The sequence below is a fragment of the Neofelis nebulosa genome, chromosome 3 (genome assembly GCF_028018385.1).
Source record: "Neofelis nebulosa isolate mNeoNeb1 chromosome 3, mNeoNeb1.pri, whole genome shotgun sequence".
NCBI lineage: Eukaryota > Metazoa > Chordata > Mammalia > Carnivora > Felidae > Neofelis > Neofelis nebulosa.
In genome coordinates, this window is record NC_080784.1 from 23,332,459 (window position 1) to 23,404,547 (window position 72,089).

Sequence of the window (72,089 nt, forward strand, 5' to 3'; positions counted from 1 at the left end):
ACAGATTAAATGGGCTTTCTGAGCCCAAGGCCAGATTGATGAGAAAAGACCTGATGCTAAAGACATCCTGTAAAATTTCTGAACTCTCAGGGAGAAAGAAGAGAAAGGCAAAAAATGTTATAAGATTCTGGGTAAAAAAAAAAAAAAAAAGAAAGAAAAATAGGGAAAAAGTCAGAATCCTCATCTACAACCCTAGAAGCCAGAAGATTCTAAAAGAGCAGCTACCAACCACTGTGAGGAAAATGGTATACTTCAAGAATCCTGGACCCGGCTAAGATTTTATTTCATTTCAGGGTTAAAGAAAAAAAAAAATTTGAGAAACTACAAGAGAAACTCTCATGCAAGTAATCCCTCTAAAAGAAAAAAACAGTAACGTGTCTTAAGTAAAGGAATCAGAATAGAAACCTAAAGGTAGCAGAATAGAACAGGAGTGTGTGTATGAGTATGTACGATACAAGGTCAAGTGAATAATAAAATTTTTTTCTTCTTCTTTTTGATGCTTTCCTGATCTAGTTTTGAGGCCCTGGCTACAAGCCAATTAGTTCCCCTTCTTGAGAGTCTGATGGATTCCACACCCCAACTGCTTCCCTTATCTGGCCCAAATACACTTACCCTAATTTCTCCAGGCCCAGATACCAGACAACTAGACAATCCCTCTGCCCCAAAGCCCAGAGAAATTGTTCAAATTAGCCATTCTCCTGGAATACAGCCAAATCTAGGTAAACCCCTACCCCACTTGCCATAGGAAAGCTGCTTCCCCCAGCTTCAGTCTGTTGTTATCCTGTCCCTGTTTTACAACCCCGGAGCGGCCCTGCCTGGTAGCTTTCTTCCATCTTGAGACATAAATAACAAAGATTTCTGCCTTTCTTCTATCAGAGTATTATTGTATTGTGTCTCACTGCCGAAAGAATCTTTAAATCTTATAGAACAAGGCGTGAAAGTACAGTATATTTCTGATTATGAAATCATTAAGGAAAAATTGTTTGCCCTATAGAAAATTCTAATAACCTAGGGGCAAAAATACAGAACTACCTAGAACCTTAGAGTGAAGCGTAGTGGAAAGGGCTGGAGACTTGGTAAAATGAGAGTTACAGTAAGGAGAAATCTTGAGTTGTATTTTATGTATCCCACATTTAAGCTATGTACTGGACATCCTACTAGAGATGTCAAATAAGCAGTTGGATTTTTAAATTTGGCACTCAAACCTATAAATTTGGGAGTCATCAGTGAATAACTGAATGTTAAGGAGCTGAGATTACTTAAAGGTACCATGTGGAAAAATGAATGGTGGACATTGGGAATGCCAACATTGAAAAGTAGAGGAGGAAGATCTAAGGAGAGAGACTCATAGGAAGAGCCCAGGGATGTCAGGGACAGCTGGAGCCAGGTGAAGAATGCATTTAAAGAATGAGAGAGAGGGGTGCCTGCGTGGCTCAGTCAGTTAAACATCCTCCTTTGGCTCAGGTCATGATCTCAGTTTGTGAGTTCGAGACCCAGGTCAGGCTCTGTGCTGACAGCTTGGAACCCGGAGCCTGCTTTGGATTCTTTGTCTCCCTCTCTCTTTTCCTCCCCTGCTCGTATTCTCTGTCTCTCTCTGTCTCTAAAATAAATAAAGATTTTAAAAAATTAAAAAAAAAAAAGAATGAGAGAGATTAATTCAATCCAGTGCTACAGAGAGTTGAGTATGGTGACTAGCAAGAATTAGGCCTTGCATTTGGAAATCTAGAGATCTTTAGTGACTTTGGCAGTAGTTTTGTAGTTTCAGTATGGTGTGAACAAAATCCAATTAGAAGAATTTCTAGAGAGAATGGAAAGTGAAAGACAGTAAACATAATGCATTCAAAGGGAGAACAGTGAAATCAGGCAGCAGCTGGTTGGAGCTGTAGGATCTAGACAGATGTTTTGTTTAAAGATGAGACATAGTCCCTCTTATTCTGATTTAAATTATCCTAGGTGAGGGAAAACGTTGGGTCAGTGGGGAGGAGGAAAGAGGGGAAGGAGAGAAAGAGGATTTTTTAAGTAAAAACGCATTTGAAGAGGAAACAAAGAATGTTGTTGTACACAGATATGTACTATCCTGTGAATGGTGCATAAATGGAGAGATTAATTAGAAGCAGAAACCGTTAATTCTTGGGAAGTCTGGGTGGCTCAGCTGACTGAGTGTCCGATCCTTGATTTCAGTTCAAGTCATGATCCCAGGTTATGATATCGAGCCACTCATCGGGCTCCCCACTGAGGGTGAAACCTGCTTAAGATTCTCTCTCTCTCTCTCTCTCTCTCTCTCTCTCTCTCTCTCACTCACTCTGCCCCCTCCCCTGTTCATAGGTGTACTCTCTCTCTCTGTCTGAAATGAAATGAAATGAAATAGGAAAGGAAAGGAAAGACAAAGACAAAGATGCAGTTCATTCTCAAAACCTGCGAAAAGATTATCTGGGTCTGGGTGCAAACAAGTAGGTTTGGTAGAAGAAGGTTAAGAACATTTTTTTCTGATTGTTTCATTTTCTTAAATAAAATAAGCATTTCCATTTGCTGAGAGAGAGGCTATGAAGAGGATATTGATGGTTTGAACAGGAGGAGAAGGTCTGAGGGTGGAAAAGTTTACTGACCAGAGAAATAATGCCTGAAGGGCACTGTTGAGGACCAATGGGAGGTCTGATAAACACTAAGGATGAGATAGGTAAATAGAACTGCATTTTTCCCTCAGCCACAGGCACCTGTTGGTGGTTCTGCACAGGCTGGATGCGTCAGAGTTGGGTTTGGCCAGGTCAGCACAGTAGTGATTCTGGAAGAGGAGCAGTGAGAGCATTCCTCCATATCCTGTTCTCAGGAACTTTGATCCTTGTATTGATCCTCCCTTCCCTGACTTCTACAAACTCTACCTTATCTGAGTTAGAAAAACTACCAAAATTGTCCATGAAAGGTAGGGAGTACTAGCAAACTCTGACAGGCAAAGCCAGAACCCTTTAAAGCAGGCAGAGTGAGGAGAAAAGTCTTCTGTGATCTATATACCTTAGTCATTGCCCTGGTTTCTTCTTCATGTTTAAGCTCTGTGATTTCTAGTACACTTTACCAGTGTAGAGATGCCATTAAAATGCTACAGTAGAGGCATGTAAGTTAGGTGTTACTGGTAAATATAACTAATCGCCAAGTAGAAGACCACTGTTTCCTAACTTATGGTTTGACACTGTACAGAGTACCTGCCCACTCCATGGTTTCAGAACCCAGAAAGATAGAATGAAATCAGCTCTATTAATCAAGCAGAAGGAGTTGAATGTAAACCATAGATTTGACCATAAAGATGCATATTCATAGGCAAAAAAGTGTTCTGTTGTTGGTGGTGAGTTAGGGTTCACTGTAAAATATGAGCTAGAGGGCCTGTGTACAGACACTCAATGTGCTCAATGTTAACTTTCTAAAATATACATTTACCTCCTATTTGCTGTAAAGTTCAATTTACCATTAGGAGCCTACTGGATAGTCTTAATTATTACTTTCTCAACCTCTAAAACTGGGAAGGATTTTAATAATTACTACTACAGGGCGCTTAGGGAGGTTTTAATAACTGAAAAGATGATTTTATGAACATAATTTTGCAATGTACTTTATTAGTTTTTTTTCTTTTTTGAAATTTTGCAGCACAAGTTACCAAGAAGAAGTAACAGATTGTATTTAGGTACAAGAAAAGTGAGGAGTGAGGAACCAAAAAACTAGTCAGAACCATTTGTAATAATCAAGCCAGGAATTTAAGAAACCTGGCTCTATATTCAAATAACTAGATCACCTCTTTTATGTGAATTAGCCTATCTTCTCTATGATAGAAAATCTCCTCTGAAAATCTTTATTAATATAGAAAAGTGGACTATTTGGCTATGTCGTGTTTCTATCCATAGATTAACTTGGAGTAATTTGGCCAACCTCATGGCCTGGCAAGGAAGTTTGCACCCTTTTCCATCTCCTGCCAGCATTGTCTAAGAAAACTGAGCTTCCCAGAGAAAGGAGGACAGCTTTTCCTCAACAAGTAGCATAGTAATGTTTTCTTCATTCATAATCTTCCAACACCCCAAAGTAACCAACAAACACAAACGGTGCATCACAGCGCGATGAGATTTAAACGTTGAAAGACTAGTTGCCAGAAAATGCAAGTCAAAATTAAATAATATCAAAATAGAATACTTTTGTAGCAAGAGGGAAAGATGTGTTGAGATATTCTGATTTAGGTTAATTTAAATTGTTCTTGAGAGGAGAAAGGAAAATAAGAACTGTCCAAATCCATTTTTGTGGTTATAAACACAGTATGACAAATGTTCTACCTTCAAGAAAACATCTTGTGCTGAACATTCCACAGAAATAGAAATGAGCCTGTGTGTCTGTGTTTGCACTGAGCTACTGCATTGTGTATCCACAGACAGTATCATACTGGGTTTTGATTGATGCTTCCATTAAAATGGCTTGTGCTATCATTTTGTGTTCCCATTCTTACCTAGATAAACAATTGATTTCTTTTAATGTAGAAAAGCAGAGGGAATGTAGTACATAAATGATATAATCTTTTTTAAACTAAAATATGTATTTTATAGATGTGCTGATACTATTGTAAAGATCTCCCTAATTTACTAGGCATGGGGAAGGAGAGAAGGAAACAAAGCCTAATAGCGATTGAGCCCTATATAGTAGTCACTGTGTTTTACAAACACATTAAGCAATCTCTTTATTCAGAGCCTTTCCCTGCCTGTGCTTTCTGTTTGGAAACCTCTTTCCCTAGGATTATGCATGGTTCTGTCTTTCCCTTCCCCCCAAGCCTTCCTTAAAACCTCATCCCTTCACACAGGCTGGATCTGATCATCCTGTCGAACATAGATGCCACTTCAGTGGTTCTCCATTCCTTGTACTATTCGTCATAGCCGATCATCATTTTGCATATAGCATATTTATTTGCTTCTTTTATTGTCTGTTCCTTTCTGGCTCCCCCTACCCCATTATACTACAAATCCCAGAGGAGTGGGGATCTTGTCGATGTTATTGCCTGCTATTTCTCCAGTGCCTAGAACAGAGCCTGACCCATATTTATTGAATGCATGAATAAATTCTTCATTCTCTTCTATGTCTCAGTAAGTCAAAGATCCTTGCTTGGAGGTTTTCGTAAGCCTTCTGATTAGTCGATTAAATGCTTTGTTGGACTGTGACTTGGGAATGTCTCTCTTATAAAGATGTTCATTCATTCCTTCTTTAATCAATCCATACTTATTTGTGATGCCTATTGGGCATTCAAGCCGAGATATTGACAAGGCAGTAGAATTAAAGGCTGAAGTTCTGGAGAGAGGTCCAGACTGAAGGTAAATATCTGGAAGTCATCCACATTTCAGTGGTATTTAAAATCAAGATCCTGCATGAGATAGTGCAATTGCAGATAGAAAAAAGGGGCCTGAAACTGAGGCCTGAACATTCCAACAGTTAGAGGCTAGGAGGTGAGAAAGAACCAGCAGAAACTGAGCAGCGGTTTCAGAGAGATGAGAGAAAAACCAGGTGAGGATAGTGTATCACGTGTGTGTGTTGGGAGAGTGGGGGCGTATCTGAATTCAATGCGGATGGTTCAAGGAACATAGGAACAGGAAATTACCCATTGACTTCTCAATGGAGGACACTTTTGACTCTCATAGGAGCAGTTTGGATGCAGCCATGTGGGCATGTGCAAGAGAGTTGGAAGAGACAAAGATTAAAAATGAATCTTTTGAGTACTTTTTTGTACAAAAGGAAGAAGAGAGCAAAAGCTGGAGGGAGAAGAGAAGGTTTTGGCATTGTTTTAAAGACAAGAGAAATAAGTCTCCTTCCCACAGCCAACGGCAGAAAAGATTTGCCTACTTTGGTTTTATACAATTATGGTACCTGTATAAGTGAAGCATTAATCTATGTACTTTAAATGCCAGAATTCACGTGGTAAGTATTGCTTAACAGGAAGCACACTAACACCTCATGAGGCAGTGCATTGTCTTCTACAAGGCAGTACTGGTTTTCCAACATAGAGAAAGGAGCTTAATAACATTGATGAGAAAGCAATTTATTTGACCTGCTTTATTTTATTGAAATAGAATGAAAATAAGTATATTGAGCCAGATACCTCTTGAGCACTAAGACCTCTCTGTTTTTGTTATAGCTTTTAACTTTGTAACTGTTGTATAACAGAAGTGGATTGCTCCCTGGCACTTGGAATACAGATAATGTCGCTTTGTAAAATATTGGCTGAAGTCTCCAAACACCAAGGTTGGTGGAATTTTTAATGCTAGCCAGTTTTCAAGACTCCCTCCTTACTTCTTTTATTACATAAAAAAACAAACAAACAAACAAAAAAAAAACCCTGGGACCTATATTGCCTTTTTAATATATCCTAAGAAATAGGTCAGGCCCCACTTGCCCGTGTTGGCATCTGTGTTTGTTGCATTTGGCCAACCAATGCCAGCAGCAAAACTGGAATTTTTGTTCCCCCTGGGCCAAGTGTGAATACAAGAGGCTCCTGGCCAAGGCTGCAGAGTACTGAGCTCGTCGTTCAGTACTCACTGGCCACCAAACACATCTCCTTCCAGAATTCACGCTCCTTTAAGCGAACTATGTTTGGGTAGGTACAACTGTCTGTGACACTTGGAAAAACCGTATCCTCTTTCCCAGTTATGAAGGCTCCAATGCCACCCTCTCTGAGTCCTCCCTGCCTTCCCCTCACCCCATCACCAAACTTCCTCTGCCTTTGGCAAGTCCAACTTCATCCCTGAAATCTAAGTTCTTCATATACAAAAACCTGTTCAGAGGTTTTCTTTAGGGCAAACCGTGTACCTTGAAATTTCTCTTTTCTACCAACAAATGCGTTAAAAGACTTATCTGTGCCCCTGGAATGTACAGACTTTCAGGATGAAGTGTCCTGGGAAAGGGCAATGCAGTGGAGGTAGGGCTTCCTCAAATGAATCACCCTGCTGCACTAGCATTGTTAAATGTACCTGTAGGATAAAGATGAGGCAGAAAGTGAAAAACTATTGTACCCTTTCCACTTAATTTCCCTTTTTTAAAGCTCTGAACTCTGGGAGGTTGTTCTTCTAACCCACTGCTAGCTGGATGCGACTTGCACTGTGTAGAGTCATACTCATGGACCAGCGGGTAGTTATGCTCTCGGAAGCCATGAAGTGGCAGGATGTTAAGGTGATCTGGTGTTACGCGTGGTGCAGCGGAATACATCTTCCACTTCAACTCAATCCCACACCTATTCGAAGACCAACTTTGTTCTACGCGACATGAAAGATAACCATTATTTGTTCCATTATTTGAACTTGTCAGTGAGTCACATGGATAAGAAAAGTAAATGAGGTATCATTAAGAAAAGGCTGAGTATGGTAAATACCCTAAGAGAGGCAGAATGTGCTTCTGCACAGGAAGGCAATAAAAGCAGCCTTAGGAGAAGGAGTAAAGGCAGTATTTGACATCAGTCTTGAAAAAGAGAATTTCAAACTCTGGGCCTTGACTCTGGTGGTAGAAAAATAAATTTATGGAATACATGCAGCATTTTAAAGAATCAAATCAAGTTGAAGACAGAATGTCAGAGAGTACCATTAGTAAGAAGGTTAAATATTCTTCCTCAAATTCTCATTTCAAAGTACATGTAAATAATGTGCCTCAACAATGATGTAAAAATATATTCCTTGGACTTGGTCTTGGCTAAAAAAAGTGTAAGAAATGTTTATTAATGTTGCATGGAATATAATCAGGTAAAAACAAGAGAGTCTGTTTCAAACAGGGGCACTGTCATAACCTAACCATAGATAGAAAAAAGCTGTAGGCCCTGCTGTAGAGGTGATGAGCTGTCTCATCTATTACAATCATTGAGTAACAAAGACTCGTGAGAGATAATAATAATAATGGAGGTGACTTAAGAAAATAAAAGTAAGTGTTTTCTCCCTATCTCAAATCTTTTTGTCCCGTGGTCTCACAGTCTTTAATAGTTGGTACCTCCCACTCCATTGCTTCAAGCCCCAAAAAACTAGAAACCATCTTTGGGCTGTCGCTTTCATTCCTCCCCATGCAAATCCATCAAGTGCTGTTTGCCACCTTCAAAAATATCTGAAAACTATCCACCTGTCCTCATTGCTGCTACCACTGGGGTCCAAGCTGCCATTATCTTTTGCCATGACTATGTCGATGGTGTCCTAGTTGGCATCTCTCTCCTCACTTTTGTGTCTTCACCTCTGCCCTCAACTTACTCTTCATCCAGAAAGATCTTTCTAAAGCTCTGCTGACCAATATGGTAGCAAATGGCTACAGGCACTGATTTAAATTTAAATGAATTAAAATTAAACAGAATTTAAAGTCACATAACTTAGTCTCACTGGCCACATTTCAGGTGCTCAATAGCTACGTATTTCATCTGATATGGCAACTCTACTGGGCAATGCAGAGAACATTCCCATCCCTCCAGGCAGTGTTATTGGATAGTGCTGTTCCAAAGCATGAGCCAGGTCATGCCATCGCCCTGCTCAAAAATTCCAGTGATCTCTCATTACAGCTAGAGTAAAATCCCAAATTCAGACCATAGACTGCCAGTCCTACACCATATCATTCTTGTGTATCTCACTAAATTAACCATGTATCGTTCTCATTCCTCAGTGGCTCGCTTCCTTTCTCTTGCTTGTTCAAATCAAGGCCTCAACTGAGGCCTTTGCATTTGTTGTTTTCTTTGACTAAAATATTCTCTCTCTACTGCCCTTCCTTCCCACAGCTGGTCTATTTAAATCTCTTAAGTATAACTTCAGGTTCCCTCCTCAGAGAGGACTGTCCTAGTTATTTTATGTAGCATCAGCTTGTTTATACCATTCATCATAGTTACCGTAATTGGATTTATGTAACTTATTAGTATGTTTATTGACCATAGTGTTTACCCATCGTCTTTCTTCCCCCTCTGGAAGACAAACCTGTTTCCTGCCTTGCTCACTACAGTATCTCAAATACCTAGTACATTCTCAAAAAATATTTGATGAATGAATGAACCCCACAAAAAGAGTTAAACCTATAGAAATGGTGGGGAAAGAGTCTTAAAAGCAAAATAGACAATAGCCGATGTAGAGATGTTGAATATTTATAGGAAGTGGCATAATCAGATGCTTTTGGAAGACTACTCTTCTAGCTCTTCATGTTCAGTTCGGAAAGTTGAAATAGAGAAAGACTTAAAATTGTACTGCATTAGGGAAAGCTGGGGAAAGAGTACATGGGACTCTATCCCGTTTTGCAACTTCCCATGAGTCTATAACCACTTCAAAAATAAAAAGCTAAAAAGAAATTGTAGCATTTCTCAGTTGATGCAATAATGACCGAAATTACAAAAATAACGCATTGGAGTTTTAGTTGGAAAAATAATTAAGGGAAAAAAGTGTCTAATATGACTCAATTTAGTATGTTTTGCTTTATACATTTGCATTAATGTGAGCTTTCTGTTTACAGACTTCATTAGTATGCTCAAGTTGAATGCTTTGAATTTCAGTACCCAACAATCCACAGAAACATACACTAGGCCATTCTATGACTTAATCAGGAGAGTCTCCTATAGATAGGAGTTATAGTGGATGGCTTGGTGCCCATGTCACACTCTCTGTGCCCACCTCAAATTCCACCCACAGTTGTCACTATGCACTGATAGCATTTGACCTCAAGAGGGCTGTGTGCCTTTCCACCCTCTCTGAAGCTGCAGGGAAATTGCAAGAGATTCATGTGCCCAGGAGAAGTTGTCAAAGAATATGAGACAAGTACAAAGTCAATTAATGTCCCAGCCTTCTGTCCTTCAGAAGGATAATTCTGGGAGGTTAGCTCTATATTTCTCAGGAGTTCTCCATGGAATCAGCAACCCCTTCCCCACCCACAGAAGCAACCCACATAATTCCTTGTTTTACTCTTCCTTTTCCCTCCGTTCTACTTCCTTGGATTCCCTAACTCCTAAATAAATTACCCTTACCCATATCCTGGCCTCTGTTTAGGAGGAACTCACACAAGGTCGGGGTCTGAAGTGACCCTAGAAAGTAGAACGTCAGGATGGGATACTGGAAATGGAGCATTCCTCTAGTCAGATGGCAGCAACGAAGGCAGCGCTGGTGAACTGTGAAGTGACATTGGCCTTTGGCATGCTGAGAGCCATGATTCTTTCACCTCACATGGATCTGGATGAAGTACAAGTGGAAGGGACAGCATTGGATTATTCAGTAGCTGTAGCACAAGAACAAGATAGGAGCAATTGAAATGATAAGGACTGTGTATTATTGGCAAGTTTTTCTTATTTGTCTTGGAATCAGTCATTAAGGAAAACAAGAAAAGATAGGCTCAGATGAGTAAACTATCATGTCAGGGCTTTCTGTTGTTGCTACAACTGTTGTATGGCAGCATTTAAAGAAACTCTCACTTTCACAGCGGTAGATTGTGCCATGTTAGATATCCAGCCCAGGTTTTAATTAAAAGATTAGCAGGAACACAAAGAACACTGAATGTGCAGCTTGACAGACCTCCTCTACTAAACTCAGTGCTTTGCCAGAGAAGAGGTAAGATCCTGAGGCCTGGTATAAGTTTATTTGTGTGGCTGTGCCAGAATACCATGAAGCCTTGTATTCTCTACCCCCACTGGGCTAGCAGAAGCAATCTGCTTTCCCCTACAATTGAGAAGACCAGCCTCCCTGTGTCTGGACACCTTGCAAGAATCTTACCTATAGCATGTGCCTTACAAAACAGTGCATGTCCCTTTCCAGATCTGTTCCACCTTCTCTCATTATAAGCAGGCCAATAGCTGGAGTCATGTCTCATTGTAGGCTAAAAGGGGGAACACTGTTCCTAATCTGGGACTATTTCACCAAAAGAGCTGGGGCCTGGCCAATATGTACCAGTGGGAAACAGGGGAACAGTGTAGGAAGTGGATCTAAGGGTTGTTAGACTGGAAAGGAGGTGGAGTATCAGGTTAGAAGAGAATTTGTTGATGTGGAAGACTTTGAACATCTTGGTAACTCAAGATTTTGCCTCCCAGATTGACTGTACCCATTAAGAAAAATCTTTGAGGTTTCTTAGTTTGGACTCTCTCACCCTCTTGCCTGGCTAGGGATTCATATCCCCAAATATCCCATAACTTCTTTCTCTTTCCAGTTGTGTTTGTGTTTAAAACATATTTCTGGAATGCCTAGAAAAAAATCTGACCACTTCAAGAAATGCCTCATCAAGAATCTATGGCATCACCAATCACCTGCATTTCCTTATGGTAACTTTGCTAATAGTTTTTTGCCATGGAAAAAGAAAGTGATCATTTTTACTTTAGTATTTTATTTTACTTCCATTAAATTTTAAGATCTGTCTTAACCGTAAAATTCAATAAGGTAAGTATAAGATGATAAATTGTATTTACATATATCAGCAATGATGCCTTTGGCCCTCTCAAATGGGCCCTGAAAATAAGGAAATGTACTGCCTCCAGAACAAAAGGTCTAGAACTGGGGTGACTCCAGGTGAGTTATAATCATTAAGGATGATGTCACCATTACCAGAGAGGTTATTTCCCCTCTCTGCTTTACTATCTTTGGTGTTTGGCCTTTGCTCTCCGGTTGGCTCCTTTCCCTTTGTAAGAGGCCTGCAGGAGTTCTAGATGTTAGATCTAGATCAGTAACTACAACACCACGAAACACATGTCCCTAATGCCTCTTTAAGAGCTAGAAAACAGATCTTAGAATCCCCTCCAGATGGCTCATCAGCCTCATCTGGGTCACTTGCCCAAACCTGAATGATCAAAGTCATGAACATAACACCACCATGATTACTTAGTCTAATTGAGATTCACCCAAGCCGTGGATGAGGTCATTTCCTTGATCATGTGGTAAATGAGCAAAGTCAAGGTTTTATTAGCAAGGGAGATAAGGGAAGTGAAAGTAGGCCATATAATCCGTTCTATCTGTCCTACACAATTTTCAGTGAGGATCCTGAGGGCAAGGCCATGAATGCATTATCCAAGCAGCCTACAGCACAGTCTGCTAGGCCTGAGTGAGGTGCCCTTAGCAATGTGATCTAGTGATTGTTGTCCATTGTTCTGACTGGGCCACAGAAACAGAGTGAATTGGCACTTTATGTCTGCTGATAAAGTGTCACAGAATGACCAGAGCTTACGTAACTTAAACTCAATGTTAATATCTAAACTCACAGTCTTTGAAGGCAACCAAGAACACTACCCAAAGCAGACAATAAATAACATCGGAACAAGCAGCCTCATTTTGTGCTGTTGGCCATAGCAAATGCATTTGATATATGACTTGCACTTGCAACCTTCACCATCAGTCCCACATGATCTAAAAGAATGAGAGATAGAGGCGCCTGGGCGACTCAGTCAGTTAAGCGTCTGACTTCAGCTCACGTCATGATCTCGTGGTCGGGTATGTGAGTTCCAGGCCCCCTTAGGCTCTGTGCTGACAGTTCAGAGCCTGGAGCCTGCTTCATATTCTGTGTCTCCCTCTCTCTCTGCCCCTCCCCAACTAGCGTTCTGTCTCTGTCTCTCAAAAATAAAATAAAAACATTAAAAATGAATGAATGAATGAATGAATGAATGAATTAGAGAGAGGTTCTGCATAGCTGGTTTTCCATAGGCTTGCATCCAAGCCAAATACCTAATACAAACTGAAGCCTTGTAGAGGTGACTACACATGTGTGGGTTTTGGTGTATCTTTCTTTATGCTTGCAAAAGAGATCTGTGAAACTATGTTTTATCCGTCCAAATATGTTCTCAGTGAATTGTTGGTTTAACTGTCTATGGCAAAACTATGAGGAAAAGTAGTGAATTAAGAAAAGCCAAGTTAAAGTAAATAATCCCTTCTTAATTCCTCTGGTGTGCAAATTTAGATTCATGTCCTTTGAAGTTTTTGTTTTGTTTTGTTTTGTATTCAGCTATACTGAATTTATCCTGGACAGCTTCAAGTGTCTATCTCCATGACTGCTCTAAAATTTTTAACAATGTTAGGATAATTTCACATGTTAAAACACCTATTATCAGAAATAGTACTCAAAGTTAAATTCTATAAAACAAAAACATACAAAAACATTCCAAAATTCAATTTAAAAATTTGAAATAAAAAAGTGGTCAAGCCATTTTGGTGAGTTTGCATTTGTTGCTTTGCAACAAAGCATATTCTTGTGAAAAATTAGTACACTTTTCGTCACTTTTCCTACTCATAAAGCAAAACTATCAAATTGCGTACGTAAGGAGGTTAGCCAAAAGTGAAAACGCATTTACATACTCTTCCTTCTCAATTTATTTGAGTCACTGAGTTCAGCCAGTTGGGAAGACATTTCTGTTTAGTATAAAGAATCATATTCCCACAGATTATACCAACCCTAAACCGGCCTTTGATATAAGAATTAGTTTGCAGTTAGTTGCTTTTGTCAACAGTTTCAAGCCAGAATTAAAGAACCGTAAATTAGTTAAGAGCTATCAATGACCTCCAGAGCTCCATCTGAATAGTGGACCCCACTCCATCCTGCAATTACCTCATGAAGGTAACCATCAGCCCATGCAACCATGACAGAAAAAAATGTGGTAACTGTAAAGGAAGTCAGGAAACAACGTTGTGAGAAAATTACCATGTTTAATTCTTGGTTACATTTCTTTGACGCTGGGGAAGAATTTAAAATATGAGACTTTATATTCTACTTTTTTTTTTTAAATTTTTTTTTTCAACGTTTTTTATTTATTTTTGGGACAGAGAGAGACAGAGCATGAACGGGGGAGGGGCAGAGAGAGAGGGAGACACAGAATCGGAAACAGGCTCCAGGCTCCGAGCCATCAGCCCAGAGCCTGACGCGGGGCTCGAACTCACGGACCGCGAGATCGTGACCTGGCTGAAGTCGGACGCTTAACCGACTGCGCCACCCAGGCGCCCCTTTATATTCTGCTTTTAAAAAAATATATAAATATATATATATATAGGTTATTCGCATATGCTTGCATCTAAGAACACCCAAAAGATAACTGTTTGTCAGACCTAATCTGACCTCATGGAAGTGTAGGGCTGAAAGCTAATTGGCAATCTGATTCAAAGTCCTTTATTTTACAGAAGATGGACTCACTAGGCGGTTAGGAACAGAGCCGGAGGCACTTCTCGTTTTTCTCAGTCAGTCCAAGACTTCATTAAGCCCAGTATTCTGGGCAGTCCCGAAAGTGATGTTTCCTAAAACTAAACCGAAGTACAGCTTCCTAAACTATATTCTATAAGGTATAGTTAACCTGCAAATAAGAGCTTCAAAGAGAAGTAAATGGGCATTAATTTTGGTATCCTAGAACTCCGGTTCAGGGAACACAGATTGAGGTAGAAACCCAAAGAGTGTCCCACTTGTAGGGTGAAAGCATAAGAGGAAAAGTAAAGGGGCAATTCCATGAGTTGAAGAAAAGAAAAAGTTTTCTATGGTGTTAACAAGCTATGCTATTCTGGGTTTTGCATTGATTGATTACTGATTGTGACTGCACAAAGTCCACAACTGTTCTTATGATCAGGGTGTCCCTTCTCCTTCTGACTTCTCCAGCAATTGTTTAAAACCGTTGCTGTTTTTCCAGGTCCAAAGGCTCTGGCCAGGTTCAGACAAAGGCGAGTAAGGCAGTTTGTCTGCAGTGGTTGCTGAGGCTCTATTTTAAAATGGCTCCTGTGGTGTTACTTATCCACAATATTAACAAGTGTTTCACAAGAAGGGGATCATAGACAAATAATTATCTCTGGGAGGGGCTAGGTCAAAGTTAACCCACTTTCCTGTCTCTGGTAATTTACAGAGCCTTTAATGTGCCCCTGTAGACTCCTATAGTCTCTTATATGGAGACCTGTAGGCATTAGATTGACGTTGACATAGAGGCATTACATGTAGGCTTTAGGCTGAAATGTGTTACGAACTTAATTGACCTCCTTGGTTCTTGTTTTATCTTGTTATTGTTTATGGTTGTTTAGTGTTTTGGGGGATTGTTTGTTTATTTACTTTTTGATCAAAACACCTAGAAGAAAAATAGTATTCCATGGAACCGAAAATGTTACTTCTATCACTTAGAACTTGATGTGCTCTACATTACAGAAAAAAACACAAAATATAAAAGGCTTAAACAAAATAAAATTTTACTTTTCTCTCAGGCAAAGGGAATCTGGAGTATTTAGGCAAAATTTTGCAGGTTCCAGAATCCTCAGGGCTCATGTTCCTTCCATCTTTCTGTTCTACCTCCTAGTTTGTGGCTTCTATCCCCAAGGTCATCTCATAGTCCAAGTCGACTTCCCAAATTTCTGCCACTTTGTTCACAGTCCAGGAAGCAGCTGAGTCAGCTTCTTTTTGGCAGAGAGCGCCCACACAATACTTTTGTCGACAATTGACCAAGAGTACTAGAAAATGAAATACTTTAGGTGACTTCATTACCTCCTCCAATAAAATCTGGATTCTTCACCTAAGGGAGAATAAAAATGTATAGTCATTTAGCAAGAAGTCTTTTCCACACACTTCTAGGGCACAGAAGAGGAAGGAAGAGGAAGAAGAGGAAGGAGTGGAGATGAGGCAGGGGAGGAGGTGGAGAGGGAGGAAAAAGAAGGGGCAGAGGGAGGAGGAAAGGAAGAAGTTGTTTTTGAATGCATTTTTTAAATGTTTATTTTGTTCTTAGAGAGGGAGCAGAGGAGGGACAGAGAGGTGACAGGGATGGGGAAGGGGCACAGAGGATCTGAAGTAGGCTCTGTGCTGACAACAGACAGCCTGATGCAGGGCTCGAACTCACGAACTGTGAGATCATGACCTGAGCTGAAATCAGACGATTAACCGATTAACCGACTGAGCCACTCAGGCGTCCCTGAATGCATTTTAAGGTACATTTTATTACACAACAGGTATCTGGAGGTAAGGAAGCAATTTATTGACTGTAGAGACGGTAAATGTGTTATCATTCCTGTCAAGATGCCTGCTTAAACAGATCTCAGATTTTGACTGATGTCTTCCAAATGTTCAAATGCATGGCCTATCAAACTGTCTTCCTAACAAGCCCTAACCTGACTTTCTATACTTTGCATACGTTTACCGACTGCATCCATTATCATAATGAATAAAACAAGTAGGTGACAGTTCAATCATGAGATGTAATAGGGCCAAAGAGAGGTAATCACCTTGGTAAGTTTGGTTTTTGACAGTTTATAACATCTTGAACCGAAGTGCTTACTGATTGCCAACTACTTTTCTAACTTAAGCCAGATTTCTCTCAGTAAATAGTAGAGAAAATGAAAATATCAAGAAAGAATTACACTTGGTTATTGCAAAGGTTTTCTGTCAGTTCTTATAGGCATCTAAACAGTGAAGCAAAACTTCACCAATCTCTAGTTTTCTTGAAGATAACACACACGCTGTTCAGAAGTGCTTTAAGTGGACCTCTTTGGAGTAAGTGTTCATATATACATTTTTTTAATATTAGTATATTTCTTCTTTGAAAAAATCAGAGAAATTGAATGTCACGAAAATAACAGGTACACCAAAGGGAATATAGTCAGTGACACTATAATAGTATGTGGTGACAGATGGTAGCTACAGTTGTGATGAGCATAGCATAATGTATAGACTTGTCCAACCACTATGTTGTACATCTGAAACTAATGTGACATTGTGTGTCACCTATGTTTCAATCAAAAAAAGCAAGAAAGAAAGAAAGAAAGAAAGAAAGAAAGAAAGAAAGAAAGAAAGAAAGAAAGAGAAAAAAGAAAGAAAGAGAGCCACAGAAAGAGGAAGGAAGGAAGGGAGGGAGGGAGGAAAAGATCAGAGCAGTTGATTTAACTGGAGACAGAAATCACAGCAATTTTCACCAGAGTATATTTGGAAGAAGGTGATTAATGTCAATACAAGTATGGTTCCATAGTTTATAATAAGATACAGGGACTTCCCTCTGTCAGTTATGTTAAAGTGTACCTGTACATTTTCTATTTTGAGCTCAACTTAAGTGGTCTGAGTGAGGTAAGGAAGAGGAACAAGAAAATAAGGGACAAGAAAGTATCATGCATATTTCTATGGGTCAGGCACCATACTGAATGTCTCAGGTATATTTTCATACTTATCTGCCACGGTTAATTTATGAGCATGTTTATTAGTCCCATTTTAGAGATGAGAAAAATGTGGACAGAATACAATTTTTTTTAAGAGGCTTAATCAAGAAAAGTAGACTGTGCTGTCCAAGTCAGCCTGGTTCTCAAGATATTTCCTTCTTGCTCTATCATACCTGGCATATTTTCTTAGGTGGTTAGTTCCCCAAGAGTTAAGCATTTATTTATTTCAAGCAAAAGCTCTTAAAAACAAGGTAGAGACTGCAGGAAGAAAGAGGAAATGCATACCTAAGCAAGGTTTTAGGAACCAAATTTACTTCCTTCTGGAAAGTGAACCGAAAAACCCAGAAGTTGGTAACTTTGAAATTAGTCTGATGAAGACTGACTCCATTGCAGCTCCTGGGCAGGACTATCTGGATTCCAGGGGCTTCCTGGAGAATATTTTTAAAAGAAGATTTCTTTATCCTGAGGAATAAATGAGTAGCGGACTGGAGCAGAACCAGAAAGAACTCTTGGTAGATACGCTGTTGGGGTGGTGATGGTGATATAGGGACTTCAGGAATTTGGACAGTGACAGAAAGCTGAAAGCATACTTGTAGTAACATAAACACCAAAAAGACCTGAGTCCTGTGGGCAAAAGCAGTGAGGAAGAATTTTGTCACAGAGTGAACTTACCAGGAAGCCATTGTGAATGAGGCACAAGCGTGGAGCATAGCTTTTCTGGGCAGCACTGAAGCTGTTGTTCTCTTGACTAAATATATATACTTTAGAAGTAGTCTGAGCACTCTGAATATTTATGAGCCTGGAGATATGTGGAATCTGGAAAAAAAAAAAAAAAAAAAAAGCAGTTGGTGAATCACTCCAGGAATCTCCTCACCTAGTTAAAGTATTTAGATAGGTTTTGATTCTAGCAAATTTAAAGGGGGCCAAACAGGAAACACTCCATCACTGATGAATAGAAATACACACTTCCCCTGCCCCAACACACACTCTACTCTCTTTCTTCCATCTAAAAGGATTTCCCTTTCTATCTTTCATTTTTCTGTGGAAAAAGAAGAATGAATGAATTGAACCAACCTCTGTTGAAAAAAAGCATTGCTCATCTCCATTTTGTCTTTGCTGTCTAACTGGGCTACTTATGAGGAGGTAGAAATACAAAGACTATGGGCCCAAAATGGTCAGGTCACTTTCTTTAGAATGTACTGCCTATCGTTAATGACTTTTTAATTCTAATACTTTAAGACGCCACTGTATTACTGAATGTGCTAACTTGGTTATTTTGATATTTCCTTACCCAAGCAAGTAGAAACAATCCCATTCCTCAGTATAGCTTTGAAGATTTCACATATTTCCCCTGTCCATCCAGTTTTCATTTGTGACAGGAAACTCACAAAGAAATAACTGAAATTTTTATGGAAATACTTACGGGTAATTGTTTCTAGGACTCTGTATAGTCAAATTGTTTTTTAGGCTACAATGAAAGATTAGGGCAGCAACACTGCTTTCTGCACTCGGCACACAATTTCATGTAAGTGAATAACTCCGAACAAAAGGAAGCAGAGAAGAATAAAATCAAAAGCCACATTTACTGCGTGCCTTTTTCTCCCGTTATATTCAACCCAGAAAACACTGTGTGAGTTAGTATAACGCATAATGTAGCCAAGAACTACTGAATGTTACCGTTGAATGTGTTTAATCCATAGAATAAATACTTCATTTGCAGAGTAAGGAAACTGAATTTGATGTTTAAGCAGTTTCTTCAAGACACAATAATTACCTTTATTGTCAGCAGGAAGAAAATTTACTCCCCCAAAATCAAAAAGTCTCAAATGCGATCTGAGAAAACAAATGACATCGCCATACCTCACAATGTCACCAGCTCCCTCTTGGCTCACCCTCTCAGCAATTCTTTGGTCATCACTCCTTGCAGACTGAAGGATGCCAAGCAAAAGGGAACACAAATTCCGTTTCCATTTCCTTGTAATAATGGAAAGTTGGATGTCTGGTTTGAAAGATACAAATCTTACCAGTGGCTCCATCTAGATTTTGAACTTCATGAATGACTAGGGAGCACTACACATTTCCATCATTCCAATGAGCTTTCTTTAAAGTGTTACAGAGGAAGTGGGCATATGGCTCATTTACTGCACAAATACTGACATTGAACCACAAAGAAGTCCTGGGAAACCACTCAAAGCCTGGTTCACACACCAGGCTTTGGTCCTAAGGCTAAAGTCTGTGGGTTAAGAAAAGGAATTTGCTAAGCATCTACTAGTTTGTCCCTTCTTTTTTTTTTTTAAATTTTTTTTTCAACGTTTTTTATTTATTTTTGGGACAGAGAGAGACAGAGCATGAACGGGGGAGGGGCAGAGAGAGAGGGAGACACAGAATCAGAAACAGGCTCCAGGCTCCGAGCCATCAGCCCAGAGCCTGACGCGGGGCTCGAACTCACAGACCGCGAGATCGTGACCTGGCTGAAGTCGGACGCTTAACCGACTGCGCCACCCAGGCGCCCCTAGTTTGTCCCTTCTTGCAGCCCTTAGCTCCAGACCCCATTCTTGGAAGTTTAGATTAACTGAGGACATTGGAAAAGGCATTACAGAAGGGAAATCAGCATTTGCAGATAAATTCAGGTATGTTTGGGAAATGGTGGGTATTTCAGTTCGGCTACTGTATGGCATTTATAGGCAGGAATGCTAGACAATGAAGCTAGAGATGCACGTAAGATGTTTGTAAGACCTCAACAGCCATTCCATACACCACAGTGACTGGTCAGTGGGGACAAAGTCGTGATCTTTCCCCAACTGGCCCCATGTTGTATCCTCCCCCGTGTTTATTTCATTTCGCTTATTCAATACAGTCAAGTTCAGAGTGGATGAGCAGAGATGCACAGTACCTTTGGAGATAAGTATCTTCCTCCTTACAGTGCTAAGGGCATGAGCAAAAGCAGAAGAATTCACGGAAGCTATCTGTGCTATGAATCATTATTTATAAGCAGAACAAATTTAACTGTGGTACCATAAACAGAGTCCAACAGATGAAGGTAAGAGTTTAACTCTTACCTGGATCTTTTACTTCCATTTAGTATGTAGAAACCCACAAAGGAAACCCACTCCCAACCAACTATAAAAGAGAACCATATAAAATACAAATCATAAGTTTCTATGAGCCCATCAGGGAGATGAGGTCACAAGGAAACTCAGAACCTGAATTGCAAGGAGAGATAAGCCTTTTTAAGCATATGAACTGTATCATCTGTGGTAGATCCTGAGGAAAAGAACTAACCATCATATTCGTGACGAAGGAGAATCAACGAGATTTTAACAGATCATTAAAGTATAAGCGTATACTAGGATCCCAGTCTAGAATAGCTGGAGGCCCCAGACATAAGGGAAGTTCATGCTAATCCCTGACAACCACCAATTTGTTCTCTGTTTCTGTGAGTTTGTTTCTTCTAGATTCTACATATATGTGAGATCATATAGTATTTGTCTTTCTCCGTCTACTTATTTCATTTAGCAAAATGCCCCCAAGTTTCATCCATGTTGTCACAAATGGCAGGATTTTTTATGGCTGAGTAATAGTTCATGCTCTCTCTCTATACCACATTTTCATTATCCATTCATCTGTCCGTGGACACAGGTTGTTTCCATGTCTTGGCCATTGTAAACAATACTGCAGTGAACACAGGGGTGTGGTTATCTTTTCAAGATAGTAATTGAATTTCCTTCAGATACGTACTCAAAAGTCCAATGGATGGATCATATGGTAGTTCTACTTTTAACTTTTTGAGGAGCCTCCATACTGTTTTCCACAGTGGCTACACCAATTTACATTCCTACCAACAGTGCACCAGGGTTCCTTTTTCTCCACAATCTTCCCCACACATGTTATCTCTTATCTTCTTGATGACAGCCATTCTAACAGTTGTGAGGTGACACCTTGTTATGGTTTCAATGCACATTTTCTTGATGATTAATGACATTTGCACCTTTTCACAGACTTGTTGGAGATTGGAATACCTTCTTTGGCAAAATGTGTATTCGGGTTCTTTGACCATTTTTAATTGGATTATTATGAGTTTTTCTGTTTTATTTTGTTTTGCTTTTGAGTTGTATGGGTTCCTTATACATTTTAGATATTAACCCTTTTTAAAAAAATTTTTTTAACGTTTATTTATTTTTGAGACAGAGAGAGACAGAGCATGAACGGGGGAGGGGCAGAGAGAGAGGGAGACACAGAATCGGAGCAGGCTCCACGCTCTGAGCCATCAGCCCAGAGCCCGACGCGGGGCTTGAACTCACAGACCTCGAGAACGTGACCTGAGCTGAAGTCGGACGCTTAACCAGCTGAGCCACCCAGGCACCCCATTTTTTTTTAAACTTTTTTTAACGTTTATTTATTTTTGAGACAGAGAGAGACAGAGCATGAACAGGGGAGGGGCAGAGAGAGAGTAGATATTAACCCTTTATTAGATATATGGTTTGCAAATATTTTCTCTGACTCTGTAGGTTGCCTTTTCATTTTGCTATTTTTCCTTCTGTGCAGAAACTTTTTAGTTTGGCAAAGTCCCATTTGTTTACTTTTACTTTTGTTGGTTATGTTTTAGGTACCATATCCATGAAATCATTGCCAAAATCAATGTCAAGGAGCCTTTTCCCTATATTTTCCTCTAGTGGTGTTTTGGTTTCATGTCATACATTTAAGTCTTTAATTCATTTCTAGTTAATTCTTATAAGTGGTTTAAGATAGTGGCCCACTTTCATTCTTTTGCATGTCAATATCCAGTTTCCCAGCATCATCTATATTGAAAACACTATCTTTTCCCTTTGAATATTCTTAGTTCCCTTCTCAAATACTAGTTGACCATATATGCAAGGGCTTATTTCTGGGCTTTTGATTCTGTTCCATTTGTGTGCGTGTGTATGTGTGTGTGTGTGTGTGTGTGTGTGTGTGTGTGTGTGTGTATTTATGCCAGTATCATGCTGTTTTCATTACTATAGTTTCGTAATATAGTTTGAAATCAAGAAGTGTGATGTGTCCACTTTGTTCTTTTTTTTCCTTGGGGTTGTTTTGATTCTTAGAGATCTTTTGTGGTTCCATACAATTTTTAGAATTATTTTTTTCTACTTTGGTAAAAAATGCCCTTGGAATCTTGATAGGGATTGCATTGAATCTATATATAGTTTTGGGTAGTATGAACATTTTAATAATATTAATTCTAATCTATGAACACAGGATATCTTTCCATTTATTTGTGTCTTTTATATTACTTTTATATTACTTGTATAAAAGTCTTATAATTTTCAATGCATAGATCTTTCACCTGCATGGTTAAATTTATTCATAAGTATTTTATTGTTTTTGATGCTTTTATAAATGGTATTATTTTCTTTCTTTCTTGGATCATGTGTTTTAGTGTAAAGAAATGAAACTGGTTTTTGTATATTGACATTGTATCCTGCAACCTTATTTCTTTCTTCTTGCCTGATTGCCCTGGTTAAGACTTTGAGGACTATGTTGAAAAGCAGCTGACAGTGGATACCCTTGTCTTGTCCTTGATATTAGAGGAAAAACTCTCAACCTTTCACTGTTAAGTATGACATTAGCTTTGGGCTTGTCATATGTGGCCTTTATCACGTTGAGACGTGTTCCTTCTATACCCAACCTCTAGAGAGTTTTTATCAAAAATGGGATGTTGAATTTTGTGCAAAGCTTTTTCTGCAGCTATTGAGATGATTCTATGATTTTTACTTTTCATTCTATTAATGTGCTGTATCACATTTACTGCCTTGGGTCTGTCACCATAAAACTTTTTAAAATAAATAAAGTCGTCGGAAGATGGTGGCATACAAGGACGCTGGGCTCACCTCGTCCCGCTGGTCACTTAGATTCCACCCATATCTGCCTAACCCAGAAAACTTCCAGAAGACTAGCAGAACAGGACTCTCCAGAGCCAACCATAGACAAGAGGCCAACGGAAGAGGGTAGGAAGGGCAGAGAGGCGGTGCATGCTACACGGACTGGAGGGAGGGAGCTGGAGCTGTGGAAGGGCAGACCGCCTGGCAAGGCAGAGCCTCTGAGTCTGGCTTGCAAATGCGGAGGGACTGGACTCCGCGAGTTCCGTCAGCCAGCAGGACTTAACATCAAGAATGTTATAAGTCAACAGCTCCACTCGGAGAGCAGGAAGGTGAGAGGTCACCAGGAGGGAGAGGTGTTGAACCCTGGAAGACAGAGCTCAGCTCAGTGGGGAACAAAGGCACTGGCCAGCGCCATCTCCCTCTCCCATCCCCCAGCCGAAATCCCAAAGGGAACCAGTTCCAGTGGCCGACCTTGCTTGCACCGCGCAAACGCCCAACGCTGCGCTTCTGTGGATCCATCCCTCCGATGGGTCTGCCTCCCTCCTGGTGCTGCAGGGCCCCTCCTACAGGGGACAACCTATGGCAAAGTGAGCTAAGCCTGCCCCTCCCGCCCCCTGTGCACCTTGCAGATCCCCCCGGCTGATGCGCCAGATCCCATCAAAGCAGCACCACAAGCCTGGCAGTGTGCAAGTAGCCCAGACAAGGGGCACACCACTCCACAGTGAGTTCTGCCCCTGGGAGAGGGGAAGATAAGGTACACACCAGTCTGACTGTGGCCCCAGCGGTGGGCTGGGGACAGACATCGTGTCTGATTGCGGCCCTGCCCACCAACACAAGTTACTCCAGACAGCACAGGGGAAGGGCCCTGCAGTTCTGCGCCACCCAGGGACTATCCAAAATGATGAAATGGAAGAATTCTCCTCCAAAGAAACTCCAGGAAGTAGCGACAGCTAACGAATTGATCAAAAATGATTTAAGCAATATAACAGAGCAAGAATTTAGAATAATAGTCATAAAATTAATCGCTGGACTTGAAAAAAGCATAGAGGACAGCAGAAAATCTATTGCTACAGAGACCAAGGGACTAAAAAATAGTCATGAGGAGCTAAAAAATGCTATAAATGAGGTGAAAATAAAATGGAGGCAACCACAGCTCAGATTGAAGAGGCAGAGGAGAGAATAGGTGAATTAGAAGATAAAATTATGGAAAAAGAGGAAGCTGAGAAAAAGAGAGATTAAAAAATCCAGGAGTATGAGGGGAGAATTAGAGAACTAAGTGATGCAATCAAACAGAATAATATCCGTATCATAGGAATTCCAGAAGAGGAAGAGAGAGAGAAAGGGGCTGAAGGTGTACTTGAACAAATCATGGCTGAGAACTTCCCTCATCTGGGGAAGGAAACAGGCATTGAAATCCAAGAGGCACAGAGAACTCCCTTCAGATGTAATTGAATCGATCTTCTGCACGACATACCATAGTGAAACTGGCAAAATACAAGGATAAAGAGAAAATTCTGAAAGCATCTAGGGATAAACACACCCTAACATATAAAGGGAGACCCATAAGACTAGTGACGGATCTATCTACTGAAACTTGGCAGGCCAGAAAGGAATGGCAGGAAATCTTCAATGGGATGAATAGAAAAAAATATGCAACCGAGAATCCTTTATCCAATAAGTCTGTCATTCAGAATAGAAGGGGAGATAAAGGTCTTCCCAAACAAACAAAAACTGAAGGAATTCATCACCACTAAACCAGCCGTACAAGAGATCCTAAGGGGGATTCTGTGAGTGAAATGTTGCAAGGACCACAAAATACCAGAGACATCACTCCAAGCCTGAAACCTACAGACATCACAATGACTCTAAACCCATATCTTTCAATAATAACACTGAATATAAATGGACTAAATGCCCCAACCAAAAGACATAGGTATCAGAATGAATAAAAAACAACCCATCTATCTTCTGTCTACAAGAGACTCATTTTAGACCTGAGGACACCTTCAGATTGAAAGTGAGGGGATGGAGAACTATCTTTCATGCTACTGAGAGTCAAAAGAGAGCTGGAGTAATGATACTTATATCAGACAAACTAGACTTTACATTAAAGGCTATAACAAGAGATGAAGAAGGGAATTATATAATAATTACAGGATCTATCCATCAGGAATAGCTGACAATTAAAAATGTCTATGCGACAAATATGGGAGCCCTCAAATATATAAAACAATCACAAACATAAGCAACCTTATTGATAAGAATGTGGTAATCACAGGAGACTTTAATACTCCCCTTATAGCAATGGATAGACCATCTAGACACAGGATCAATAAAGAAACAAGGGCCCTGAATGATACATTGGATCAAATGGACTTGACAGATATATTTAGAACTCCGCATCCCAAAGCAACAGAATATACATTCTTCTCGAGTGCACATGGAACATTCTCCAAGATAGATCACATACTGGGTTGCAAAACAGCCCTTCATAAGTATAAAAGAATTGAAATCATACCATGCATACTTTCAGACCACAATGCTATGAGGCTTGAAATCAACCACAGGAAAAAGTCTGGAAAACCTCCAAAAGCATGCAGGTTAAAGAACACCCTACTAAAGAATGAATGGGTCAACCAGGCAATTAAAGAAGAAATTAAAAAATACATGGAAGCAAATGAAAATTAAAATCCAACAATCCAAACGCTTTGGGAAGGCAGTCCTGAGAGGAAACTACATTGCAATCCAGGCCTATCTCAAGAAACAAGAAAAATCCCAAATACAAAATCTAACAGTACACCTAAAGGAACTAGAAGCAGAACAGCAAAGACACCCCAAACCCAGCAGAAGAAGGGAAATAATAAAGGTCAGAGCATAAATAAACAATACAGAATCTAAAAAAACTGTAGAGCACATCAGTGAAACCAAGAGCTGGTTTTCTGAAAAAGAAAAAAAAAATTGATAAACCTCTAGCCAGTCTTCTCAAAAAGAAAAGGGAGATGACCCAAATAGATAAAATCATGAATGAAAATGGAATTATTACAACCAGTCCCTCAGAAATACAAGCAATTATCAGGGAATACTATGAAAAATTATATGCCAACAAACTGGACAACCTGGTAGAAATGGACAAATTCCTAAGCACCCACACACTTCCAAAACTCAGGAGGAAATATAAAGCTTGAACAGACCCATAACCAGTGAAGAAATTGAATCAGTCATCAAAAATCTCCCTACAAATAAGAGTCCAGGACCAGATGGCTTCCCAGGGGAGTTCTACCAGATGTTTAAAGCAGAGATAATACCTATCTTTCTCAAGTGGTTCCAAAAAATAGAAAGGGAAGGAAAACTTCCAGACTCATTCTATGAAGCCAGCATCACTTTGATTCCTAAACCAGACAGACACCCAGCAAAACAAGAGAGCTACAGGCCAATATCCCTGATGAATATGGATGCAAAAATTCTCAATAAGATACTAGCAAATCGAATTCAACAGCATATAAAAAGAATTATTCACCATGATCAAGTGGGATTCATTCCTGGGCTGCAGGGCTGGTTCAACATTCACAAATCAATCAGTGTGATACATCACATTAATAAAAGAAAAGATAAGAACCATATGATCCTGTCAATCGATGCAGGAAAAGCATTTGACAAAATTCAGCATCCTTTCTTAATAAAAACCCTCAAGAAAGTCGGGATAGAAGGAACATACTTAAACATGATAAAAGCCATTTATGAAAAGCCCACAGCTAACATCATCCTCAATGGGGAAAAACTGAGAGCTTTCCCCCTGAGATCAGGGACATGACAGGGATGTCCACTCTCACCACTGTTGTTTAACATAGTGTTGGAAGTGCTAGCATCAGCAATCAGACAACGAAAGGAAATCAAAGGCATCAAAATTGGCAAAGATGAAGTCAAGCTTTCACTTTTTGCAGATGTCATGGTATTATACATGGAACACCCAATAGACTCTACCAAAAGTCTGCTAGAACTGATACATGAATTCAGCAAAGTCGCAGGATACAAAATCAATGTACAGAAATCAGTTGCATTCTTATACACTAATAAGGAAGCAACAGAAAGACAAATAAAGAAACTGATCCCATTCACAATTGCACCAAGAAGCATAAAATACCTAGGAATAAATCTAACCAAAGATGTAAAAGATCTGTATACTGAAAACTATAGAAAGCTTATGAAGGAAATTGAAGAAGATATAAAGAAATGGAAAAACATTCCATGCTCATGGATTGGAAGAATAAATATTGTTAAAATCTTAATACTACCCAAAGCAATCTACACATTTAATGAAATCCCAAAATGCACCAGCATTCATCTCAAAGCTAGAACAAGCAATCCTAAAATTCGTATGGAACCATGAAAGACCCCAAATAGCCTAAGTAATTTTGAAGAAGACCAAAGCGGGAGGCATCACAATCCCAGACTTTAGCCTCTACTACAAAGCTGTAATCATCAAGGCTGCATAGTATTGGCACAAAAACAGACACATAGACCAATGGAATAGAGTAGAAACCCCAGGATTAGACCCACAAATGTATGGCCGAGTAATCTTTGACAAAGCAGGAAAGAATATCCAATGGAAAAAGACAGTTTCTTTAACAAATGGTGCTGGAGAACTGGACAGCAACATGCAGAAGGTTGAAACTAGACCACTTTAGGCCACTTTCTTACACCATTCACAAAAATAAACTCAAAATGGATAAAGGACCTGAATGTGAGACAGGAAACCATCAAAACCGTAGAGGAGAAAGCAGGAAAAAACCTCTGTGACCTCAGCCGCAGCAATTTCTTACTTGACACATCTCCAAAGGCAAGGGAATTAAAAGCAAAAATGAACTCTTGGGACCTCATGAAGATAAAAAGCTTCTGCACTGCAAAGGAAACAATCAACAAAACTAAAAGGCCATGGGAAAAACTAACGGAATGGGAAAAGATATTTGCAAATGACATACTGCTCAAAGGGCTAGTATCCAAAATCTATAAAGAGCTCACCAAACTCCACACCCGGAAAACAAATAATCCAGTGAAGAAATGGGCAGAAAACATGAATAGACATCCAGATGGCCAACAGGTACATGACAAGATGCTCAACGTCACTCCTCATCAGGGAAATACAAATCAAAACCATACTCAGATACCACCTCATGCCAGTCAGAGTGGCTAAAATGAACAAATCAGGAGACTATAGATGCTGTTGAGGATGTGGAGAAATGGGAATCCTCTTGCACTGTTGGTGGGAATGCAAACTGGTGCAGCCACTCTGGAAAACAGTGTGGAGGTTCCTCAAAAATTTAAAAATAGACCTACCCTATGACCCAGCAATAGCACTGCTAGGAATTTACCCAACGGATACAGGAGTGCTGATGCATAGGGGCACTTGTACCCCAATGTTTATAGCAGCACTTTCAACAATAGCCAAATTATGTAAAGAGTCTAAATGTCCATCAACTGATAAATGGATAAAGAAATTGTGGTTTATATACACAATGGAGTACTACGTGGCAATGGGAAAGAATGAAATATGGCCCTTTGTAGCAACGTGGATGGAACTGGAGAGTGTGATGCTAAGTGAAATAAGCCATACAGAGAAAGACAGATACCAAATGTTTTCACTCTTATGTGGATCCTGAGAAACTTAACAGAAGACCATGGGGGAGGGGAAGGGGGGGAGAAAGGTTAGAGAGGGAGGGAGCCAAAACATACAAGACTCTTAAAAACTGAGAACAAACTGAGGGTTGATGGGGGGTGGGAGGGAGGAGAGGGTGGGTGATGGGTATTGAAGAGGGCACCTGTTGGGATAAGCACTGGGTGTTGTATGGAAACCGATTTGACAATTAATTTCATATTAAAATAAGTAAATAAATAAAATAGAATTCTGATTTAGATGAATCACAAAAAATAAAAACAAATAAAATAAATAAATTAAATTAAAACTTTTTTTTAAAGAACACTTAAATTGATGCAGAGGTAGACTGCACTTCCAGTATAAACTACAACCATATTTTAGACTAACATAAGACAAAATTGTTCTAAAGTTATTCGGAGGAATACATATGTGAGAATACCCATGCCATTTGTGGAATGGTACAACCAGATTTCAACACATTTTGTAAAGAAAGAATTAAAGACTGGGACACTGGTGTGAGAATGAAGAGTTCCTGTAAACAAAACAGGAAGTTTAGGGATATATTTTATTCCATAAAATATTGTCCATAAAATATTGTAGGTTAACATGAAAGTGACATTTCAAAGACGTTCAGAAGATAAATTATTCAACAAATGCTGTTGAGGTATTTGTTTCTTGGGGGGAAGAAAAGACTATGACCCTATGTGAATTCACAATGTAAAATACAGATAAATTAGATTTAATTCCTATAAAATGAAACCATAACTGAAATATAAGAAAATAAACACCCGATTTCAAGTTGCAGTATATTTGCATGATAAATGTCTAATATTAGAAATATGTTAATTAAAAATATAAATAATAGATGGGGCGCCTGGGTGGCTTGGTCGGTTAAGCATCCGACTTCAGCTCAGGTCAGATCTCACGGTCCGTGAGTTCGAGCCCGCGTCGGGCTCTGTGCTGACAGCTCAGAGCCTGGAGCCTGTTTCAGATTCTGTGTCTCCCTCTCTCTCTGCCCCTCCCCTGTTCATGCTCTGTCTCTCTCTGTCTCAAAAATAAATAAACGTTAAAAAATTAAAAAAAAAAAAAATATATATATATATAAATAATAGAAAAAATAAGAATAAAGCGACTATCTCAACGTGGAAAAGTTAACTATAACTTGTCTTATTTAGATAAAACAAGAAGAAAAAAAAGCAAAAAGGCAATAAACAAGATATTAAGATAATCAAATTTATTAACATATTCACATTTATTAGATATCAAAATAAAATCAAACTACACCAATAAACCAGAAGTTTCCTATTATCAACATAACGTTTTCAAATTATGAACACTCCACTTGTCGAACAAGTGATAGAAAGTACCCTCCTGTATTTTAATGAAAAGGGTATAAATTGGTTCTGCCTTTCAAGAAAGAAAATTAGGAGAATATATCAAAAGAAGTAATGTTCACACCTCTTGACCTTGTAATTCTATGTCTATGGATTTATTCCAATGAAATACAGTCAGAGATGTTTACCATGCTTTACATATGATGGCATTTATCATATCAGTGTCATTTATAACTAATAAGAAAACAACTGAGTATTAAAGGATTAAATTAATACTAGTATAGTGGCATGGACTATAGCTTTATAGCAATTAAAGTCTTGCTTTTAGAGAATAATTAATGACTCAGGGGATGTTTATGGTATTGACTCCTTTAATAATATACACACACAAGGAAAATGTATTAAAATAACCATGATTATTTTTAAGTAGAGAGTTGGAGTTTTTAAATACCTTTTTTTGTGGATTTTTGCATATATTTTAACTTTTTGAGTAATTGTCTATATGTAACTCTCCAATTCTACTCCACCCCTTCTAACTTAAATGTACTCCATTTAGGCTTTTGTTCAAATGAAACTCTGTGAAATGGCTTTTGAGAAGTCCAACAATGATGCCTGATTTGCTAAATCTAATGGCCCATTGGTTCAGTTTTTACCTTACCTTGAACATTATAACGTTCGACCCCATTGATCACACCCTCTTCCTTCATAGACTTTCTTCACTTGGCTTGCAGCCACCATCCCCGCTTAGTTTCCTTCCAAACTCTCTCTCCCCAGCCTTTTTGCTGATCGCTCCTTGGCTCCCTGGGGATCCCACAGCTCAGTTGATCTTTTCCTAGTTCATTCATGCTAACACTTGGCGAACTTAGGTTGTCTTACAACTTTAAATACCATCTTCAAGCCCACAGCACCCAAATGTATACCTCCAGCCTGGATGTCTGTCCTACACGTCACAATCAGATATCCAGCTGTTAAAATCCACACCACTTTAATATCACATAGGAGACGTCTCTTCACCTACAACCTCAAGGAATAGATCCAGCTGACTCTATCCTAACATATATGGAAAATCCAACTCTTTCTCACCTAGTCTACAGCCTACCACCATTTTTTTCCCTGAATAACTGTAATAGCCCACTCACTGGTGTCCCTGACTCTTCCACTGCTCAAGAATCTTCTGTCAACACAGCCACCAGAGTGATCCTTGAAAACGTGAGGTGAATCATCTTACGCTTGTGACCTACAAAAGCCTATCCGTTTCATTAAGTGAAAGAAATGACCTCACAGTGCCATACAAGTCCCTGTATGATCGTTCCTCACCCTCCCGCTCGACCTCTCTCTGAGCTCATCTCGTTCCTTTCACTTACTCCGCTCCATTGTACACTGACCTCTTGCTGTTCGTCAGATACGTGAGGCATGCTCCTACCTCAGGACCTTTGTACTTGCCTAGCATACTCTTCTCCAGAAAACTTATAGTTAACTCTCCCTCTTTTATTAAGGTTTTATTCAAACTTTATCTTCTCAAATGGCTTACCTCAAAAACTCAACTTAAAAGCAGAACCTAAGGAGCAGGGGGTGGGGGAGGGGCAAAATGGGTGAAGGCGACTGGGAGATACAGGCTTCAGGTTACAGAATGAGTAAGTCATAGGGACAAAAGGTAGAGCGTAAAGAATATAATCAATGGAATTATAATAGCATTGTATGGTGAGAGACGGTGAGCAGAGTGTAACGTATGAGGTTGTAGAAACACCATGCTACACCTCTGAAATGCATGTAACATGTGTCAACTCTACTTCAATTTTTAAAAACATAAAATAAAAAAATAAAGGAAAACAAAATAAAAACAGAAACTGGCTCCCAACTCTAATTTCCTAATCCTTTATAATCTGTGCTACTTTTTCCCACAACTGGGGTAAACATTACCATGCTTAGATCCAGGCAAGAGAGGCCCCTGACCTAGGCTCCACATGTTGAAGATAGCACCCTGGCCCTTCTCCAGCTGAGCCTTCTTCATGGAGTGAGGGAGCCAGTCCACGGGCGCAAGGGGCACACGCACATGGAAGCAAAGGCCCTCCTTTCCTGGACCCTGATCTAAACAACAAGCATTCAAAACTGCCTTACCAAGCATCCTGTGAGAGCCTCTTCCCTGTGCATGTGCCCTCAGGATATCCCAAGACACTCATATGTGCGGTTGGGTCACAAGTGGCCCAGGAGAAGCTGCTGAGGGAGAGACTTGAATAGAGTCTGGAAAATGTAGGCCAGAGTGTTATGTGGGTGTGCACAAAGCTCTTTCCGTGTGAGCTGAAACAGGGCTGGGCAGCAAAGGGGGCTGAGCCAGGAACCAGCTCTCCATTTGCCTCCACTATCTCGACTTGAAACTCTGAAATGACTGAGAATCATAAATTGACTTTTGGAAAATAGATACGTTGTACAGCAGGTCTGCGATCCATTCATTCCCTTTACAAAGTTGTGGCCACAAAATTCTTGGTGGAAAAAAAAATGTAAAAAAAAAAAAGGAGGTTTGTTGATTCCACAACTCACGACTGTGACTGGCTTTCATTTAGAGCTTTCTTTTTCCTTCCTGCCAAACTGAGAGCAGGAATCAAATATATACAGACCTGGTTTTGTCATATATGGCTCATGAGAATATAAAACCTTTCTAGAAGATAATTTGTCAATATGTATCAAAAGTGAAAATGAGTATTTTTTTTTATCCTGAAACACCACATCTAGAAATGTACATTTAGTGTAAGTAGACCCCAATGGATCATTCATGTTTGGGTAATATTAAATATTACATTATTTAGTTTTTGATCTACATAGAGGAGTCCCTTTTCTGTTCCCTTATGGGAAAGCAAGTTCACCGTTTTCCAATTATGACTCAGAAACATAGTGTGCTATTTTCCTGGACCATGCAGATTTCCACTGGCTACAAGCCCTGATATTACTTTAAAGGAATTTCACTATAGCTAGGAATTTAGGCATAGGTTTCACTGCTAAAGTTTGCCCAAAGTGAGAATATTCTCTCTTGGAAAAAGAAGCTAAGTTCTAGTCCTGGCCATGGCTATATGACTCTGCACAAGTCACCTTAAAATTCAGAACTTTTAAGGCCTTCATCTGTCTGAGGGATTAGACTAAATATTCTTGAGGGTTTCTTCTGACTGTAGTTTTTATGAATTTGTTCCACATTACAGGCTATAGCTGAGCACTCCAGAAAGGGGTAAGACATAATGGGTTTTTTTTGTTTTTGTTTTTGTTTTTGTTTTTGTTTTTTTTTAGTAACTGGAAGTTTATACCTCTTAATTCCCTTCCCTTATTTCATCCCCACCTACCTCCCCTCTGACAACCACCAGTTTGTTTTCTGTATTTAAGAGTTTGGGTTTTTTGTGTGTTTTTCTGGACCATGTTTGTATTCTTGAGAGTCTGACCAAGAAAGTCCAGTTGACAAGAGACATGCTCAGTGATGATCAGAGCAGGGTAGAAAGTATTAACAGTACCTACAAGCCTGAGGCGTTTGACATTCCACTTGACTAAGAAAGGAATTGGTTGCACCTTTAGGATGATTCTAACTGCAGGAGAGGGTGGTCTATAATTCTGGTAGAGGAAAGAGTTTGGCCTTTGAGAAAAGAAGACTATCAGCGTGGGATTCATCCGTTATTATGCTCGTTCTCTTAATCATCATTTGGCTCTGCTTTCAAAATACCTCCCAAATGTGTCCACTCATCTTTGCATGCCTTGCGAATCCCCTATTCTAAGCCACCATCATCTCTCAGGGAGACTTCCAGAAAGGTCTCCTCACTGTCCCTCTACCCAATTGTTGCCCAGCTCTGTTATTTACCACACAGAAAACAGAAAAAATTTCTTGCAATCAGATTATAGAACTCTAAAATGGCTTTCTTACCACTCTAAGAATAAAACTCAAACCCTATTAGTGGTGTATAAATTCCAACATGGAGGTCCAGCCCAACTTTCTAAATGTATCTCTTTTCCCTGCAATCTACACACTAGTGTATCCCAGCAGTGACCCAGACTGAATTTTTTTGTGTTCTTCCAACGAACCCAGCTATTTCTTACACTGGGTCCTCTACACTTGGTTTTCCCTCTGTCTGGAACTTTTTTCCACCCCATCGTCTTGTATCAGTTTGATGAAAAGCCATTTTCTCACTTTAGTCTCAGAAGTCAGTGGAAATTTCTTGGCTCTGACCACCTCCACCCTTTCATTTTGCCCCAAGCAGAGAGATATACATATATAATTATAAATATATATTTATACATTATAAAAATATGAATATAATACATAAATATGTAATAACTAATATATAAATATATACTTGTATGTTATATAAAATGTATATCTATTTTTTCCATTCTGTTTTTAACTATTTCAATTTATGAATTAACTTTTTTTTAATTCACTGATGTCATCAAAATCTCAGCCATTAAGTCTTGAGTTCCTTGTCTCCCTTACCTAGAATGATTGCCTACTACCACCAGCATTTTCTAACACATGATTCTGCTCTCTTCATAGCATTTAAGGATTCAGAAATCCATAAAAATGCTCTCAAGTCAAAAAATAAATCTCCACCATTTATATTCCAGCAATTATTACCAAAGCACAACTAAAAATGAAGTGATTTGATAGTTAAACATTTAAATGCTATTTAGAAAAAAAGGGGAAAGGTGGAAAAAATAGTCTTGCGTGACAAGTTTCCAACAAGGACTTTTGTAAGGAAAGAATACTCTTTGTTTAGGTAGCTTTATTCTTTAGATATTTCCACTGTAACAGTAAATTTTACAGAGTAATTTAATAAAGTGCCTCAATTTAAATAGCTGTTTTCTTTTCCCTTGAAGACATTCCTCTTTTGTGATTAGTGCTTGAAGAACAGTAAAACAATTTCTGCACTAATCTAGGAACCAGCAACCAAGAAAGCATGATGCAAATTTTTAAATTAGTCTAAAGTTCAATCCTCTCAGGAACTTTTAGGAAATCAACAGGAGATTCTTATAAAACAAAATCAAGAAAATCTCATAAAGTGTTGTTTTTAAAGATCTATTAATACACTGTGGTGTTAGTTCAACTTTACAACACAGCATATCATATCATTGGATGCAGGGGAACAGTTTCACAGAGCCATGAAATAAAATATTACTGAGTCTTTATTACATGATTATTAGCTCATTAAAGCCACCAATGTCTTATTCTTAAGTAACCGACATGATTCTGTTACTGTTCGGAAATAAAATGATGTGTAGCTTCCCAATGGCTATAATAAAGTCACAAAAGTAACAATGCTAAGTGACATTGGTGTGAACAGTAAGGGACATTCTTGTTTGCAGAAGTAATAACGCTTGTATCTGAAGTCATGACTTACGCAACCTGGCATGCATTCTTTGCCCACGGAGTTTTTTCTGAACTTGCTTGAGTACAGGGCTACAGTAAAGAAAAGGCAAATTGAGTATACGTTTTCATTGTCTGTGGATAAATGGACACGTTGGATAACTGACCATTTTAGACTTTCTTCTTCTCCTGCCCCTCCTTTTTCCTCTTTAATGGAATATATTTAATGTTCATGAAAGCTCATGGACTGACAGCTCTGGAGATGTATTGGTCCTCATGAATCCACAGGTACTGATCGGTAATTGGCAATATGTACTTTACCCCGGAGAGGGGTTCAGTACCTGTGCTCGATGAGCTGTGGGTTTGCCAATGAAGTTATTGACGAGGATGGCAATTCGTGTCAGGCACAGAGAGGTCAATACAACAAAATCTGAGAAAAATAACTGACTTTCTGTCGAATGCACATAAATAAAACATCAGGGATATAAATCAAAGTGGAGGATCAAAAGGGAGATAATTCTGTTGTTCAGGTCATACTGTAACAGGGGACACTATGTGTCACATTGTCTTTTTGATCTTTAGCATCCGTTTTTGTATTGGTTGGTAGAGAAAAAAGTTCAGGAAAAAATAAAACAATACATATTTTATTATTCTGATTAAATCAGAAGTTACCTTTTGCATATCCTTTTTCCGGGTTCCTAACTACCACTGGAGTATCTTTTTTAGAGACTCAAAATATTACAAAGAAGAATAAGAGACACCAAGCAATCAGAACCCACAGGCACTATAATCAAACTGAAAAGATGCAAACTGTAAAAAACCAATATGATATTCTACAAAGTCTTCACATCAGTCTATGCTTTTTTTTCTGTAGGCTCACATTTCACTGATTCATTTTTGTGAACTCTTCTACTTTTGCAAATGTCAAGTTATTAGACTTCGTGAGACCAGTTGTGGAAAGTTAGGAAACTGTTGTCAGTGTAGTGTATTGAAAACAGCACCTACTGAAATCAGTAAGACATGAGTTTGCTAGGACAAATCTACTCATCCTAAATAAATGAATTTGGGCAATGTATATCACCTCCATGAGCATCCCTCTTCCTAGACATAAAATTTTAAAAATATAGAGTTATTTAAAAATAAGACAGTGGCTGTAAAATCATAGTCATCAAGAGTGATATATAAATGTTAAAAATATGTGCACTCTAGTCAAAGCCTTCTGTAGATAGCATATACTAATACTAATGAATTAAATATTTGTATCTAATCAAATAGTGATTTTCTTTTTTTTTTTAATTTTTTTTTTTAACGTTTATTTATTTTTGAGACAGAGAGAGACAGAGCATGAACGGGGGAGGGGCAGAGAGAGAGGGAGACACAGAATCGGAAGCAGGCTCCAGGCTCTGAGCCATCAGCCCAGAGCCCGACGCGGGGCTCGAACTCACGGACCGCGAGATCATGACCTGAGCTGAAGTCGGACGCTTAACCGACTGAGCCACCCAGGCGCCCCTCAAATAGTGATTTTCAATTTGACAACATCAAAACAAGGAGAAGAGGAGTAGTAAGACTTGATAAAGAAAAATTACAGTGCAGTTCAGTTCTTCAAAAACACGATCTTTCACCCTTATTCCAAAGACCTGTAATCATTATGACATCTTGGTGAATTTTCTTTAGGAAATTTTGAGTTATCACCAGAAAATGTACGACATTAGTGAGCTAACTATAAGAGAGTCAATGATAGATATATATCAAATTTAAAAGTGTTCTTTTCAGCAGCTTCAGCTTTACTCTCAGGATCCATTTAATGAAATGATAAATAATCCCTCACTAGATTCACCTCCAAACTTGTGCAAAGCCTTTAACTTTGCCCAGAGGACCAACTCTCTTCTCTCCCACTTGATCTTGTTGAATGGTATTGCTGCAGTCAAGGTATGAGCTCATGGTGATTAGCAGAAATGGCTCATTGGCTCAGATGATGACACATGGGTGGCATAGGAATAGTGCTATAGAAACACTCTTGAGAAATGCTACAGTGGTGAAAGTTTTATTACATAGGATTTGTACTGGGGCTGTATATCTAATAGTAGTATTTAATTTTTATGTTTATACTGGAATTTCAGAAATTAAATGAAATTGAATGATAGAAGAGAGAAGTCCTTTGTGATGACTCTAAAATACTGGTAGGAAACCTGAGTTCCGATGCTCCATCATGTTATCCTAGCTAGTTATGCCCACTTCATAACATTGTACCCTCATTATACTGAAATTAACTACCCTCCCTTTCAGCTCTTTGGGCAACATTGAAAGCAATTTGGTAGGCTGATCCTGAGCCTTAAAAATATTCATGATCATTGACACATTATTATACTTCTGAACACCTATACAATGGAAATAATCTAAAATACAGAAAGAAAGAATCTAGATGCCAAAATATTCCACAGACATTTATATTTCTAAAAATGTTGGAAACAACATATGTGGCCACTAGAAGGTAAACAGTAATATAAAATCAGTTTTATTCTTAATATGGGGAATTATACAGCTAATGTTTATAAAATTATCTAGCCAAGTGTGTGCTAGTATTGCAATATTAAGTGAAAAAGTCACAATAAAAATTTTTATATGCACCATGATGTGAAAAACATTCTGAGACAAAAGGTTGAAAGAAATAGAACAACATATTAATGTTGATTTCTTGTATAAAGAGAATTTTTTTTCCACTTCTTCTTTTAACTCTAATGTACTTATTACTATGTATATATTCCCTTCCTAATCAAAAAACAACTTATAAAAGATTAATATGGGCATCATTTAGCTTTAGAAGCATTGGCAGTTTAGGGAAATTTCTCCAACGTACAGTCGTTTAAAGATTAGATCTCAGAGGAAATTGAACCTCCTAAATAATAATGAAGGTAGAGTCTTAGTAAAAAAATGTATTTGATTCATTACTGAGTTATTCCTCTGGTATACTGGTAGATCTGATAATAAGACTCTGAAAGTCTTTGAAACTTCTCTATCCAAAGCATCTTTTTGCTTCCTAAATCAACCTGAAATTTGGAGAAAAACATGTTGGTGATTTTTTAAAATGTACCAGTCTCTGGACCACCTTGAGAATGCTGGCTATGGGTATCTGACATTCCAATAATATATCACTGTGATGTGACATCCAGGGAAGACATCCTGATGAGAAATCACTTGCAAGACATTGAGTACCTCCTCTGATAATATGCTGCTTGAATATATCCTTGATAGAACTGATAGATAGAGGAGGAATATTCTAAAAGAGCCTCCAAGAATCTCATGACAAAAAAAAAAAAAAAGTACATGGTTTAATTTTCAATTCTAGATTATCTCAACAGGGAGAAACATTGGTATGAATGTGTGTACAGCATATAGGGGAGAACGATAATACAGACATACCTTATTTGAACGTGTTTCACTTTATTGTGCTTCACAGATACTGTTTTTTTGTTTGTTTTTTTGTTTTTTGTGTGTTTTGTGTGTGTGTGTGTTTTTTTGTTTGTTTTTTTTTTTTTACAAATTGAAGGTTTGTGGCAACATGGCTTCAAGCAAGTCTCTGGGTACCATTTGCCACCGACGTTTGCCCATTTTGGGTCTCTCTGTCACATTTTGGTAATTCTCACAGTATTTCAAGGTTTTTCATTATTATCACTATATTTGTTATGGCGATCTGCCGTTGGTGGTTGTGTCTCCCTGAAAGCTCAGATGATGGTTAGGATTTTTTAGCAGTAACAGATTTCTTAATTAAGGTATGTACATTTTTTTTTTCTGTTGCACACTTAAGAAACCACAGGATAGCATCAACATAAATTGTAGATGCACTGGGGAACGCAGAAATATGGGTGACTCACTTTATTGCGATATTGGCTTTATCACCGTGATTTGGAACCAAATCCATAGTACCTCCGAGGTATGCTTGTATAAAGAAAGTCTACCCGTGGAAGCTGCTTGGAAAGGAAACTTAGGTATGGCTATCAACCTGAGTAGAAAGTATCCCAAATAGGGGAGAAACAATTATGAATACAAAGGATTTCCATTGTATTGTTACCTAGCTCATTTCACTCTGAATACATCCTTTTGACAGAAAGTTGATCCTTAAATAAAGGCAATGGGTTTTGCATGTTGATTTATACCATCTCTCACGCAGGACAGTAAAGATACCTTTAGTGTTTGAGAAATAAGATTTTCTTCTAAGTAGGTAAAATGTGGGGAAAATAGCTTCCAAAGTTGACATGGGTAATATTTATAAGACCATATGTCATAAGTGAGGAAACAACTTGCTACAGAAATTATGTTTAGAAAGAGCAAACAAATGAGTGTCGTTTTTAATGAGACCTGAATCATATATATGTACACATATATAAAATAGACATATGTGTATAAAATATATATATATAAATATATACATATACATACAAGTTATATATATTATATATATATTTTTTTTCTTTCCCCAAAATTCAGGTCACAAGAAGTGACAAGTTAGCACAATTCAAGAATTTATGTGACCGTTCATAGTTCCATTAATGGCTACACATCCACAAGAACACACTGAGAGGGAGCCAAGGTCTTTTCCTTTTCTAGAGAGAAGTGGGAAAGAAAGTCAATCATTGCCAAGATTCTTGCTCTGACTTTTGTCTCTGTTTCTCTCTGCCTGATGGTTTCTTTCTCTCTTACTGCAGACTGGCTTCCTCACATAGTGGGCACTTGGGCTCCTATCATCTCCAAGCCTCCTTTCCAAAGGTTCCACCACCAGGCTACCTCTCCTCTCTTAGTTCTAATATTCAAATTCACAGGAAGGAGTCTAACTGGCCCAAATCTTGTCAGATATTCCTGTGTAGATTCCTCCTCTATGGCATTTGGGCAAATTGTGAGCTCTGAAATATTTGTCAGTAGAACCATATTAAGTCTTGAAAACGCCAAAGGAAATAATAGCAAATGCTACTACTGTTGAAACTTCCTGCCCATCCCATTCAAGAATTATGATTTTTACAAGGTTGTGTATACTTCGTAATAGCCTCTTCACCTCTGACACCTAGACCACAAAAGTAAGTAACTGCCCAAGTAGAGTGTGAATCTCTCTAAAAATTCCCTTGTATTCCTGTTGAATATTTTATAAATAAGCTTTTCATTTTGACATTATTATAGATTCATAAGCATCTGTAAGAAATAATTGGGAAAGATCACATGTACTCTTTATTCAGTTACCCCCTGCAAAATCTTTTAACAGTGCAGTACAGTATCAGAACCAGGATACCTGCCATTGACACGGTCAAGAAACAGAACAGGTGTGTCACCTCAGACACCCTACATGCTGCCCTTTCGGAGCCACATCCTCCCTCCGACACACCTTGGCAATTACTGACCTGTTCATCATTTCTGTATCCTTGTCATTTCAATAACGTTACATAAGTGAAATCATACACTGTGTAACTTTGGGGATTGGCTTTTTTCACTCACCACAATTTTCTTGAGATTCATCCAAGTGGTTACATATATCAATAGTTTTCTCCTTTTTACTGTTGAGTAGTGTTCCATGGTAAGTAAGGATGCGCCACAGATTCTTTAACAATTTATGCAGGGAAGGACCCATTGGCTTGTTTCCAGACTGTGTGTATTGCAAATAAAGCTGCTATGAACCATTTGTATAGAGGATTTTATGGGAACACAAGTTTTCTCTGGCATAAATGCCCAAGTGTGCAAAAGTAGGATTTATATCATACCTGCCTATTTACTTTCTATAAGAAACTGCGGAGCTACTTTCCAAAGTGGCTGTAGCATTTTGTATTCTCACCAACGATGGATGTGATCCAGTTTTTCTGCATCTCTAGCAGCATTTGGAGTTATCATCATTATTTTTTAAATTATAGTCATTATGATAGGTAGTCAGAAATAATGAGAAGTAATTCATTGTCTTTGCAGTTTGCATTTCCGTGATGACTAATGATGTTGCACATCTTTCCATGTGATTATTTGCCATCTGACTATCCTCTTTGCTGAAATGTCTCTTCATGCCTTATGCCCAGTTGCTATTTTTTTTTTTACTATTGAATTTGGAGAGCTGTCTATTCTATGTTCTAGTCCTTTTGCCAGATGTGTGGTTTGCAAATATCTTCTTCCAGTCTGTTACTCTTGTTTTTATCCTACCATCATCATTCACAAAATAAGTGTCTTTGGTTTTGATGAAGTCCAAATAATCAATTTTCACCCCCAATTGTCAGGCTTTTGGTGTCAAGTGTAAGAACTGTTTGACTTGACCCAAAAGTTTTTCCTCTTTTTTTTTTTTTTTTTCTAACTGGTTCAGAGCTCTACACTTTAGATTTAAGTCCATAATTTTTCTTGAGTTGATTTTTGTATATGGTGTGAGGTTTAGGTTGGGATTTGTGTTTTGCCCACGGGTCCAGTTATTCTAACGGCACTTGCTGCTCAGGCTGTCCTTTCTCCGTCAAATTGCTTTCACTCCTTTGTCAAAAATCAACTGAACATATTTGTGTGGATCTCTTTCGAGATTCTTTATTCTTTTCCATTTATCCAATTCCATCCCTCTGCCAGTATTTCACTGTCTTGGTTACAGTACTGGCATTATAGGCCTTAATAGTGGGTAGAGTGATTCCTCCTATTTTTTTCTTCCTGTTCGAGATAGTTTTATCTGTTCTGTGCCTTATTCCTTTCTATATAAATTTCAGAATCAGCTTGTCTGTGTGTACAAAAAGACTTGCTGGGATTTTGTTCATGTTAAATTTTCAACCACCCTTAGAAAAATAAACTCAGAATCTTTCCAAAAGAAGCAAAAATAGAATACAAAAATTTTTAATGGAAATTCCTTAAAATTCTGTCAATCCGATGCTCAGTATTAGAATTCCTTGTGTAGGTTGAATGTTTCTTGCCTGAATCCCTAAGTTGATGTTCTATAGCAGAAGCTGGCAAACTTTGGCCCGTGCCACCTCTGTTTAATAAGGCCTGTGAGCTAAAGATGTTTTTTACATTTTTTAAGGGTTGAAAAAACAAACACAGAAGAATATGTGACAGAAGCCATATGTTGGCCACAATGCCTAAAATGTATCTGTCTCTTTAAAGAGAAAGCTTGCTGACCCCTGTTCTATAGTGTCACACATTTGCATTTTGGAACATAAAAGGAAATAAATTGTTACCATCTAAAAAATGTAAAAATTCCTCACTGATAACTGCATTTACAAATATATACACTTCTTTTCAGCCAAGTTAAGATCACCAAGTAAATGAATCTCTAAGCTTTTGAATAGATTGTATTAAAATTATGAAACAGGGGCGCCTGATTGGCTCGGTCAGTTAAGCTTCTGACTTCGGCTCAGGTCACGATCTCGCGGTTTGTGGGTTCAAGCCCACATCAGGCTCTGTGCTGACAGCTCAGAGCCTGGAGCCTGCTTCAGATTCTGTGCCTCCCTCTGTCTCTGCCCCTCCCCCACTCATGCTCTGTCTCTCTCGCTCTAAAAAAAATGAATCAATGTTAAAAAAATTTTTTTAAATAAGGAAAAAATAAAATTCTGTAACAGACAATATACGTTTCTAATTTAATGTAGTTTTGCAAATTGAAAAGCACAATACTTTTCAAATGGAAGGTATTATTATTACTCACATTATTAAAGCAAGATAATTTTATGGAGGCAGCAAAGAATACTGCTTATTAAGAACATGGATTTCTGATGGGGCGCCTGGGTAGCTCAGTCAGTTGAGTGTCTGACTTTGATTTTGGTTTAGGTCATGATCTCACAGTTTGTGGGTTCGAGTCCCAGATTGGGCTCTGTGCTGGCAGTGCAGGGCCTGCTTGGAATTCTCTCTCCCTCTCTCTGCGCCTCCCCTGCTCATACTCTCTCTCTTTTTCAAAATAAGTAAATAAACTTTAAAAAAAAGTTTTTAAAAGGAACAGATTTCTGAGCTAACTGCTGTGAGTTGAATCCTTGCTTTGTGACTAGCTAGTTGTGTTATTGGCCAAGTATCTTAACCTCTGTGAGTTTTAGTTTTGTCATCAGTAAAAAAAAAAAAAAAAAAAAAATGAAAACAGTGCTCATATCAGAGTGTCATAGTGATGATTAAATGTGTTAATACATGTAAAGAGTATTGCAGTGGCTGAAATAATGATCTGTGTAACATGCATTTACTAGTAATATTATTACTTATATGCGATTCACGGTATTCTTTGTTAACATAGTCCAAAAACTAACAACTTATTCACATCACCGAAATCTTAAGGAGATGATTCTTCTCATGGTAGTTGTATTTATAACTTTTAAAGGAAATAATTTGGGGCGCCTGGGTGGCGCAGTCGGTTAAGCGTCCGACTTCAGCCAGGTCACGATCTCGCGGTCCGTGAGTTCGAGCCCCGCGTCAGGCTCTGGGCTGATGGCTCGGAGCCTGGAGCCTGTTTCCGATTCTGTGTCTCCCTCTCTCTCTGCCCCTCCCCCGTTCATGCTCTGTCTCTCTCTGTCCCAAAAAAATAAATAAAAAATGTTGAAAAAAAAAAATTTTAAAAAAAAAATAAAAAAAAAAAAAAAATAAAAAAAAAAAAAAAGGAAATAATTTGACATCATTATTCATTCAAGAGATATGGATTCTTTAGCTAGCACAGTGCCAGGCACTGCGATGGTAAAAAGATACAGGCTCTCCCCCAACAAGGACGTTACAAGGTGTATCCTTGAAACTGATGCAGTGACAGACCTGTATATTTTACTCAGTGTAAATACAAGTAAATAGCATTCTGTGAAATTTAAATGCCAGCCTGTAAGCTGCAATATACTTAAGTAAACATATCAACATAATGGATTTTTATTACCTGGAAAGCAGAAATCATGAAAATAGACACAGAAAACTAAAACGTGAACATTACCCCAAGCTCCGTGCTTCAGAGATAAATCATGAACCTTTCTAATTCTGGCACAAAGTTATCGTGTATAATTTTTATCTCACAATAATAAAGCGGACAAGCAAAAGAATGCCTTGCCATCAAGTTATCCAAGTTGCATTTGTATAGAAAAAACCAATTCATGACTATTAGAGGCACAGTTACACTGAGCTGTAAATCAGAGCAGGAAGGCAAGCTAAATTTCTTCGATGCAAGTTTGATTCTCAAGGGTTACCTAACTGCAGGCTAAAATGTAGTTGAACACATGAATAAGCTTTTCACTTTGTTGTCATGTTTTTTAGCATAGTTGGTTTCCTCTCACTCTCAGACTTGATAACTACTTTAAGTGTAGGGTCATTATTTTAAAGAGATGAAATGCTATGTCTGCTTTGTATGACAGAAAAGGAAACTTTCTCCCTTGATTTCCTTCCTTAACCTGCATTGTGCCTGTTATCCAATTATCCATCATGGCCAGTATCTTTATACTAAACAGCTAAAACCTTTCCAGAAAAAAAAAAATCATTTCTAAAACGCAGGAAACATAAACATATACAAAAAATTTCAAGTGAATTTCTCTAAAATTTCCTACAAAAGATTAACCTGTTTGTTAGCCAATGAGTGAAAGGAAATACCAGCTTGTGATTCTGTAAAATTTCTTCCATTCCAAAGAGGGTAACCCGTAAGAAATATCTGGAAGTTTTTAAATAAGTTTTCCGAAATGTTATTTCTTGTTCGTCACTTTGTCACTAAAATCTTTAACCTGCGGTGTAACTTTTGTGGTTTGAAGACATGAGTCCGCTGACATCAGCACGCAGTCGGAGACGAACCAGATGGAGAGAGTATTGAGATTTCTGCATATTAAGCAGTAATACTCCACTTGAGATAACCTTTGCCTTAATGCTTCATAAATACTTCCTTAGGCTGGAACGGGAATCCTATTCTTTGTATGATTGAAATTACCTACTAACCTACTAAATCTCTAGACAAAAGTCATCCAATCTGGCTTTCGCTTAAGTACAATATATTTAATCCTATACCAGACACATGTTCCCTTTTGAGACCTCAAGAAGAATAATACATTGAGGGATACTAACAGTTTCCCAATTTAAATAGGCCTCAAATTTTCACTTTGCTCTTAAAACAGCCCTTCTAGTTTCTGAACTTGTAGAATGATTTTCATGGCCCGTGTCTCAAATGATTTTAAAAAGTGATGAAATATCTTCATTAAACATACAATCATGATTGAGCTGAGTTTTCCTGGTTTGTCAGACATTTAATGATCAAAGTTCATTTGACCTTAAGTGAACTGATGATGTGTATACAATAGCTAAATTCTGAAGCTATCTTTTTATTTGTAGAGGCATCCTCTTAAGCCCAGAATCCCTAAAATATATGTTCGGTCCTCAGATCGGAGGTGTAATAGCTAAATGATTTGTTTGCTGGAACATCTGTATATATTCAGCACCACAAATGCAGAGAAGCCTAACAGAAAGTAATTATAGGCCCGTGTTTACACCCACTTATTAGTAAGACAGAGCATATTGTGCAAGCAAGGGGTATCCACACGCTCTACGTTTAACAAGTTATCTCTCAGGCAGCTGTCATTCTGGTGAAGAGAAGAGAGCCACACATCAAATGTAAATTACTTTTCACCTCATCGATCAGAGTCAGAAAAGAGCGCTTAAAAGTAAACAAAACCACCAGGCTGCTCAGCTCTCCCTGTGATTTAAGTCAACAGTTGGCATGAATGCTGAAGGGGAGTAAAGAATTAAGAGCACACGCAGCTCATTCTTCCTGGCTAGACAAATAACTTTCAGAAATTTAATTCAATTAACCAAATATTTATGAAGTGTCCACCGTGGAGAACGCAGAACAGGCTTCTCTCCTTTCAAAAGCCTACCATCTCTTAAATGGGGGTTGGGATGGGCTGGCGAGTGGCCAAAGGGCAGAAAGAGAGCTGCTAGGAGAATACAAATAATTAGATAGTAAAATAAATATGCACACTGCCGTGAAAATTCAAGGGAAGAGATCTCATCTCACACAGAAAGTGTAGCTGCCAAGTGTATATACTTCAATCAGACCCCTGGTCTAACTTTTAAGAAAATAGAGGCACTGTGGTATACAAGACTTAACCTTTCATGAGAAGCTCTGACCTTGCAACAGTATCAGCGAGGAGTCCCCAGCAAGTCGGTTGACTACTGAGTTAACAATGCTGAATTAACGAATCTGCACAGAAAAACCTAACCCCAAAGAAGAGGTCCCTGCCAAATGACTTAACATTCCTTCAAGCATTATGGCTTTGTGAAATTACAGTTGTTGACTAAAATAGAGTTGTTGGCTAAATATAATCAACGAGGCATGTATGTAGGGGTCTAGCATCCGCCTTTATAAACACTTATTTAATGAAGGCAAGTTTTCATGGGGATGGAATTAAATTCCACAACCGCATCTCTGTTTAATAATATTAATTTCAGGGGCGCCTGGGTGGCTCAGTCGGTTGAGCATTCGACTTTGGCTCAGGTCAGGATCTTAAGGCTTGTGAGGTCCTGCCCTGCATCGGGCTGTCGAGCCGGTTTCAGATCTTCTGTCCCCACCTCTCTCTCTCTCTCTCTCTCTCTCTCTCTCTCTCTGCGCCCCTCCCCTACTTGCTCTCTCTCTAAAAAATAAAGATTTAAAAAGTAATAATAATTTCAGAATCATCAGAGCAATCCCGTTTTACTGAAATCAGGTCTGCATTTTTTATCCAGGCCTGGAAAGGCAGGGGCTGTCCAGAGGTCCACGGTCTCTCCATTTCTTCCCTGTACGGCACATCCTTGTCCTCATGCTGGGGAGCAATGACAATGGCCTGTCATCACATCCATTCTAGCAAGCTCATAGGAGAAAGGAGTAAGGAGGCAAAGGCAAAGCGTGCCCACAAATTATCTTCCACAAACATTCCTAGAAGCTGCCGCACAATGAATTTGCATCTTGTTCTATCTTCTTTAGCAGAGTGGAGTCACGTGGCCACACAAGTTGGAAGAGAGCCTAAGTAATGTAGTTTTTCTTCTGCATGGCCCTGTGCCAACTGAAATTGAGGGTTGCTCTGAGAATAAAGGAAAGAATAGATTTTGGCCTCTTCCACATTGGCTGAAAAAGTATACATTTGTCAGCTCATCGTTAGTCCATAACCAGCCGAAGTATACTTTGCTAAGATGAGAAAGTATTTGGGAATTTTTATCCAGGAATTTCACTCCTGGGAATTTATTCTGAGCAAAATCAAAAAGGAAAAAGTACTAAATGCACAAAGATGCCTTTCACAATGTTATGAACGGAAGAAGGAGGGAAGTTCAACGACCTACAATAGGCAAATAGTTATATAAATATTGATAATTTCACAATGAAATAATATGCAGCAATAAAACATACTTATGAATTACACAGGCTCCAGGAATATATTAAGTGAAGAAGTATATAAAATGCCTATATACTACTATTATAATAATTTAATAAGAACAAATATGCATGAAGAAACTTGGAAAGATATATATCAAAATAATACTAATGTCTACCTTGGAATAGTAGGATTAAGAGACACTTTTTCCTTTTTCTTCGAGTTTTTCATTTATAATGCAATTTAATATCAGAATATAATACAATTCAAATAATGATTAAGGATTTCCTCATTTTTCACACTTTTCAATCCATAATATGCTACTTTTATTTGTATTTCATGATTCTCTCTAGTCTTATCTTTTATGTGTAACTCCCCAGTTATATCTGAAGGTGTCCATTTTTTAAAGTATGAAAAATTTTGTCACTTCAGGTGACTTGAATTTATAAATAAATAGAACTTAGATATTCACGTTGTATTTGGTACACCAGCCAACTATTATTTAACAAATTCTATTTAGAAACTGATTGCTTTTGTTACTAAGTTTGAGTTTCCATGATTAAAGTTTTAAGTTTTTAGTGAAACCTATATTTTCTGTTTTAAGTTTGATAAGTATACCTTGTAAACATGCTAAACAATAAATTTTGCTAAATGATAACAACCAACTATTTAAAATTCATGCAAACCACTCATGGGAATATTATTACTTATTTGTCGCTTACCATGTATTATTCAGTATTAGTGCCCATCTTTTCTTGGGTTTATATGGAGAAGATGTCTGTAGCCAAAGTAAATCCAGGAAGTGATGGGAACTATTTAAAGTTCCAAAAGACCAAAATGACCACTTTCTGTGTTGTCTAGACTCTGGAGAGCTCTTCCATGAGATGTATGGATGTCTTAATGTGTCCTCCAGAAACAATAAAGGAAACAAAATGACTCATCATTTCCAAATGAGCACCCAGTAAGGGTACTGAAAGTAACGTGATATGAGAGATCAGATGGTATTTAACTTAACTATTTCATGTAGGAGTGTTTTTTCATGTGGGAATAATAGGATACAAAAATCAAATTTTATATGGAAGTGGCTGGGTGGCTCAGTCAGTTAAACATACACCTCAATTTCAGCTCATGATCTCAGGATTTGGCAGATAAAGCCCCACGCCAGGCTCTGACCCTGGCAGCGTGGAGCCTGCTTGGGATTCTCTTTCTCTGTCCCTCCCCTATTTATTCTTTCTCTCTCTCTCTCTCTCTCTCTCAAATAGATAAACTTAAAAAATGAAAGAGAAAAATCAAATTCTGTATGAATTAGAAGAAGAATAAAATCAAAACAAAAATAGTTCAGCTCCATGTTGAACTTTTTGTAAAACAAGGTGGGCAAATTTGTATGATTTTAGGAATTCACATATAGGTGCCTTGTCTCCTCTGAAATAATTCAGGCACCCTGGAAGACAATCTACAATGTTCCTAACTACCCACGAAGTCTGACCACAGATCTTTAAATTGAGAGAGACAGGTTTGTTAGAGGAACAGAAAGTTACAAGGGAAGCAAATGTGTCAAAAAAAAAAAAAGAAAGAAAAGAAAAAAAGGATACGTGCTCACATACAATACTATATGCTTCTGGCACGGACTCAAATACAGATAACTTACCTCAATTACATAAATGACTTCAAAAATACCACAAGTTTAAGAAAAGCTTCTCCGTTAAAAGTCATTGAACTGAAATGTATTCATATAACAACTGTGTAAGGAAATGTCTGCAAGAGCATTTTTATATGCTCTTGTTAAAACTGAGAGAAAGTCCTGTAGCATTGGCACAGACATTGTTACATTTTCTTGAGTAAACACAATGTCCTCTGCCAGTTCACAGGGGATTTCCTGTCCAATTAGTTAGTCACCCACCTCATAGCAAGAAGAGTGTCATATGTGGGACACGTCTTGACATTATTAATGCACCTCATCACTGTTCCAATTTCCATGCAGTTCATTTTACAGTCACTCAAATTTTCCACCATGCATTTTATTACCAGACTACTTAAAAGATTCAAGCAGGTTTATAAATGAAAGGTAAGATTGTTTTGGATTGACATTCTTGCCAAAGGAAGAAAATCTGTAACTATCAGGGAAATATGTTCAAAATTGATACAGCAGGTAAATTAAAAAGACAGGCTGCTATACGCAGATATGTGATTATTAGGACTATATTTAATGGGCAGGGAGGAAAGGTAGGAAACATAATGTATCAGAAAAGTAGGAGAACCCGCTTGTTAGTATTTAATGAGGAAAACGGTTATGTTCCCCCAAAGTCCTATTATGCCACCTTTCAGTGACCCTAATTGATTGGCTGAGTGAGTTAATGAGGTACTGTGTGCTAGTAATGCTAAGCAAAGACCTCTGTTCTTATTTTTTATGATAGCACGGATTGATTGCAGAGTATTCACCGGAGACTGGCAGATGTTTCTGGATGTTTCATACATTTCATTTTCCATCTGCAGTGCTGAGATATTGTTCTTTGCCTGGAAAATTGACATTGAATACTACTTTTAATAGCAAACCCAGTGATGTCTTTAAAATTCTAACTTTATGATAGCACTGTTCTACATTTAGTCTAAGAGAAGAACTTTTGGGAAAACATGCATTTGGTAGAAATCAGAAACGTGTGCTAGGTGAGACTAAGAAAACACGGCACAGAGTCTTTAAGAAAAACTGGCATAAGCCATTTCTGCCTCAAAGATTATAAAACCATAAATGCTATATTTCTTAGGCAAAGGAAAAATAAAAGTATGATTCGAAGCCTCGTCAAGAATTGGCAGCTTGTTCAAAAGTAAAAGCTAGTCACTTGTTTGTTGATTAGGATACCCTCACAAAATGTCCTAATGGCAAATAAGCCCCTCAGTCTCTGTTGAATATTTTCTCATTTTTAATTCATTTGACATTCCCATTAAATCCCTATGTCTTAGTCCAAGCTGCTATAACAAAATACCATAGACCGGGTGCTTCAATAACAGAAGTTCTCGTAGTTCTGGAGGCTGGGAAGTACAAGATCAAGGTGTAAGCCAATGTGTTTCCTGGAAAGTTCTTTTTTCCTGGCTTGCAGATGGCCACCTTCTCTCTGTTGTCTCACATGGCTTTTTGGGTCCATGAATCAGGTGGTGGGTTGGGGGTGAGGGGTGGAGAGAGGAAGCAAGCCCTGTGATGATTCCTCTTGTAATGGCATGAATCCCATCATAAGGGCCCCACCCTCATGACCTCATCTAACCTAATTATCTCCCAAAGGCTCTATTCTCCCAATACCATCATACAGGAGTTGGTGCTTCAGACATAGGAGTTTGGAGGGAATATACACATTTCATTCATAAGGTGATATATTTACAGAAAGGTGATTTTGTGGTAACTAAACAGAATACTTGACTTTTTTTAGATAAAAATTTTTTAACTTTATTTTTGAGAGAGAGAGAGAGGGGGTGGGGGGCGGGTAGGGGTAGAGAGATAGAAAGAGACAGAATCCAAAGCAGGCTCCAGGTTATGAGCTGTCGGCATGGAATGTGACGTGGGGCTCAAACTCATGAACTATGAGATCATGACCTGAGCCAAAGTCAGACGCTTAACCGAATGCACCTGACTTTGAATTCCAACTATATAGTTTGTTCTTGGTACAGTGCTTGGCATGTATAAGGTATTCAAAGTATGTGTGCTATTTTACATATATTATTAATACAAACTGTACATTTGGAAAAGAGGGAAGTAGAAAGCTATTCGTGCTGGACGTTGAGAAGACAGGGACCCTACCAAATGTAAAGACTGGGCAAAGTCTTCATTCAACCTCAGTGCAAACAAGCAACTTGCTTTAATGGAGGCAAGGTACAGGGTGGATAATAGTTACTAGATTCAGATTTTTTTTTCATACTCAAATCAAAGGGCTAACTTTCCAACAATTCATCATGCCAAAGTATAATATATATATAGATTTGTGCACAATGTCATGTAGCCCTGCAATAGATATAATAATAATTTTGTTCCCCTTCATAACTACTTCAAAGAATTGTGTTATTAATCTACCTCTTTCTTCATTTCTTGAAGTCATTTACTCTGTTTATTCTTGGCCTTATAAGTCTGCTTATGGTGAAATGTTATATTATAGCATTTAAATGTAGGTATTACCCACCATTGCAGGATTTCAAAAATATATGGGGAGATTGCTTTATTCCTTTATTATTCCTTTATTTCTAAAAGTTTCAAAATAAATTATAAAATGTCACATTATCACCTGATGGAACAGAGCATTCACAAGTAGGTAAGGCAGGTATAGAAATAGCCAGACAGCCCAGGAGCTCATGTGCTCAGGTCCCGGTGTTGTTACCACCTGGTGAAACCTGCTTGGGGGACTGATATAAAGTCCTGCTTGCTTTGATGAGGTGAGGCAGGACAGCATATGTGGGGCTTCACTCTGTTCCGTGCTTTTGGGGAGGGATACAACTCAATAGTTTATCATCAGTCAGTCCCTAAGAGACCAATGTCCTCCCTTTCTCTAAAGCACCGTTCTATGTAGAAATTTCTGCCAAATCATTAAAATATATTCCTTCAAAGTCCAGCAGATGAGAGGCTGTCTCGTTCTTCGGGTTCCCTTGGAGACTGATTCTGAGAGATTTCCATGTACGGCTTTTATTGGTGAGTGCTCTTAGAAACACCCTTCAGTGCTGAGGGCAGCAAGATTCAGCAGAGAGAGAAGCAGTGAGGGGCAGCTGCCATAGGAGTCAAAGCCAATTTTTGGGAGCCTCTGAGTCTCCCAGAATCTTCTACACTGAAGCAAAGGGATGCCACTACCCTGGGGAAAAACAGGAAGTAAAACTGGGTTAGAGGTAAGGGGTAGGGCTGACTTTGAGGTAATTGTAAGATGTCAGAGGGGAAATTTCCAGAAAGCACCTGTAAAGATAGGTTGGGAGTTCTAGGAAAAAGTCAGAACTGAAGATCCTAATTTGAGAGAAGGTGAAGGGAATTTTCAGGGAGAGCTTAAGGAAAAATAAAGTCAAGGAGTGTTTTAGCAACCAAAGAGAATGAGTAGGGGTCATCGGAAATGGACAAGGAGACTCAAGAGAGAATGAGGCTAGAGACTCTGGGGACGTTCTATAACAGGAGTGGTAAATAAGATAAAATGTTGTAGTCTGGTAAATAGGCTTAGGGTTCTAAACCTATTTCTTTGAATTGATAATTAAAAAGAAATTGTGACCTCCTTGAAAGCATTTTGATATTGTCATGGTGAATGGAATTAGCATTATTTGGGATACAAAATGAAGTCATTGGGTAGCAAATATTTGACTGCAAGGAATTTAGTGCCCAGCAGGAAAAAAAAAAATACAGCACATAGCATGTAGGCAATGAGTATTTGTTGAAGAAAATAAAAGAATACATAGGCAAAAAAAAATATATATATATATATATATAAAATAAAAAAGAAAAGACCTTTCTGAAGTTGGAAAAAAACATATATTCCCTTTAGTTTTGTATGATCTATATTTTGTTTTTTCTCTTTCTCAGGAAGCTGAGAAACTAGATTGCATTTGGTTGTATTTCATTTTTTGGCTATCTGGGCCATTCAGTTACTGCTCAAGGGGCAAAGGTAGAAAAGCATCATTTCAAAAAGCTCTCATTGGAAAAAAACAGTATCATTTTTTAATAATAAGATATGCTGAGAGGGACACATTATGTGGTATTTTTGCCCAAAATGTAACACCTGAATCTCATCATGAGGAAACACCAGACAAACCCAAATTAAAAGACATTTATAAAGTAGCTGGCTTGTTCTCTTTAAAAATGTCAAGGTCAAGGAAGGTTGACTCAGATTAAGAGGAAACTGATTCAGATTAAGGGAAATTAAAGCAATATGGCAAGTATACACAACATGTGATGTAAGATTGCATTCTTCCTAGGGAATAAATATCTACAAAAGACATTTATGAGACAACGGATGACCATGAATTCGATAATACTGTTGTACCAATGTTGAAATTTCTTATTTTGAGAATGGTCGTACAGTTATGTGAAAGAAAGTCTTTGTTTTTAAGAAACAAACAGTTATTTCAGGGTGAATAGGTACAACATCTCCAATTTAGTCTCCATTCATTCAGAAAAAATTACAGATAAATGATTGATAGATGATAAATTAGATAGATAGAAGGATAGAGAGAGAGAGAGAGAGATGGATGATAGGAAAATTGATGATAGATAATAGATGGATACAGTAAAAGAATGATAAAGAAAGTTGGGGGAAATGTAAACAATTGGTGAATCTCAGTAAAGCATATAAGAGAGTTTCTTAACTTTTCCTGCAGTTTTTCTGTCATTTTGAATTTACATTAAAAAGTCATGAAAAATAGTCTTGAAAACTCAAACAACACTTTGTTTCCAAAGTTAAGTCTCCATGTTGGGAATTTTTATTAAATCCAAAGGTACCAATGCACTACAATGAGGGTACTGTGAAACAGATGCAAAAGCAATCCTGTGGAGAATGGACAAGGGTTATTTTAGGTGGTGATGGGCACAAGGAGTTTTGAGATGAGTACATTTCAGGCGAACACTGCCTGTGCAGTCTACTGAAACTGTCAAAAAGTAAGCTCATGAAACACGTTGTCAGGAAATTCATCCACATAAAAACTGCTCAAACTAACAAAAAGATGAGACAGGATCAGCTCACTGAGCTTTATGAACCTTCACATTTATACTGATGCTATTTTCAAAGGAGGAACAGTCAGGCATGTTTTGTTCTCCTTGACTTTGTGGGTTTAGAAATTGACACGATTCAACAGTACATGAATGTATCCTAATGGTTTGAAAAGAGCTAGCGTAAGAAAAGTCATTGAGAGAAATATAAGAAAATGGTGTTGAAAAGGATGGAAATCTCTGTCCAAAAATGAGAAATGGAAAACTTTCCCCAAAACAGTGTGGAAGGTCACACTGACAGCACAAGGCATTCATCAGGCATTGCCGATGTTCTCTGGTCTTTGTGGAAGGCCCTTCTTTCCCGTCTATGATGTATTTTTATTCTCAAAGACTACGAAGAGACTCACTTCACTTGTGAACTAGTATCCACAGGTAACAAGTTTATTAATTTTTAAACAATCAGCTCCCTCTTAAGGATCTAAGGTTTGCATGGCTATTTGACAAAAGGCGAAGCTTTTGTGAAAACATGACTAAGCAAAATGCAGCAAAAGTAGGCCCTGGAACAGCATTGCTGATACTATCACCTTACTTTTTCTGAAACAAACATATAAACACACACACACACACACACACACACACACACACACACACCTTTCTAGTCACCATCTAATATCCTATAGTCCTCCCTCTCTTGTTTTCCAGAACAGCCGGGCACAGGCAGTAACATCTGACTTATGGATGGCATCACATTGACCGTGTTCACATTAAGCCAAACCAATGAGTGTGATTTTAGTTTTCCTGGGAACTAGTGTGAGTGTAGGAAAAGCAGACTCAGTGAGAAGTAAACTTTAACAATATACCAACTTTGAGTTCATTCTTTGAGAAGATGGAATCAATACTAATGCCAGACAATAGTATGTGGTATATCAAGATATTCAATTCAGTAAATGAGGAAAATGTGGGAGACATCGGTCTTCTTTGCTTGCATGCTTTAAGAAAATATAAAGGCAAGGATCTAATTATTTGGTAGGTTAATATTTGGATTTTAAATTCCTTACCTAAAACATTTATATTTACTTACATGAAAAAAATTGAAATGTTGTATTTAAACATTTCTAAATCTTCTCCTTCCTAAAAATTCCTTGATTTTCTGATTCATTTAATATCCTCACTGTCTTGATAAACTTAAAAGATTTTTCCAAAACTCCCAGCTGTGGGAAGTGTTGCTTTATGCATCATAAAATTAGGTTGCACATTTCAAATGTGTTCTCTGGCTCTCGATTCTTCATGTCTAAACAAAAGACATTATGAATCTAAGTAATAATAACTATCACTCAGATTAAGAATATTTCAAAATAGTATGCGTTCACACAGATTGTAATGAAAGTACTATTTTTACATTTTATTTATTTGAAACCATTGTAGAAATTTCTTATCTAAAACTATGGGCTCCCAGGTAATTCAGCCTTCACTGTGATTTTGTGACACAAGGAAAAGAAATGTATGTAGAGGCGCCTTAGGCTTGTTCCTTACTAGCTCTTTCTATTACTTTCTCTAGGGAAGGCTGGCAGAATAAAATAGACTTTTTTTTCCCTTGCCGAATGTATGCTGTTGAATCACCCTTGTTTTTCAAAGGCTTTCTCTACCCTTAGTTTTTGGAGAAAGAAGTAACTATGTCTTGTTATGAAAAGAATTTTACTTTTCATAACATTGAAAAAATGAAATCACTGAATAACGATTCGCGGTTCCACCTAACATTCACACTTTGCGTTGATTATATATTTTGCATCCAAATTTCAATCTATTATCACTGATTTTCCTGTTGATAGAAAACAGCGAAAGAGTGAAGATGTGCATATCATTTAGAGGGGGCATAGTCAAAAAGACATTTAATTCTCTTTCAATAGCTGCTTCTACTGACCTAATAGAAAACTTAGTTGTGGGGTAAGAAAGGATGTTGCCCTGTAATGCTATCACAACACACAGCTATTATTTTTAGATATCAATTTTACTAACTCTGAAAATCAGTAGCAAGTTATGTATTCCTATTGTTACATTACGTTTTCATGAAATGGCCAGATTACTGACTTCAGAAATTACTGCTTTTTACTCATAGAGCATGTAGACAGTAAGATATATTCAATCACGGACTAAAATATTCATCATTTTGGAAGATTTTTTTTTGCAAGAATCAGAACATAAATCACTTGCTGCGAACTGGGGACAGTTGGCTTTGTTTTGTTTTGTGTGCTTGCTTGTTTCTGAGACTGTCACCAACTTTACTGCCATGAATTTGAGTGCTCGGCATTGGATGATGTTCTCCAATACATTTTTCAGAGGCCATTGAAAAGAATTACTAACCCCACCTTTACCATCTTGTGTTCTCTGATTTTATGCCAGTTTGCTTGCATTGATATTTCATTTCTGACCTGAATTGACATGCTGTATCATAGTCTTCTATGGGGAAAAGGTGATATTTTATGAAGGTATTGGCTGAGGATTGAAAATTCAGAAATAATGATGAGTGCCCGGGGCAATATTCTGAAGCCGCTGAGGTTCATTTTTAGCAGCCACCCCCTCCTCTTTTTAATACCTCCTTCATATTTTTTGGTTTCTTCTGCCCCAGATTCGATCACCCCATATTCTCTTTCTGTAGCTAAGTGAGACTCATGTCAAATAAACATACCTCCAAAGTGCCCTATTCTCCCTTTTTTCCCTAACACCAAAACATCTCTTTTCCCAATGCCATTATTCCTTAGCCAGCTGTCTTCTGGAGAGCACTCAGAAAAAAATCATCTTTCAAAATCATCTAAAAATATTAAGGACTAGCAACACTTTTGTCTTCCAGTGGTATTTGCATTTTGCATCTAATTTCTCTTGGAAAATGTAAGTCTGAATCCAGAGAAATTAATCATCAATGATGTGATTTCATCCAGAGCTAAGGGCTACTTCATCTGGGTCAGAAAAATTTTGTTGCTGTTGTCTCAAGTTACATGTCCCTAAACATGCCTGAGCAAGGCCTACATTATTGTTTGCAATTGGTTTCTTATCAGCTGGACCTTCAGTTGGTTAGAGGATTGCTGGACTTTGGGAATGCTACAACATCACATACACATACAGAAAGATGGGCCTGGACCCTATTAATTCAAACATATTTTATTAAGCACAGTTCTGTGCCAGAGACAGTGCTAGAATTTTTAAAATAAGGATATAAAGAAAGCAAACACCAAATGCTAAAAGGCTCCTGTGCTAATGGAATTCACAGTCTAGAGAGGAGTGAGGGGTAAAAATAAGCAAGCTCAATGCATCATACTAAGGTGTATCAAGGAGAAAAAGGAACATTGATGTTGCTTGGAGAGAACTGGTATTTGAATTATAGTTAGAGAACACTAGACGAGTAATGTTTTAGTTATTTGGATTATGACGAAGTGCTACAAGAAAAAATAAATACGAGCAATTTGAAGGAGTCGGTGTCTTAGTCAACTGGGGCCGCTGGAACAAACATTACATTAAGAGCATACATTTATTTCTCACACTGTGGGAGGCTGGAGTCCAAGATCAAGGTGACAGCATGGTCAGGTTCTGGTAAGGTTTCTTCCTGGTTTATAGATGGCCGTCTTCTCGTTGTATCCTCACTTGCCAAAGAGAGCAGAAAGGAAGCAAGCTTCCTAGTCTCTCCTTGTAAGAGCACTAATTCCATTCATGAGGCCTCTACCCCTATGACCTAATTACCTCCCCAAGGCCTCACCTCCTAACACCATCCAAATGGGGGTTAGAATTTCAGTGTGTGAATTCGCGGGAGACATACACTTTCATTCGGTAACAGTACTTGCCTTTAGAGGATGCTGTAATGTGTTGCCCAGATTCCCCTCCAGGAATAAAGAATTGACTGCCCAGGTGCTGGGAGTACTATAACAGTTAGCCTTCAGCTAAAGACGCATGTTATGTCACAAATGATATTGGCACGTGCCATGTTCGTGGTTTAAATCCTCTTATGTACGGTTTTTACTTTGTAAGGAAACTTAGAAAGGAAGAAACCAAAGAAAAATACTTTATGGGATAACTAAAGTGAACTTGTTATAGGAGAATAAAATGTGGGAGTTTTATTACACAGAAAGATAATGTTTTTTTTAAAAAAAAATGTGCCAGCAACAAAAATAATCATTTTCCACAAATTCACACATTGATGCCCTAACCCCGAATACCTCAAAATGTGACTTTTTGAAGATAGAGCCTTTAAAGAAATAATGAAGATTCAGTGAGTTCGTATGGGTGGGCCCTAATCCAACATGACTGGAGTCCTTATGAGAGGAAATTGGAACACCCACAGAGGTACAGGAATGCACATGCTCCAGCGAAAGGCCACGCGAAGACACAGCAAGAAGGTGGCTATCTGCAAGCCAAGGCGAGAGGGAGCATCAGGAGGAACCAAATGGCCAACATCTTGACCTTGGACTTGTAGCCTCCAGAACTGTGACAGAATAAATTTCTTTTCTTTCGTCCTCTTAATCCGTTGTATTTTGCATAGCAGCCCTCTCACAATACTACACCACCCAGAGCCCAACCCCTCCTCGTGACAGCCTCCATCCAGTGTGGGTGACATGGGGTTCATCCCAGGCTCAGAGCTTCCCTTGGGGTGTGCTAAGGTCTTCATCAAGACTGCATTGTAGGCCTACATCCCCCTCTTCCCAAACCAGCTTCCTCTCCTTCCTTTCTGTGAGTACTGAGCGAGAGCACTCCCACATAAACTTCTGAGAAACTGATCTCTACGCTGTAATTTGCTTTCTAATGACCCCATCCTGTGAGAGCAAAACAATTGTTCAAGGGTCTGGGGAAGGAAGGATTAAAAGACCGAGTACAAGGATTGTGTGATACAGCATGAGGACGGACACATGGGAGCGCAAAAATTTCCATATCACATGTTGACATCCACCAAAAAGCATCGTCGTGGAAGAGGCACAAGACAACGAGATGAATCCAAAAGTTACATGACCAGCTTACGGCAGCCATCTGCTATCATTCTCCAGAAGGCAGTGTACATTTTAATCAATAACCATCACGTGATGATGTGTCCACATTAGGTAGAATTCATGCGTCTAGAAACTAAGGGGAAGCAGCGGCTTGGCCTTGCTTACCACCACTCTCGGTGAACCGTTTGAGAAATCTGTGCTTCTCATTCCCCCAAACCTGAGTTTTTTGGTATTGGAGGCCCTGATTTGGGGGGACATAGCAAGAGGCCCACTGAACTGTTCTCTCTGGTTGCTCATAGTTCATGGCACTTTATATTCTTCATTCTAAGAGATTTGCTGGCAAAATAGAGAGTTGCCACTTTGGTGAGGTAATTAAACAGATCATCAGAAGGAAATAGGGATGCTCTTTTAAAGGGGGGCAGGGAGAATTATATTTAGCATCCAGCTGATTACCTTGGATGCCTATCAGTACACCCTTGAGTAATTTTGACAATAAATTGACAAACGCAGAAGCTATTGCCTGAGAAAGGCTTGAAACCAGGGGCTTGTGTGCCTCACAGGTAAAGGGGTAGGTCTTGCCCGCAGGCTGGCAAGCCACTGGAACAGGTGAAGGAGGTAGGTGAAGGTAGGAATCTAGAGTGGTTGGTGGTAAAGAGATGGTGAATATCTGTTGCTTCTTCAAGACTATTGGTAGCCTTTGGGGCAGTATGTCGTCCTATTCTCCTTTCTCTTCTAACTTTCCCACAAAAAAAGACTTCCAATTCTTGGAGGAGTTGCTCCCACGACTTACCTAAAGAAGTAGGTCTGAGTGGTAAAAGGAATGGGTGGTGTGGGCACCCTGATGTGACACAGATTCCTCTTGAGGACCAAAAGATTTATTTCCTTGGCCACTGAGAGTGTTACTAGCAGGAAAGCCCTCAGTTCTCAGCCCTCTTCAGGAAATGCCTCAGCTATAGGTTGTCATCCCCTTTTGGGGCAGCCTCTATTCAATAACTGGTTGATTCAGGGGCTACCCCAGCTTCTCTCCCTTTCCAAACCACCCGAGCAAGTGTATGTACTCACCACGCCTTTTTCATACGATCCGCAATATTCTTCAGTGGAGATTTCCTGCTTAAAGTGTGAAAACATTGGCTTAGTGGGTAAATGTTGATCAAAACTTCCAAGGGTGGCTCCTAATAAAGTTCCTGCACCCTAATCTCTCTCTTGGAGTCGGCTTCTCAGAAATCAGAATGTGTGACTCTGCCCTTTAGCGTTCATATCCGACTCTGCCGGTTCTGTAAACACTTTCTCCTTGAGTCCTCTGGAAAAGCTAATCATGAACATTTGCACAGAAACCCAGAAGTTCGGGTTGACAAAAATTCTAAACACCCGTCTCCTTCTCATTCATTCACATTATCGTAATTCCTGCCCTCCTCCCCAAACCCTGGCAAGTCTGCTCAGGCTTCTGTGCCAAGTATTCAAATTTGTTTCTACCTTTGTTACATGAGCTAAGCTTTGATCAGCCTCAGTATCAGGGGTCTGAAGAGAGCTACAGAAACACCCTCAATGCTTTCAGACATATTGGCTAGGGGAGTCATATAGTTCCCTGACTTCCCCAAGGATGTTCTTTGACAAAACTTGAGGACGAAACACACCCAAGCAACTGTATGATCTCGGATATCTTTTATTATCCGATATATCTGGATATCCCTATATCTCGGATATTCTTTTATTTTTCAGTAGAGATTTCTACATAAAGCATGAAAAACATTGCGTTTGTGAGTGAACGAGATCAAATCTGTAGATTCGTCTATGTCTGCTTATGCCGAGTTCTGCGAATAGTTGCAAACTCTACCAAGTTTCTTACAGCCTATGCTGGCAGAGCGTTTGATGGCGTGACTGCCTTTTTGTCCTTTTTTATTTCTGTTCCCTTTGTTCTTGTTTAGTAAACATAAATTACCTACTAAACTAATAGCAATTTGAAGATTTTTTTAAAGCAGTACTAAAGGCAAAAAATATACCTATTTGGCAATGACCTAAGAAAAATGACAGAGAAAGATGAAGGCACAATGAAAAGGTTAGCCAAAAGAAATCACTAGATAAAAATCTCACTTCTTGGAAGTTATTCTTTCTAGGTGACGGTGTTCCAAGCCAACAAACAGCATAAATGTGGGATGCCTCGGGTGTCAATAAAACAGGAACATAAAAGAGGGTATTTAAGTATAGCACACATAGTGTTTGTGTAAATAATGTAAGCTCAGTAAAGATAAACAGCAGAGAACGAACACTGCAGCTTTTCAAAATGTCTCTTTTAAACCATTTCTGCCAGGGCTGACAAGGACCAGACACAATGTGTGCTTGGAAACAAAGGAATTGTGAAGTATCTGACCCATCTCATTACCTGTGCTACATCAAAATAACCCAATAGACATGTAGGACTGTGACTGCAATTTTGAGAAATAGTATTTGGGATGACTTTATAAAATTGGGGAAGTGCAACCTGAAATACTGAAGTCGAGATGTCACAATAGATGAGAGGCTCACATCTTAATGCTTCTTTTGATTCTTATCAACAACTCCCTTCTTGAAAGGAAAAGGACTACCAGTCCTGTGGCTGTGAACCCCCAGCCAATAACTAAAGAAATTGTGTGTAATTAAGAAGGAGAGACTGCATCATGCTGGGGTTCCCTGTGTCGGCTCTACGGTGGTGAAATGGACTACACGTGGGGCACAGATCGCAAGACTTGTCACACGCAAGATGCATGACCCTCTCCTGCCCTTCCTCTTACTTTTCTGGGAACTTACTTTGAGCTTCTTTCAGAGCTCTTCGCCGGCTCACCCTTTAAGTATTTGAGGACACCTCTTGATGTGTATGTTCTCGCTGAGTAATCACATCTTATTCTCATAGTTTCAAATTCCATGTGCCCTAATCTCTGTCTTTTATCTGACCTCTCTTCTTAGCACAACATTCAGATATTTAACTGCTGCTGAAGATACATCGAATGGAACGTCCCAAGGGCAATTCAAATGCAGCATGTTTAAAATCAAACTCAGGACTTCTGATTTTTCGTACAACTTGTCTCTAAACTGGCTCACACGTGGCCTATTTCCATAGCACTGCTAAACCCCCAAGTTAGATCCCTGCCATTTTTCTCCAGCCTTTCTCTTCTTCCTATTCTGCTGTATCTCTCTTCTGTCGATCCCTCCGCAGCTCTCCTTCGGACCATCGCGGGACACTTGGAACGTGTTACCCTGTTGGCAAGTCTCTTCCCTGTCTACTCTGTCCTGAGCCTGCTAATACACATGTCCCTCAAAAACATCCTTGATGCTTTGACATCACTACAGAGTGAAGTCCAAAGCGTAAGCTGTGTCTGTCAAGGCCCGTTAAGCCTGGGTCCCGCTGCGCATCTGATTGTCCATCACCATATTTGTCAGTCCTCTACATGAGTCCATGGCTTCAGTACCTGTCTAGGAGTTTTCCCTCTGATTACTGTTCTTCTTCTACACTTGATGAGCTCCTTAATTACAGGTTAGACCCTAAGTTACCTTAACCATGTTTATGACTTTCTCAGCGACTTATTAGAAGGACGAAGATCATGTCTTACCTGTTCAGTCACCCCAAAAGACTATTTTTTTCCCAATTTTTAAAATTGAAAATCTATTTCAGGGCACCTGGCTCAGTCGGTTGGGTGTCCTACTTTGGCTCAGGTCATGATCTCATGGCTAATGAATTTGAGCTCTGTGTCGGGTTCTGTGCTGACAGCTCAGAGCCTGGAGCCTGCTTTGGATTCTGTGTCTCCCTCTCTCTCTGCCCCTTCCCCATTTATGCTCTTTCTCTCTCCTTCAAAACTAAATCAACATTAACATTTTTTTTAATTGAAAATCTATTTTGAATACTCTAGCAGACCCTTGCTCTAAAATCTTCTAGGTGACCGAGACTTTTCCAATGTAGTATTATCAGCTAATGTTATTTATCTCCTTTCCATGCTCCCTCAGCTGCTTTCTATAACATATTCAGTTCCCATCCCCCATTACATACCACTTCCAAATTCATCCAAATACAATCTACTCTTTGTGGCACTTAATTCCAGATGAAAAAAAAATTAATTTCATTATAATTACATTCATCACACTCATTCTTTGGTAAATATGCCAATGGTAAGATGTATTTATTGAAAATTTACCACCTGAAAAACATATTAACTTATGTGCATGCAATAGAAAATGATAACAGAATTCAACATTTGTATTTTCTAAACTTTATGAAGTAAAACTTGTTTGACACAGTGTTCCTCTCTTCATGATAGGCCTATTCTAAAAACTTATGTTCGTGGATACCAATCACATCATTTTCTGGGTAGAGCTAGATGTTTATGTTCAGTGTTGTTTTTACCTTCTCAAAAGAGCAACTTTTCTTTGTTTTCTAACCATCAAAGATTTCTTTTTTTTTTTTTTTAGATGTTTATTTATTTTTGAGAGAGAAAGGACAGAGCATGAGCAGGGGAGGGGCAAAGAGAGAGAGGGAGACACCGAATCTGAAACAGGCTCCAGGCTCTGAGCTGTCAGCACAGAGCCTGACATGGGGCTGGAACCCATGAACAGGTGAGATCATGATGTGAGCCAAAGTTGGAAGCCTAACAGACTGAACCCCCCCACCATCCAAGTTTTCTGCAATGAAATTGTTTTGTTTCATTGCTCTCTTTAAAGTGTAGCTTTAGCCACTTCCATGTGATTTATATGCCACAATTAAGGAAATTAAATTTCCTGTCAACTAATAATTCAAAATAGAGTCAGTACTATTTTAACTTCATAAATTATGGATATCTGAAAGCACTTCACAATTCAATTTTCTGTTTAGTGATGAGTGCAGAAGTACATTCATGTTTGCTAGTGTTTTTATATACACCTCTTAACTACAAAAATTTCTAAATATGCTTGTCTAGGAACAACACCAAAGTTTAATGTAAACTTTATAACAGCTTCTGAAGAAAGTATTATTTCAAATAATGCATAAAATGCCAGATGATTACAAGAATGCTGAAATAGTACATATGTGATTCAGAATTATAGCCACTCCCATATAAAAAGATTATGATGAATTAATAACATTAAGATTACCAAGCCAAAAAGTCTCATCTTACAGCATAATGATTCAAATGTAAATAAATATAAAACATTAACTTTTATAAAATATGCAAGCATTTCTAACTAGGACCAATGAATGTCTCAAAGCACTCACTTCATTTTCAATCATTATGCAATCATGTATGAATCCATGCATAATTTGAGCTTTATAATTATCTTTTAATGGGAATAGTATCTTCATATCTAATTTCTTTTTCAATCTGCATATGCCCAAGGATAGCAGAATGCATATGAAGAAATTCCACCTCAGGGAGTAGAGCTTCAACTTTATAACAACATAGGAAAAGGTTAATGTGGTACTCTGTGGTTAATTAAAGCAGGGTCCCCAGTAGCCTACTTCTTAATTAAAGGATTGTTCTAAATAGGACATTCATTTTATCTTCTTTTTAGTTATACCCAATGGCCCTGGTTTGCCGGCCTAAGAGTTGGAGGGTAGAGTCTCATCCCTATACTCCATGTGCCTTCACGGTCAAGGAGAATGTATTCTTCATCTGCATTCATTGCCCTTCATCTACAAGCAAATGCTCATCCATCCCTGCCGACACACGTGGACCTAGAGCACATCTGGGAATCAAGGTGGACATTTATAAACACATCTATGGAAAACCAGCTGGAAGCTTCTTGAAGGCACAGCTGAGTTCTTACTCATCTCTTTAACACCTCATTGTCCATCCTCTGGCCTAGAGAAGGCACTATTAAAATATTTATTTTGACTTCGTTGATTAGACAATAGCTTGATAATACAGCTCAACTCATTTTACTCCAGCATACAAATAACCGCCACCCCCCCCACACACACACACACACTTACATCTTATTTTAAACCCTGTTCTTAACTCTCAGCGTCATAAATCGGGTGAAAATGTATCCTGGTTTATTCCTGTTATCGTGGCGTACTTCTTAATAGTGCTCTCTTCGCAAGGATGACCTTGTATGAACATTGTGATCAGCAAATAATGTCCCCCAACGATGCCCATGCTCTAATTCCTGCTATTTGTGAATATGTTTTCTTACATAGCAAAGGGATTTTGCAAATGTGATTAGGAGCATGGACCTTGAGATGCAGATATTATCCTGGATTAGCTGGGTGGGCCAAACTAACGAATCCTTTAAAACAATCTTTCCTGAGTGAGTAAAATCTATGGCAGAAAAGAAAAGAGAAAAGATTCTAAGGACAAGAGGGATTTGACCTACCTTTGCAGGCTTTGAAGCTGGAGGACAGAAACAAGAGCCAAGGAATATGCGTGGCCTTGAGAAACTAGAAAGTCTTCTGTTCACAGCCGACAAAGAAAGGGGAGCTTCAAACTTAACAACTGTAAGTAGCTGAATCCTGCCAATAACCCAGATGAAGAAGGAAATGGATCCTCCCCTCAAACCTCCAAATACACAGCCCAATGACACATCTGATTTCAGCCTGATGAGACTTACACTGTATTTCCAATCTATAGAACTGTCAGGTAATAGATTTTTTTAAGTGTACTAATTTTTCAGGGTATTGTATTGCTCGGGCTGGCATAAAAAATACCATACATTAGGTGTCTTAAACAACAGACATGTGTTTCTCAAAGTTTTAGAGGCTGGGCAGTCCAAGATCAAGGTGCCAGCGGATTCAGTTCCTTGTGAGAGTTCTCTGCTGGCTCATAGAAGGCCACCCTCTCACCGCATCCTCACATGGAAGAGAAAGCAAGTTCTGATGTTTCTTTCTCTTCTTCTAGGAACAGTAATCCCATCATGGGGACCCCACCCTCACGATCTCATCCAAACCTCATTACCTCCCAAAGCCCCCATCTCCAAATACTATCATATTAGGGCTTAGGGCTTCAACATACAAATGGTGAGGGGGTGAGGAGAGATGACAAACAGGCAGCCGTAGAAAACTAATACATATTTTAATTACGTTGTCACCCTAGTTAGGAAGCTAGGTCTGAGCAGTGACTAAGGAGCCTGCCTAAGAGGAGCCCAAATTATAAACCCACTTCAGTTCAAGAATCAGACTATGGGGCCACCTGGGTGGCTCAGTCAGCTGAGCATCCGACTTCGGCTCAGGTCACGATCTTGTGGTCTGTGAGTTCGAGCCCTGAGTCTGGCTCTGTGCTGACAGCTTGGAGCCTGCTTCGCATTCTGTGTCTCCCTCTCTCGCTGCCCCTCCCCTACTCTCTCTCTCTCTCTCTCTCTCTCTCAGAAATAAATAAACATTAAAAAAAAGAATCAGATTGTGTGCAGAGAGGGCAGAGAAAGACTGGACCCCCATCTCTTCAGTACCTGTCACCACACTGTCCAGGTCTTGAAGAAGAGAAGGAGGCATATGTTTTACAGCAAGCTATCAGGAGTTGCTGGTTGCATGTTATTAGAAGTTGAAATTTAATTTCATCTCTCCAGAAGAACCAGTTTGCGGATATGTACAGAATGACAATGGTGCATTTCTGAGTCTCCTAATGCAGGGGAATGAATGAGTTATATGAAAGAAGCAAGCAGTTAAGTGTGTGAAAAAAGCTGCTTCAGCTGCTTTAGACTTCCACAGATGGAGCGCTGACTTCTGCCAGTGCCTTGGCCGCTCTTTCAGACCCGAGTGCTACTTTGTCTTTTAATTTGACATTCTAGAAATTAGTCACTTTAGTTTTAACCAGCTCACTTACTGTTGAGCAATAAAATTCGTCTCTTCGGGAAATCATTTTTTCTCCTTAGGAGAAGTACAGGAGTAATAGAAACCTACAAAGTTGGAAACCGAGTGGCAAATTCTCTTTGAGTGGTAAAGCTGACATGGTTCCGAAGAAGGCTTCTTAGTTGCCCTGAGAAGTGGATCCTGTGCAGATGACTGTGGGGATAGATGGGGGTAGAGGTGAGGGAAATTCTGTAGATGGAGTGAATGTGTCCGAGAGTGAGGAAGCCTGGGTACCCCCATCCAGCACCAGCCTTGCCACCGTCTGGACTAGACCAGCAGCTTCAGCAGTTCCGATGACCTCAATAGAAATGCACATTCCCGGGCCCTACCCCAGATCAATGGAATCTAAAACTCTGGAGGTGGGGTTCAAAAGTGCATACTTTCACAAGCCCTTCTGGTGATTCTGCTGTGTGCTAATGTTTGAGAAAGCATCCTAACAAAACACAGCAACCCCCAACCAATCACTTTCTAGAATATTCTCTTCTGAAGTTACCTTGTGAGGTGCCTTCAAGGATATGAACAGAAGATCCACTTAGTAGGTCGCTGCAGCTGGGGACACCTGGGTGGCTCACATGGTTAAGAATCATCAGACTCTTGGGGCACCTGGGTGGCTCAGTTAAGCGTCTGACTTGGGCTCAGGTCATGAATCACAGTTTGTGAGTTCAAGCCCCGTGTCAGGCTCTGTGCTGACAGGTCAGAGCCTGGAGCCTGCTTCAGTTTCTGTGTCTCCCTCTCTCTCTGCCCCTCTCCTGCTCATGCTTGCTCTCTCTCTCTCTCTCTCTCTCTCTCAAAAATAAGTGAACATTGATAACTTAAAAAAAAGAATTATCAGACTCTTGATTTCAGCTCAGTTCCTGATCTCGCAGTTTCGTAAGTTTGAGTGCCACATAGGGGCTGCTTGGGATTGTCTCTTTCTCTCCCCACCCCCCACCCCCAATAAATAAATAAACTTAAAAAAAAGAGGTAGCTGCAGCTGAAAGATTGTACTTTTTGAGAACTGGGTACTAATGGTAGAGTTCTTCCTATGTGTCAAATGAGGTTCTTAACACAATGGGTGCTTAATAAATTAAAAGTAATAATGAAAATTGATAATATAGTAGCATTTTTAGTGGGCAAGAATCCAAAAGAGACAAATTAATTATGTCAGTTTGGTCTCAAATTCATGCAGCTTGTTCTTACATTTGCATTTCAGACTCTAATTCATTTACTTGTATAGTAAGAAAATATTGTAGTGAAAAATGGTTTGGAAATGTGGAGACACACAGATTCATATGCCTGTTTCCTTCCCTGCCGGTTAGCATATTTAAACACAGCAGAAACAAGGGGCGCCTGGGTGGCTCAGTCGGTTAAGCGGCCGACTTCGGCTCAGGTCACGATCTCGTGGTCCGTGAGTTCAAGCCCCGCGTCGGGCTCTGTGCTGACAGCTCAGAGCCTGGAGCCTGTTTCAGATTCTGTGTCTCCCTCTCTCTCTGCCCCTCCCCTGTTCATGCTCTGTCTCTCTCTGTCTCAAAAATAAATAAACGTTAAAAAAAATTAAAAAAAAAACACAGCAGAAACTGATTTATCTATCTCTCATAAGTTTATTTACTTTTCTTTCTTTCTTTCTTTCTTTCTTTCTTCCTTCCTTCCTTCCTTCCTTCCTTCCTTCCTTCCTTCCTTCCTTCCTTTCTTTCATGTTTATTTTTTGAGAGTCAGAGAGCAACAGAGACAGACAGAGCATGAGCTGGGGAGGGACATAGAGAGAAGGAAACACAGACTCCGAAGCAGGCTCCAGGCTCTGAGCTGTCAACACAGAGCCCGACGTGGGGCTCGAACTCATGAACTGCGAGATCGTGACAGTAGCCGAAGTTGGCTGCTTAACTGACTGAGCCACCCAGGCACCCTAAGTTTATTTACTCTTCTGATAAAAGTTTGACCTTTACCACTTTTTCCTAGAACTGCAATCATCTGAATAGCTACAAAAGTACATTGAAGATAAAAACCCAAATAATGGAAGGCTAATGATGATTGGACCTAAGAAATTTAGCACTTGAAAATGACCAACCATGGTTACAGCCTTCTAGCAAAAAAGGGTGTGAAGTTTATCAGAAAATGCTAATGAGGAAAATAATAATTCAGACAGCATAGACTATTTAAAGCTTGTGTATAATAAAAGATTTTTAGAAAGAATTGCAGCAAAGAAGATCTATACAACTGTAGATTTGTTTTAAGTTTATTTATTTATTTTGAGAGAGAGAGAGAGAGAGAGAGAGAGCACAAATAGGGAAGGGCAGAGAGAAGGAGAGAGAAAATCGTAAGCAGGTTCCATGCTGTCAGCAAAGATCCTAACACAGGGCTCGATCCCAAGAACTGTGAGAGCATGACCTGAGCTGAAATCAAGAGTTGGAAGCTTAACTGACTCAGCCACCCAGGTGCCCTGACAATTGTAGATTTTAAATAGAGCTTGCATTGTTTGTTGGTTTGAACGTACTTTAGACTGAGATGTTAATATAATCTAATGCCATTGTAAGGCACTAAGTCTAATTTCACTGTATGCCTCAAAGGATTACTGCCAATTCTCTTCACTGTGTGCACTTTGATAGATTTGACTAATTTAATCCTTGTATCTAAGCAGTGTTCCCAGCAAATCCTGGAAATATTCTGTGTGACTAAAAGCAACGCCTGTGGGCAAGTGAAAAACTTACAGAATGCTCTGGTTTCTGAAGACCACAGCCAGACTCCTACAAGTTGGAAAAGATAGGGAAAAGTGTTTCTTAGCGTATTAATGAGAAGCTGGTTAATTTGGCCTTCTCCCATACACCACGACATTATAATACCCACATTGGTATGGGACAGCATTCTCCATCATAAAAATCATTAAAGGCTCAAATGCCAACTCCTGGGAAACCCCCCATGAAATCAAGTCAATGTACTCGCTCTCATAGCTGTCTCTGTTGTGTTATATAACACAGTATACAATAACACTCACACCTTATTATAAATGCAAGGTGGCTTCTCCGCTTTTACTCTTAGAGCACAAGTTTCCATGATCAATGTGTCTTTTTTTTTTCCCTAGTATCCAACAAAGTAATTAATATGTTGTATATCCTGAATAAATTTGGAATGGGTAAATGAGCAAATGCTTGTATCTAACGTTTGCATTTACGATTAACAGTTAAAAGCAAATATGGGTGATAAGCCAATGGTTGTCTCAACCTTATACTAGTTGTATTTGAAATTTCTGTTGAGGCTTTGTAAAAACTTTGTGGTTTGATGGAGTAGAAAAAGCTAATGTAATACTCTTGCTATTATCATCAAACAGTGGGTTTATTTCTAATTATATCGAATTATATTGAATTATATCTAATTATATTGAATTAGTGAAACAAAAATTATAGATGGATGTATAAAAGTAAACGTGTATCTCTACCTGCAACCTATCTTTGTTTTCTCTTCTCAGTTTTTCTCCAAGACTCATTTCACCCAAAGGTAATTCTGTACTCTTTAAATAACTAACTTACTCTTTTATGTAATTTATAATAACAAATCTTGAAGAACTGAGGTACTGTTTCTAATACTGAAAGACTGATTAGGGCAATGACAGAAAAGCACAGCGTATTGCTGACTTTTGTTGTACTTTTGTCTCAAACGTTCCTACATATTGTCTGTCATTTTATAATAGCATTAGTCATTGGAATACTTTCTTAATTAGACTTTTCTTCTCTCCTTGGTTCATAGTTATATCTGTCTAAAAGAAAATGTGCATGTGTATATGAAAATAATTCATGTTCATTCAGTGCTGGGATTATTCACCTGTAAAGACTTTTTGCTGCTTTTCAACTAGTGAAGAGAAACCAGCTTTTCTCTTTAATTCTCTAAGATGCTGGATAGTCATTAACTTGTGAAAGGGGGTAAAAGTAACATCTGACCCCTAACTCACCGTGTGATCCAAGGTCAAATAAACTTAATCCGGCTGAGCTTCTGTTCCACTTTTGAAAATTAATAAATCTGCCCTTAGACTATGTTGAACTTCCATTCCAGCTATGTGCCTGTATCTCTGACCCCTTACCACGTGCCTACACCATGCTCCCTGACACGTGGAGTTTTCTGAGGTGGTGCTACCCCAGGTCACACACCCTCCCAGGGTGTGTAATGGCATCTACCAGTTTGTCACCGTGCCAATGAGGGGGCTCTTGAATGACTTGACATCGATATATTGCTGACTCCTGGCTATAGTACCAAAACAACTTCTTCATTTTCATTTTCAAAAGCTTCCTAGGAGAGTATTTTCAAAAAGAATTCTAACATTGCTTCCTTGGGAGCTGGGACTGCAGGTATGTGTATGAAATATGGCGAGATTTTCAATACATGAAATTTGCAAGAGCCACCTCGCGCAGAAACTGAATGGAGGAGAAATTTTTGTCAGAATAGTTTTGATGTACGTCAGCCATAGGTCTGGATGCATTTGATCTGAGCCTTTATTTACGTTTGCTGTTTACAGAACCAAATATGTTTCTCCAAAACTGAGAAAAAAATCAAGATAAATTTCCCTTTTAAAATACACATATTGACAAAATCTAGGAAGATTTTTCTCTCATTAAGTGTCCTTTAAGTTATAAACAAAGAAACTTGAAGTAAATCCAGACCACACCTTCTCTGAGGACAGAAGTTTCTTAGAATGGCTTTTAACAATTTTAAATTAGACATACATGAACAACTCTGTTAGCCCCCTTAGGGAGTTTAAGATCTGTTCTTTGCCCAAGGCTTTTAAAAAGTCTTAACTTCTCTTTGGCTCTTTGCCTCTGCTTCTCACCAGAAACTACCTAACAACTCTTTTTTCCTGGACAAAATGCAGTCTTTAGACCCATCCTTAAGTCTCCATCAGTATGCTTATTTTGGTCGCTACACAGAAATAGAAAGAAAATGAGGTCAGGAAATATATGTGTTACAGCCACTATTTTCATAAAAGCTGCCTCCCTCCATTAAAAAAAAAAAATCGCCTTCATGTTGGGGAACAAAATAGCAAGAACACAGGTTTACCGTCAGAGGTAGATTCAAATCCTATTTCTGTCACCAACAAGCTATGTAATCTCTGGCAAAATCTTTAATCTTTCTCAATCTTCATGTGCTCAGTTATACAAGTGATATCATAACGCCTCCATTTCCGGG

General features: G+C 38.8%; 1 long non-coding RNA gene across 1 annotated transcript; it reads right to left on the bottom strand.

Moving 5' to 3' along the window:
- Positions 1–15,109: 15,109 nt before the first annotated feature.
- LOC131506464 (uncharacterized) lies at positions 15,110–48,437 on the bottom strand. Its single transcript, XR_009258955.1, has 3 exons — positions 48,253–48,437; positions 17,754–17,897; positions 15,110–15,454 (listed from the first exon to the last, which is right to left on the bottom strand). It is a non-coding gene; the product is annotated as an uncharacterized LOC131506464 (long non-coding RNA).
- Between the last annotated feature and the right edge of the window lie 23,652 nt (positions 48,438–72,089).